Source organism: Colias croceus, chromosome 24 (assembly GCF_905220415.1).
Source record: "Colias croceus chromosome 24, ilColCroc2.1".
NCBI lineage: Eukaryota > Metazoa > Arthropoda > Insecta > Lepidoptera > Pieridae > Colias > Colias croceus.
Window position 1 is genome coordinate 7552302 of NC_059560.1, and position 57333 is coordinate 7609634.

Sequence of the window (57333 nt, forward strand, 5' to 3'; positions counted from 1 at the left end):
AAGCTATTGCATAGCATGCCTTCAAGCTACACCTCCGTGCCCGTCGGAATGGGGAGCGTGAGATTTTTTTTCGTTACGGAATTTCTCGATTCGGTCCCCGCGCTCAAGGCCCGTGATAGAAGCTATGCAATAGCTTAAAAAAATCCAGTAAAATTGATAATAACCAGCAGGGCTATTAACTTACATTATGTACCTAGGTCCGCTAGACGCTCTTACGATTAGATAAGGCTAAGTTTTTGTTACAAGATCTAAAACTTTAAACTGTCATCTGATATTTAACCTAAATTATCGAATTTCAATAACGTCTCAGCTTTAAGTGAATTTAGGATTTTTAAATTATACGATACAGGAGAGTACAAAAAAATGGCTCTGTGCTTTTACACAGGGTTTTATGAATATAAATATTACTGGATTATAATAATAATAATAATAAAGGGCGTAGGGATGTGACGACCCCATCGCCCACGGTTGGGATATCTATTGTCTACGTGATAATAGATATTCCACCCGTGCAATCAGTCAACCCGCAGGACACCTTGTGGCGGGGTGTCGGGGAGTAGCGACCCCGCGGGAACCGAGTGCTCCCGGGGGAGGCCCCTGTCTTCATCTCCGGCTTGCCTTCACCGGCCGGTCGGAGTGAAGCCTGACGAGGACAGGACCCCCACCTCTGGCTTGCCTTAACCGGCCGGCCAGAGTGGAGTCGCGAGAGCTTTTAGCTCGAAGGGTGGATGCGAATCGTAAGTGGCGAGTGGGCACGTGATGCTGGACCCTCAGGGAGCGCGTGATCGTCGTTTAAAGTCCAGGGACGCCTCTCCACCCTTAGCTGCTCACAATATGTTGCCCCCTTGTCGCACTATTGCAGCGACTTATTTCGGGGGCCCATACAGTGAGAGGGCGAGTCACCACCTGCCAACATATTTTTACTTTCTTTTAGTAGAAAGGCAGGTGCCATAGTTTCCAATAGTCCCCAAATACCGGCCCATTTAACATCCCACTCCATAGCCCAGTTTATTTTGTTTTTCCATATCTCGAAATAGTCCTACATCGGCCGCGGACTGCCTAGGACTGTATCTCTATAGTGCAGTCATGGGCAGGCTGCGGCTGGTGTCCCTCAACACAGTAAAGTTCTCTAAAGGGCCTCTGCGTGTTGGATCCGTGTCCCCACGTAAGCCTTCCAAAGGACCGGGTACCTTCCTTATGATGGTACCCGAGTATTATGGATTTGAGATACACATAATAATAATAATAATCATTTATTTCAGATTCATCCTAAGATTACATCCATATAGTGTTAGTACAATTGCGAGCTTACATACTAGTGTTAGTAATAAAGAATGTTTTTTTTTTTTAACCTAAAATAAACATAAAGTGGCAGGTCCGGGTGGGCTTCCCGATGATGGCGGCAAATCACTAAACGACTGCGTGCAGCCGTATCCAGCGCGCCAGCATCGGAGAGTCCCACCGGTCCGCCAGCGCGCGCAGGATGGTGTTGGGACTGTCGCGCGTGCGGCGCATGATAGATGCGCACCGTTTACGCATGATGGCCGCAAAGCCGTCTGTGTCAGCCGCCGCGAACATCGCGGAGGCGCTGCAGTGGCGCGGCAGCCCCATCAGCACCCGGAACGCGTTATTGTATTGAACGCGCAGATCGCTGTATGTCCGCTGTGTATAGTTAACCCACAGGCTGCAGGTGTAAAAGGACTGACAGTACGCTTTAAAAAGTGCAACTTTGACAGTCCCCGTGCACCGTGAAAACCTGCGGGCCAACATGTTGCATCGGACAGACAGCGCTCTGCGCTCCCTTTCAATGTCCACACTATCCTTAAGGTCTTCGGTGACCCAGTGGCCCAAATACTTAAATTGCTCGACTTTGTTTAGAGCTGTACCACTCAGAGTGAAATTCGGAACAAATGTGTATCGCTTGTTGTCCGGCCTGAAAATCATTATTTCACTCTTTTTCGCGTTGTATTTGAGCCCATGAGCCACTGCGTAGGATTCACAAATTTTTAAGAGCCTTCGTAAGGCACCAATCGACGGGCTCAGCAGCACCATATCGTCTGCGTAGCTGATGTTATTCATGCAGACTCCATCTATATGACACCCTATGCCGGTGCTGCTGAGCTCATCGATCAGTCGGTTGACGTACAGGCTGAAAAGCATGGGGGAGGTCAACCCCCCCTGCCTCACCCCGCATTCCAGCCCATACTCCCCCGAAAGAGAGCCTGCCCATCTTACAAAATTCTTTTGATTGTTATACCAATGCATAAACAATTTCACAATTTCCCTAGGTAGACAAGTTTCATTCCTTAATTTACCCCATAGAATATCGTACGATACAAGATCGAATGCTTTGGATAAATCGAGGTAACATGCATAGACTGGAGTCTTTCTACTCGTGTAATACTGTACAGTCTGCTTGAGACACAGGATAGCACTCTCGGTGGAAAGCCCGGGCCTGAAACCAAACTGAGCGTCGTTTAACGAGACGTGTTTATCCAGGTGCTGACCAAGCAGACTGTCCAGTACTTTGGCGACCACTGTAGCTAGTGAGATCGGTCTATAGTTGTTTACATCCGATGTATCACCAGTTTTATTTTTGATGATTGGTACAACTATAGTACGCATTAGATTATCGGGCAGATGGGAGTGGCCTAAACACATGGTAAAAAACATAGCAAGCACTCTGGGTAGGTGTACACCTGCGTGCTGCAGGTGCTCGATGCTAAGGCTGTCGTGACCCGGGGATTTACCCCTCACCATGCCTTTGATCACCGCACGCACTTCCTTCGTAGTAAAATAAACACTACGCTCACCACCTTCCTCAGCATCGGGCCCCTGCCGCGCTGGCCCCAGAGGCGAGTCCACCCTGAAATGGTGGGAGAACAAGGTGGCGATCTCACTTGGCTCGTGCACTCCCGCCACGCTGACGGGGAGGCCCGGCTTATGATTCATTTTATTGGTATTTTTCCAGAACTGACCAAATTTCTTGTTTGAGTGAAGTTCAGCAATAATATCCATTTTTATTTGTTGTTGGTTATTCTGACACCACTTTAATTTTGATTTAAAAGTGCGCCTTGTTTCACACATATCATCATAAAGACGGCCGGCCCCGGGCTTACCCCCATACAACCAAGCCTGAAAACATAGCCGAGCCTTCTCGTGAGCGCCGCGGACGTGCCTATTCCACCCGGTAATGTATTTACATCTACGCTTTTCGGTAACATTATAACTACTAATAGCGGCCTCCGACAGAATAGAAATAATCTCGTCATACATGTTATCTAATAGGATTTTATGATTTTGGTTACGACACATATCATCTGAGCAGCTTCTTAATTCTGAAGGAAAATTAATCTCACGAAGTCTAGAGTGACATACAGTTTTAAATTTCGTTATCTGAGTTGAGTCACGTTCGCCCCAGACTACCCTATTTATACAAGTAGTAGGTATAGAAATCTTAGGTTTAAGCAAATTAAAGTTACATCGTATAGATACAGGGTAATGATCAGACCAATAAGTATTATACAACACACAGGCCGCGGACACGGATTGCCGCGCGGCACTTGTCACAAGACAGTGGTCGAGCCAGCGCCGACAGCCGTGCGCATCACTTACAAATGTATGACTGTCCGCCGGCATAAGTTCCAGGTCTACACAGGACCACGATTGTTCCGCACAAAAAGTTAAAAGTTCGGTAGCAAAAGACTCACCGGGGTGCGCATTGTAGTCCCCTAACATAAACACTGACTGCACATTGTGACTGTCAATTATGGCTGTCATTTCACTGAGACACTCTGTGAATTCCACTAAGTTTTCATTGGATTCAGTAGGCATATACACAGAAAATATCAAGATGGAACGATCACTGAGCTCGATTTTTATCGCGGCGAGCCGCACACTATTGCACTTCACTACGGTCACCGTCGGAAACGCAACCTTTCTCCACAGTAGGGCAACTCCGCCGTAGGACCTACCGCGTAAGACCCCTGCCGAGGTATCCACTGCAGAGGTACCCGTGCAGGCGAAGTCGTCGTCAATCGCGGCCAGGAAACCGAGGTCGTGCGGCATTAGCCACGTCTCCTGCAGCGCCACAACATCCGCCGAGCGACAAAGCTGCCGCACACATTCCACTGATCTCGTCACGTTTTTGCAGTTAAAACTTATCAAGTTGATGTTATTCATAAATTAGACTTGTCAATATTCTCGCTCGTCACACGGACATTTCCCTTATCACGTCTGATAATGTTGATAAATCGACGATAGGCTACCCCCTTTGGCCAGAAGTCATCATTCAGGAAATTTATTAACGAATGTTTAGGTACGAATATTTTGTATGATTCGTAATCCTTCGCTAACTTCATGCCCATTTTTTCAATTGTAACATCAATGTTAGTCTTCTTCCTTATGTAGGTATGGATGTCACACACGGACACGCCCTTCGCCACATTATAAATGTACATGGGAACCTTAGTTTCCGCTGCCTTAAAATTACTTCCAGGCTCAGACTCCGCTTTTCCTCGCTTCCCAACGAAACGGTTTCGTGATCTTTTGTTTTGGACACGAACCCACTGGTCACTCGGGGCCTGTGTCTTCCATTGGCCTTCTCGAACAATCTCCGCCAGCGATTTAGGAGCGACAGGGCCGGATCCAATTTTTTCGACTGGTGGTGGTAGCGGCTCAGTACATGCGGCCGGACTAGGTAGCATCAGCAGCGGGGCGGGGGACAGGGGAACGCGGCCACCGGCCTGCGCGGGGGACAGCGGCGGCGGCGGCGGCGAAGCTCCGTCGGCCACACCGTGCACCGGCGGGGGAACGGGTGCGGACTGCGCGTGAGGAGTCGCAAGCGACTCGATCAGCTGACCCGCGATGTGCGTCATCGTAGCCGTTTCTCGAAGTTCGACGGTCGAATCGTATTGCATACCTTGCGGCAAAGCTTCACTGCTACCCTCCGCTATTTGATTATTAATAACGGATTTTAGAGGAGATTCTAACGCAGATTTTTGTTGAAAATATTCACTACTGCGTTCATTGCACTCTAACGGCAATCCCATGGGACCACTATCGCACTCATAACTTGTGAGTCTTGCGACATATGCACCTCTTTTGGTGTTTACATTGCGCCATCCTGATGAAAGATATTGCACCTCACTTCTCAACTGGTCCATCTGCTTAACTGTAGCATAGTCTTCTTTCATCATGTCGAGATCCTGCCGTAGCTTAACAATGTCTTTCAGTAGCCTCGTCACGTCGACATGATCGAACAGAACCGGGGGTAACTTCTCAAGATCGCGGGCCACGAAGACTGGGATATCCTCGGAGTCGGTATCGCGAATAAGACAGATGATGTCGTCTATATCACGAATATTTTTCCCCGCCTTCTTCCTCGTTATCTTACGTTTCGTTGTCGACAAGGATTCGAACAACAACTTCTTCGCCGCTACAATTTCACTTTCAGAGAAAGCGCTTGCACAGATTCTGCTAATACTTTCATCGTCCATTACAGATATTTTATTATGGACGAAGGCCAGCACTTCGTTGATCACTACATTGCAATTTGCACATTTTACCACGGAGGACATTTTCAAATCCCGAATACCACACCGTCACGCACAATAACCAACCGTTCGCATGCGCGCGCGCGGCGTGACTGGAAGGCTACGTTTTCTTTATTGGCAGTTAGTGGAAAGTAAAATAAAAAAAATGTGTGCGTGTACTAGAGTACACACGTAAGAAGTGAAACTTAGGGATAAGAAAAAGTTGGCGCGTAACGCAAAAATGTCACGCCTACAGCGTAACGCAAAAATGTTACACTAAATTTTTGTCCAACCCCGATAAAGAAGTTTCACTTCAATTAATTTCAAAAGCGTTACAAGTTTCACGCAAATCAGAAATGATACACGATGCCTTACAAAGCCCGCCTCTCAATATTCGATTCTTAAATTTTTTCAAATAAATATAAATTGCATACAACGTATTAAAACTAAAATTAGAACATAGTTAGTTACATGATACATTGTTTTTAAAATAAACACTATAATATTAATAAATTATCGTGTCGTATAGTTTAAAAGGCATCAATAACTTCGCTACAGTTATGTGAAAATTTACGAAGCGTGTAATATCAATCGTGAGGCTTACAAACAATTTCCACTCATATTTTTCTAGTGTCTTTTTAATAACGTAAAACTAATACTAAAGGATCCAGTATTTAATATCTTTTGTTTGATTTATGGTCGTGAAATGTTTATTAAACTATAATATTGTTTATAAATATAACCAAGTAACGTTATATACAAATTTTTTGCTACGGGTCAAACACCTAGCCTATAAGAAGATAAAAAAATACCTGCAATAACACAATAATCAAGAAAATATCGTTTCACGGATAATATGTATTACCCTTAATAAGTAAGTAGTCTATAAAAATCTATTCTTCTTTTAATATTCATCAAAAACTTACGAAATATGATGACGTAACGAAGAATATTCTGACAAAGGAAACATAAACAAAATGAAGAATCTCTCGTAAAGTAGGTCCGGTCATAAAGCCAAAATAACATTGAGTGGAGTTTGTCCGGTCCCTTCAGATGTCGTTTACTCCCTTCGAACCCTAAATCTTGACAGAATTTAAGAAATATAACAATTTTTGCACAAAAATATCATAAAAGATTTAAATCTCTTTATTAATTTGATTAATAACTCAGCCCCCGGAATCACAGACACAATAGAAAATCTATTGTGTCGTGGTCCGGTTCCAAATGCAAGCGAATATACTGAAATATCTTGACGGTCATTCAAAAATTATTGATTAAAACTACCTCCTCTTATTTTTCTGTTGATAACTATGATGATTATTTTTCTGGATATTAGCAAATAGCAATATGGACTACTTAGTCTTCTTTAACAAGCAAGGGCTTGTCAATTATAGTTTAATATAGCGTTTGATTTTACGCGAGTATTATACATTTAGAAATTAAAGATTTTAATCGCGTTTAAAATAAGTTAAAATCTTTAATTTCTAAATGTCAAATATAATTAAAATTGCTATTTATAGACCGGGAGATACTGACACAAAATTTCGAGTCATTTTTAACAGGATGGCGGTTCTACAGGGGTCTTAGTACGCAATGACAAAAAGAAAAACGATGGTGTGAACGCTGGTACCGGCGGCTTAGTCGCGTGGGCGTTAGTCGAACTCGTCGGAAAAATAGCGAAAGTCAAACGATTTGTAACACAAAAATTTTAGAATTTACCGATAGCCCATAAAAAAGAAGTAGGCGGTAGTGTCATGCCATACTTTTCCGGTGTGACTTACAGCCCGCCATACCGACGCGAATGTGTTGATTTAAATAAAACAATTATTCAACCATTTGTATCAGGCTAACTTTTGCACAGGTAACCATCGTCGTGCAGCCATTTACGAAAATCGCCATGCCATAGGTACTTTTCGGACGATTCCAAATGGTCGCCATACCGCCGAAAATCTGCAAAAATTTTTTATTTCGCCAAACTTTTTGTACCAGTATTGCATTTGGATTTTTGGAGAGTATTTGATAAAATGTGACCATTATTCTATTTGCCATACTTCTAGTAGGGGGAAAAAGTGCTGTCATACTTGAAAAATTAATTTAGTATTAATTTATATAAGTGAAGATTTCCAACACCTAGATCTTTGAAATTTTGTATTTATATTCGTTGATCCTCAAACTTACAGGAAAAATAAGTGCCATACTGTTACAAATCGTTTGACTTTCGCTATTTTCCGACGAGTTCGACTAACGCCCACGCGACTAACGGCCGTTTTCAATAACCTATCTATCCATAATTCTAGTTACTACAGTTAGGCAAAACTATCCTTTTACGCTTACTTATTTTTCAATAACCTACCGACAGATAGCATTTCCTACCGAAGTTATCTATCTATCGCTGGGAGGACGGATAGTCTACTAGAGATAGGAACTCCCATACTAATCGATCTTACTTAAGGCCGCTGCATACGTGACGGGATTTTACCCGGACGGGACGTGACGGGAAGTTTTGGAAACATCGTTGCATACAAAATGTATCCAAATACGCATATGTCACGGGAACATCGACGGGACGGGAACGTGGACGGGAAAAATATCGTCGCCGACGATGTTTAGCACGTCCCGTCCCGCACGTGCCCCGTCCCGTCCGTGATTTCGCTACGTATGCACAGTCGCTCCGTTCGTGCCGGAGAGATTAATAGTGACGCCTTCCAAGTATCGAAAATGGACGACGAAAAACTGATCGAATGTGTTCGCTCATATCCAGCGTTGTATAGTATAGCGAACCCACAATATTTAGACACAAAGTATAAAAATTATTTATGGCGTAAAATTGCTGTGAAATTGTCATACAGTGAAAACGGTTAGTGTTATTTAATGAATATATTGTGGTATTCCTAACTATACTTAGTCCTTTTCACCTATGATGATTCCTGTGACACTTCATCGTGTTCTGAATTACGTATTTTATGTTTAAAATGCCAAAATAATTTTAGTGCATAATATTTTTGTTTTATGGCGGCATTATTACCAAAAATATAAAAATGAAACATCTTAAGCTTATAAATAAAAAACAGTATTGTTTAGTTTAAATTAATAAATAAATAATTAATAAAAAAATAAATAATAATTAAAGCCAATTCTTGAATTGAAAAATCCATCTTTCGTTGTTCACAACACTAGCACGTTAGATCCGAATCAATGCCACGGTACGTATGCGTTAGCACCACGTTCCCGTTTTGAACGTGGCAATCACGTGCCCGTCCCGCTCACGTCCCGTCCGAGGTATTTTCCCGTCACGTATGCAGCGGCCTTTACATTTCATTAGAAGTTTTTTGTTACTCGCCGATAGGCGTAGCTAACTCTGGTAACGTCATTTGTTTATCTGTCAACATCGGCCGGTTACGCGGACAGATAGCCTTTTAAAAATAAGTAAATAAATAACTAGCTCTAAAATAATGGAATATTTTAGCAGTGATGATAGCGATACGGAATTATTTCAAATTATAATAGATTGTGATGAAAGCAGTGACAGTGATACCGAGGACATACCGTTACCGAAGGAATATAAACCACGTGTGAATTATATGACAAAATTAAATGATTACGAATTTGCTTATAGATTTAGACTGAGTAAAAGTGCTGTGAATCAGTTAATTGATTTGATACAACCATATTTAAGTGTCACATCCAAAAGGTAGGGTTATTTTTATCTATAAGCACTAATAAAGGGCTTGTATTGCTATAGTATCAGCATTATATAAAGTTCTTATTTTTCCAGAAATCATGGCATATCTGCCCTTCATCAGATACTTTTGGCTCTACGATTCTATGCATTGGGTACCATGCTGGTGTCCGTTGCAGATTTTATTGGAGTATCTATAGCATCTGCTAGTCGTATTGTCTCTGATGTGTCTAGAGCCATAGCAAGATTGTACTCAAACTTTATTGTGCTACAAAATCACACTCAACAAGAGTTTTATAACATTGCTGGATTTCCTAGAGTACATGGAGCCATAGATGGCACCCATATATTAATACAATCACCAAGTAAGTAACTAATTCATCCATACTCTTCATCTAGATCTCTGCTACGTATTCATACTTGATAACTATTTAGATTGGGACACTTAATAATTGTTTTTTGTGGTATATATCTTCATATAAGTATTTCTTTTACAGATTCAAATATAGGCGAAGAGTTCAGAAACAGAAAAGGAACATTCTCTATCAATGTGCAAGTTGTGTGTAATAACTCTCTAGAGTTTCTAAATGTTGTTGCCCGATGGCCAGGATCCACTCATGATGCAACTATATTTAACCACTCTAATTTAAAAGGTTACTTATTTTGTTGTTTATTATGTGAATTACACTGTTCCTAATGCAAGGTCTTACATTATTATAAAACTTGCAGATTCGTGTGAACAAGGTTTACTTGGAAATCGTTGGCTGCTTGGTGACAGTGGCCCAAATACTCCATCAGAGCAACGATATAATGAAGCGCATATTAAAACAAGAAATACTATAGAAAGGTTTGTTTTTGTAAATTGGATGCAGTGACTAAAAAAAAAATTACTTAATACCTACTTTAATTTTAGATGCATTGGAGTTTGGAAAAGAAGATTCCCCATACTGTCCTTAAAAATGAGGCTTAAATTGGAAAATATTCAAGCAGTTATTATAGCCACTGCCGTTTTACACAACATTGCCAGAAATTTGAATTTGGAAGAAATAGAGCCAGAAATATCAATTCCGGATACCATACAGGAAGAAAATGTAATTGTTAATGACAATTCTCCTTCTTTAAATATATCAGAACGGCAATTGCTAATAAATAATTACTTTCATGTGTAAAATAAATAAGATAAATACATATTTTGTGTACATTTTTATTTTCTATCACAAATTTCACATCACAATATCACACACTTAACAAACTAGGTAATAACTCAATTAAAATATAATTACAAAATTAATTAACTAACCAATTAATTAATTTAAATCTTTTCTTAATCTAGCATTTTCTAATCTAGCATTTTCTAATTCTATCTTAAGTTTATCTATATTAATCTCCTTTTCCTCATTTTCTAATTCTATTTTTCTTTTTTTAACTATTAGGTACTCTGCTAATGCATTTTCCCTATATATGCGGGCCTTATATTTTTCCTCTTCCATCTTCTGTTTCCGCTTGGCTGTAACAATGATCAAAAGTTATTAAAAATGCCATATATATGATCCCCTTTTCACTCTGCAGATAAGCCCATTAATGAATTGGATTTTTTCCCTACTTTTGCATTGAAGGTTTGCAAGAAACCAAAATAAAACTTGTCTGTTAATAACTAAAACTCATTACTGATTCCTTTGGTAGTCTTAAATGAAGTGTTATTTTCTACTTAGCATGTCTCAAACAGGGAACAAATAATACTTATGATTCCAATACTTAATGGAAAATTACCACCAAATTGCAAAAAAAAAACAATAAATAACCTTCACCCACCTAGTGTGCCGCTGCCGCTAGCTCTATTATAGAAAAAGTTTTTCTGTTTAAGGGGAGGAGGAGGTGTCTCAAGAATTTGTGTTTCTTTCAACACCTCCCTCTCATCAAGACCTCCAACACAAATACCATCACCACCGGCACCTTGTCCATCACTGTTAACAATAAGGTTGATAACCTCCACATTCTCAACTTCACCCATCACCAAGTTAGAGTCTGTTTGAATGGTAGCATCTCCACCAAACTCCACAGAAAAACCTTGGCATGTACTACCTAACAGTGAAGCTACTTTGTCCAGAACTTCATCAGGTGGAAAGTAGTCCTTGCCTCCTCCAGTCTGAAAAAAAAAGTACTTACAAATACAAATTTTAACTTTAACTTATCATTGTGAATAATTGCCCAAAAACAATCAATAACTAACCGCCGCTAAGCCGCCGGTACCAGCGTTCACACCTATGATATATAAAAGAGCTAGATACGTTACCCGCTCTCTATTTTGGCAAGAAAAAACTCAGGTAAGTGCCCGAGTTTCACTTAGTCACGCACCATTCAGCGTCGTGGCTGGACGTTCTTTTTGTATTTTAATCGGCAGTTGTTATTACGAAGTACATGAGTGAGACATGTATTATGTCTAGTGCGTGAGAGTGAAAGAGAGAACAACTGTATTGGTGATAATGCGTTAGTAAGTAGGTATGTATTAATTACGCTGTTTTTTAGTGCAATGATGTTGGCGTATGCCGCGTCTACTAGTATAATAGGTCATTGGTTCACACCATCGTTTTTCTTTTTGTCATTGCGTACTAAGACCCCTGTAGAACCGCCATCCTGTTACAAATGACTCGAAATTTTGTGTCAGTATCTCCCGGTCTATTAACATATTTTACGTATTAAATTATCGTACGTGATAAAACGTCATATCTCCCGTGCCTAACCCTTCGTTATATTTTAAATTTAGCAAAGGATGTCAACACAAAAGCACAGCTCAGTTATTTGCGTGTGCTGTCACTTTGACAAGTATAACACATTAGGGCTCCTGCATAATTCATGAGCCATTTGTACCGTGATCAAATAAATATAGATGTTTACCGAAAAAAATTTCATTTCGTAGTTAGTTGAAGTACCTATGCCTTTGTGCATTTTTTTATTAATGCATTTCCTTTGCATTTTTCCACTCAAAATTCATAGTTTAAGATTCAGAAAAAATAATTAATTTCATACAGCTATCATGGACGAATATAATATTGGGTCCATGCAGCTATTAAATACCATACGTAGGTACATAATTAGTAAACACATAATTTATTAACTAGTTATGTAAAAAGCTTACTTCTTTGTCTATAATAACTGTTGTTTAATTATGTAATAGTATTAAAAAAAATATATCGAAGAAGTCTGATTGATACGAAATGCAGTACAATTTCCTTACATTACAGTAGCCTCCATGTATTTCACATTCTGCCGGTTTATTTCAATACCCATCTCAACGTATTGGAACGGATGGTGATATTATTCGACAAGTTGAACCGATTTCGATTTATCGTGTCGCTGTATTGCGAACCGATGTTTATTAAATCTAACTTACGTTTATCGTATTGTAGTGATGTTAACTTTGAGATATTGCATTTGCACTTAAGTTCTTTAGAAATACAGCGACTTTTTACAGTCGTGTTATTACGAAATTTTTAGTTTGTAATGTTCTTTAGTTATTGTAATAAATTATAAGTAACTAAGAGACTGAGAGTTACATTTTCAAGAACTATGTAAATTGGACAAAATATACTTGGTTAATTATATATTATGTAAAGGTAATAAAATAATATTATGAAATTAAACTCCTTCCTTATCGATTAAACTGATTAAAACTACAACGTTACAAGACTTACAAGCATAAAATATCTCAACTATAAGCCAAGATATTGGCTCTAATAACTAATTTTCACTACAAAGCACCATCGAGGAAACCTTACTAAAGTGTTCGACTAAAACTAACTTACAAATACTTCTTACTTCACATACTTGCTGGATATTGAGTATAAGTTTGTACACCATGCGATGCGACATAATTAAGTTACATTGTTTTCTATTTACACTGTACGATAAAATATCGTATAGCCGATTTAGGGCATACACTGATATTAGGGTCACGAGGATTTGATTAACAAATGTTTGCGTTGAATGAAATAGAATACAAAGGGAGTAATTTCGATGTATTTGACTGTATATTTCGACTTAACCAACTGTGTATTTTGGTAAATATAATACTGACATAAATTCCATCCTTTTAAATATTAGATACAATAAAGCTAATTACTAAATCTCTCTATAATTTATATCAGATATTTTCTTAATAAAATTGCCTTGAAAAAGAAAAATAAATAACTCCGATCTATAATATCAACACATTGAATGGTAAATCGTACTCTTGGTAACAAAACAAAGTCCATTTGCTGTTCTCACAGTGCACTCACGATATTTTATCGTGTCGTGTAAATGATATACCCTGAATACTGTACAGTAATAACATTAGCTAAACTAGTTACAGCCCGTGGCTATTAGTCTCCATCTCCGAGGTTCCGGTAACGCTGACGATATTATCTTACGATATCGCGTCCGATAATTCAGTTATGTAGCGATAAGACCTTATTTCATAGTTTTCGGATCGCTATTAATACCTATTTACTGGGGCAGTAATTACATTGTGTAATAGAATGACATTCTGTAAAGGTGGTAAAAATATGTAGGTATTCATAAATTCTTCTAAAATATATTTTCATGAATAAATGAATGTTGAATTTGTTGAATTAACTAAATGTACTTAGAGTTAGTTTTATATACATTTCATTACATTATGTACAGGAAAGTAAAAACAGATAAAGCCTATCACGAATTACTGTTTATCTATCGAACAAAATATATGAAAAGAAAAAATCAAAACCTAGGTAAGTATATTTATTCGAATGAAAAGCTTTCAAAATCTTCGTAAAGCTCATTCATATTGAAAAAAAACCACCGACTCGCATGAAATGAAAAGAAAAATCCGCTACAAAAGAATCAATTACCTATTTCGCCGTGTTTATACAGCGGCACAGGCACTCAACAAACAGCCGAGTTTAAAAGAAACTAATTGTCTCTGGTCATGAAATTCCATTGAATTCACTGACATTTTTATGCTGACATTGACAACCGTTCTAGCCCTGAGCCAAATTTCCCGCCTTTTTAGAAACGTTATGCCGTCAAAAAGCGCTTTGAACCTTAGCTTTGAACGGTGCGAGACGCGAGTCAGGTTATAAGGCGATTTCATTGCATTGTGGTTTAAAATAGTCGGAAGATACAGTTTTAAATTTTATTTCAGTGACACGAATAATATATACGTTTATTGTATTGCACGCCTCATAAGCGAAGCGTTGAGGTGGGTACTACTGTCACTTCGCGCAAAACATCTGATTTTTCAAACTTAAAATGTCTTTATGTATCATACATTGCACTTGTAAGATAATACATACACACACATATTAAGAAAAAACACTATTTTTAACATTCATGATATTTTTGATGTCATTTTTGTTATTTAAACTATTTAAAAAACAGTTTAAAAAAGTTCTGTCTTGGACGTCCGTGTGTCTGTATGTGCGGAGGATTTTCTTGTTAACACGATAGCGACCGAAATACTTTACTAATTGAGTCTTTTTTTTTTCTCTTATGCTTGAGTCTGCTCAGGAATAGAACCCTTTAATTTTTCAGGGTCTGATTCGATGTGGTTTAATTGTTATTAAATAAACAAAAAAAAAATATCGACTGTTCTCCATAATTTTAGTATATCTATATATTATATTCTTTATTTTATTTTGTTTTTTTTTAAAAATAGCTCAATTATTACGGTACCGCTTTCTTTACTTTTCCAACCGTTTTATTTTATTTCTTTTTTATATTTATAGTGTACTCTTTATAAATAATCAATTTTATTGTAAAGGATGAGATTATGAGGCGTGCACTTTTGGATTTTCCAAACTATTTCTGTAAGATGTTTATAAAAGTACGACGCGGGGTTTACACGTAAAGAATAGACTGTTATTAAACCGATTATAATGTGTACCTATTAAAAAACAAATTCACTTCCGCCTCTGTCTATAGTATGTTTCTATGTTTACATCTTTTAGTTCACACTTGGTACAGAATACAGATTTTTATGCAGTACAGAGCATATACTATATATACTTATTACGGTACAGAGTACGCGAGCTCTACAGTATAACGTGCGCCATGCCCACAGGCATGAATAACACAATTTATTTGAAAAGTACCCCCCTAAAAAAATAGATAATGAATAGTACTTAACATTTTTAGCTACCTACATTTTATAAAAGCTGGCGTTAAGCTGGCTATACATGTTCTAAATCGAGAAACAGAATCCTATAATTCATTGTACATATTTATCTATACGCCTATAGCGGATTAATCCGCGCTTTGGCACAGAAATTTGACGTGTCAGGCAGGAAGTTTAGCTGACAAATTTTTCGATGTAACATTTTTTCCCTGGTTTTTAAAGGTCAGTAATACAATAAAAATATTTACGCGGGAACCATTCTAGTGTCAATAATATACACACCTAGTAACTAACAATAGCGTAACTAAGTATAAAGAAGGTAATCTGGCTAATATTATCAACGGGAAAATATGCTCGTAGGTAACTATGTTGGTTCGTCTTTCTTTCACGTCGCAACAGAGCTATTATGTGGTAGGATTCTTATGTCTGGATAGTAAGGAAGCTGTAGAGTGAAATCGGCTATTTCTTTAGGGCGCGTTCCCACTCTGTCGTAGAGATTAATTTATCGTTGACGACTCTTTTCTCTAGCTATAGCGATCATATTATATAGGTGATCACATTGGATCGCGACATTTTATTATTTCACGGCCAGTCGCTTTGTCGCTTGGGAAAACACGTGATAACGACGAGACGATTTTTTACATTGAGTTAACAATATGTACTACGTGTTAAGGATTGCGGGGATGATTAAAGATACAAACTTTGATCATTGAAGCGTGCCTTTATTAATCACACAACAACATGGGGAACCTCTACATCTTGCAGATTACAGACTATATAAAAACTTCCTTCATAACTGACAGTTGACACAGTGTCACAACCAACGCAGTGTTGCTACATACAATATTATATAAATCATTGTTAATCAACACCTCCCCCCAATGATTTATATCAACATAACTAACAATACCTACAATGAATAAGTAAGAACTAACAATAATATAATTTGTATTAACCAAAACTAACAAACTAAAAGATACACAATGCGAACTGAACTTTATTCCAATCCTAATTTAGGTACAAAATAATTATGGGAGATTTTATTTAATGGTTTCGTAAAAATACCAGCTATTTGTTGCTTTGTAGGTATATACATAACACAAATTTCCTTACATTCTATTTTATGTTTAACAAAGTTGTATTTTACATCCACATGTTTCATTCTTTTTTGATCAGGATTACATACAGAAAATATTGTACTTTTATTGTCTTCATATATGGTAGTGGTATTACAATTAACATCTAACTCATTTAATAATTTCCTAATCCAACAAGCCTCTAGAGTTGCTTCATTGAGAGAGTATAACTCTGCCTCAGTAGTGCTTAAAGCTACAGTGCTTTGCTTTTTGCAACGCCAAATAACACTGTTATCAAATACTTTAAATATATAACCAGTTACAGATTTCCTATCTTTATCTACAGCAAAACTTGCATCAGCATATCCAACTAGTGGTTCGGAATTACAATTCTTAGTATATTTTAAATTATAATTAATGGTACCTTTAACATATCTTAAAATCCTTTTCAAGCATTGCCATAACCTTTCTGATGGTCTAGATTGATATCTTGCTAAATATGAAACAGAAGCACACAAATCAGGTCTTGAACCTACTACAGCATACATTAAAGAACTTATACAAGCTCTGCATTTATGCTCTAAAGAGTAATCAATTGTACAATCATCAAGATTAACATTAACTTCCATGGGTGATTCACTAGTATTTGCTTCAGACATACCAAATTTTGTTAATATAGACTCTAAATACTCTTTCTGGTTAATATACAAACAATCACTATCTTGAATAATATTAATACCCAGATATTTTAATTTTTTAGATCCTAGATCTTTCATTTTAAATTCTGTATATAACATTTCTTTAACATTATTTATCCTTAAATTGTCCTCACCCAAAATTAGTAAATCATCCACATACAACAAAATGTAAATACCATCCTTAAAATATAAACAATAATCACTTTCTGCTCTTTGAAATCCTTTACTCTTCATAAAACTATAAAATTTATTATACCAATTTTTTGAAGATTTTTTAAGACCATACAGTGATTTATTCAATTTCAAAACATAATTTTTTTCTATATTTATACCAGGTGGGGGCTTTAAGTATACAACATCATCAATTTCACCATGAAGGAAAGCACCTTTAACATCCATTTGATGAATTAAATAGTTCCTTTGAACAGCTAATGATAAAAGAACTCTGAGAGTTTGTAATTTCAAAACAGGAGAATAAATTTCATTAAAGCTACCTTCCTGTTGAAATCCCCTTGCAACTAATCTAGCTTTATATACATCACCCGCCTTTTTTGTAAAAATCCATCTACAATCAATTAACTTAACATCGTTTGGTTTTTCTACAACTTCCCAAGTTTTGTTATCCTCTAAAGATTTAATTTCCTCATTTACCGCTTCATACCACCTATCCTTATCGTCATAAGAATCTATATCATTATACTTTTCTGGAACATTACCATTAGAACAAGACAAAAATGATGCCATTAATATATCACCTAAATCTGAATCATCAGTAACAAAATCTTGTAAATATTTTGGTTTAGTTTTCTTTCTATTTTCCCTATAATTAACATTATCTATATTCCTTTCTTCAAATTGTAATGATTCTAAATTATTATCAGAAATTAAAATTTTCTCAGTACTATTGGTTTGGGTTTTATCAGGACTACTACTACCAACCTTCTCCTTCCTATCCGAGATAGACTCCGCATCAATACTAACCGTTTCAGGTGACTCTGAACATGTTTCTTCCCTAAACAATACGTTTCGTTCTATGCATATTCTCCTTTTATTATCATCCCATAATCTATATCCCCCTGGAGCATAACCAACCATTTTCAATTTAATACCACGAGGGTCTAACTTCATTCGGAGTTTTTGAGGAATATGGGCATATGCAGATGACCCAAACATTCTGAAATTAGATACATTAGGACGTCTTCCTTCCCACATTTCAAATGGTGTAACATTAAGAGAAGCAGTGGGACTACGATTAGTGACATATACCGCATATCTCAGGGCCTCGCCCCAAAGCTCTTTAGAAAGTTGTGAATCTAACAATAATGCACGCGCCTTTTCAGTCAGAGTACGATTCATTCTCTCAGCTACTCCGTTCATTTCAGGATTATATGCAGCAGTATACTGCAATACTATGCCCTTTTCATCACAAAAAGATGTAAAATTTCTAGAAATATACTCACCACCATTATCTGACTTTAACTTCAATATACCATGACCAAAATGATTACTAGCATAATTATAATACGTCTTGAAATATTCAAAAACTTCAGACTTGTCTCTTAATAAGTAAACTGCAGTGAAATGGGTAAAATCATCTATGAAAGTAACAAAATATTTATATCCGTCCCACGTAGACGGGCTAACAGAACAAACATCGGTATGTACTAGTTCTAAGGGTTTCCTAGCCTTATACATTCTCCCATTAAAAGGAAGGCGTGTAATATTAGCAAGTATGCATGATTCACAATGTTTATTTTCTAAATTTTTTTCTTTCAAATCAGTTAAACCATCAACCATATTTTTATTTACTAAAGTTTTCAAACTACTATAGCTTAAGTGAGAAAATCTTTTATGCCAAATTTCTACTAAATTATCTTTTGTGTCTGATTTTTCACCATAATAACAATCATTAAATATTACTTCAAATTCTACAAAATAAAGGGATCCTAGTCTATGCCCAACCATAAACAATTCATTGGTTTGTGAGAAAACTTTAACTTCCCCTTCATTGAAGATGATCTTTAAACCATGTTTTTCCATTTTGGAAACAGATATTAAATTTTTCCTTAATTGTGGTACATAATACACATCATTTAATATAATATTAACCTTAAAATCACTTAAATAACATTTTATTTTTCCTATACCAACAGCTTCTAAATCAACATCATTTTTGGCAGCTGAAATTTTAATTGGCTTATCCAGTTTACAATAATTAGAGAATAAATTAATGTCATTTACAAGATGAAATGAACTACCTGAGTCTATAACACATTTAAAACTATTCTTATTCTGCTGTTCAGTGTCAGCGCTAAAGGACATAAAACTTACAAATTTGTTACCTTCAGTATTTTCAGTGCCGGTAAGAAATGACTTTCCTCTACCTCTTCCCTGGGTCTGATGACGAGTAGCCTTACTGTCGTCTCGGCCTCCGTTGTACTTCCAGTCGCCACGTCCACGGCTGTGAAGTCTCCAGTCACCAGTCCTGTGTCGTGCCTGCTGAGTGCTCCTACACTGAAATTTTTTGTGTCCGGGGCGTCCACATCCATAACACAAAAAGATTGAAGAATCAAGGGATTTGATCGCTCCTCTGTTTCGTTTTTCCTCTTCTCCAAGCAGTCTGTTTTTCACAAAGTCCACTTTCAATTCCTCCATAGTTTCCAACGCCGTGATAATGCCTTCATAAGATTTCGGCATGGATAGTAGTAAATAGTTAACCTTTTCTTCTTCCGAGAGCTCACTGCCAGCATCTCCGAGTTGTGCAAATAGCTTTTCCATGTCAATAAAATGTTCCATTAAAGGTTTCCGTTCATCGAATTTCATATCGGATAATTCTCTTCTTATAAATAATTTAGATCTTGTACCTTTCTTCTTAAAGCTGTCTTCCATGCTTTTAATCATTTGATATGCAGATCTGTCCTTCAAGTATTCGAGATGACTGTCGGCGGTTGCCGCTATTATAATAGCCTGGGCTTTAGCTTCCAATTGCTTGTTATTTGTAGATTTACTGAAATCCTCCTTTTCGATCGCCTCTATTGCTCCATTATCCCGCAGGATACTTTTCAATCTAAACTCCCATGCGTTGTAATTGTCCCCCGCGAAAGGGACAATTTGATATTTTTCTTTTGACATTTTGTCCTTTAATATTTATAAATTTACTTTAAAACCGATGGCTTTACTTGGCTGTGTTACTGGGCCCATAACCCTGTTAAGGATTGCGGGGATGATTAAAGATACAAACTTTGATCATTGAAGCGTGCCTTTATTAATCACACAACAACATGGGGAACCTCTACATCTTGCAGATTACAGACTATATAAAAACTTCCTTCATAACTGACAGTTGACACAGTGTCACAACCAACGCAGTGTTGCTACATACAATATTATATAAATCATTGTTAATCAACACTACGTAGTACATAATAATATTAACTCAATGTTTTTTTAATCGTGGCTACAATATTGTTGTCGTCACAGTCGTTAATAACGTTTTACGACTATCGTGCTAGCCGTTCCCAATGTCATGACAATCTGTCGTCACTGCAAACAATGTCGTTCTTTAGAAGATAATAATATAGGTATACAAACAAACACAAACAATATGCACACCACAGATGCACACAATATAACACATTTAATATGTGGACACCTCGATTTAAATAATATAAGCATCGACCAAGATCGACACTTAAAACTGCACGATTATCTGTCGTCACGACAAAGTGGGAACGCGCTCTTACTGCATGGAAACGTGAAAAATGAGAAACCTTTATGGTCTAAGATCCGAATATAAGTCGAAATGCAACGGTGTGATAATAGAATGAGACCAATTTTATAATAAATTTAGTGTATTAAAAATGTATTTAAAATGGGTTGACTGGGAAAATCCTGGACAGGATATTTTTTATTAATTATTAAAAAATATATGCGCGATCATGATTATGTCGCGCATTAAATGCGCGAATTGAATTGATGAATTGCACATTTTCATTCAAATTTTGAATCATCATGAAATTTCTAAATTCTGATAGATGGCGCTATATTAAATCTTTACTATAAAATATTATAAAGCTGAAGAGTTTGTTTGTTTGAATGCGCTAATCTCGGGAACTATTGGTCCGATTTGAAAAATTCTTTCGGTGTTCGATAGCCCATTTATCGAGGAAGGCTATAGGCTATAATATATCATCACGCAAGACCGACAGGAGCGGAGCAATGCGGGTGAACCTGCGGGGAACAGCTATTGTTTGATATGTATGTTAATCACTCAAGCGACAGCCCAAGCCGAGGTTCGAGATCCCCGTCAAGGGGGGACGCCCTTGTGCATGTCGCTACCAAGGTGAACCTTCAGTTCACCCCCGCGTCCGCGTTAAAATGTAGAAGCCCTTCTGGCTAACATTGAGAAACACCTTACAAAAAAAAAAAATGTATGTTAACAACTTCGTCTTTGACCACGCATAAACATATTTTAATATCTTCCTAGGTGTATGAAAGATTTAAGAAGTAAAGTTAACTACGACTACTTGATGTTTAAACAAATTTGGATGTTCTAGTATTTTCTGTATTTCTTATTTATAAACTCTATATTTGTAAAAATATTATGAAGTACAGTACTTAGATAAAAATGAAAGAAGGTATATATTTAGGTATATTTATTCCAATACAAACAATAATATAATAAATTAATAAACATTTGTATATTTCAGTTTAAATGGCCCATTTTTATAATATGAATGGGAAAAGATTGGTTATTTGTTTACTATTTAAATAAAGAAGTATATTTATTAGTCCCCACACTACCAAACCAAAATTTAGTGTTATATTTTTGAAGTGAAACTTCTTTAGGCCCATTGAGAATAAAATGTCTAGGTCGCGTTATGACAATACCGTCACAACATGGAATAATAGTACGGGAGCTAGCAACGTTTAAAAAAAAGTCATTTTAGTATAGTTGGGTTTTTGATATGGGCATTTTCGCCAAAATGTCTACAATCCAATTCACGGGATGTCCCACACATAAAAATTGCAAAAAAACTCAGGATTTTTAATTTAGAAGTGTTGAATTAATTTTAAATAGTTAAGGATGACTTAAGATTTCTTGTTTTTTATTTTACTTATGAGAAAATTAACCCAAAGTTCCAAAATTTAATCCTGAAAACTGACATCTTACGGATTGCAGTACTGTCCCCTTTTCGAAATGTGATCTTTATTTAACAATTTCTCAGCAATTTCGCTATTTATTACTTACTGCAAACGTTTAAATTATTGTAATTTCGTTGTAGTTTTCAAGTGTAATAAACTCATAATACATTTTAATACAATTATATTATTTAAAATTAGTTTTAATCGTGTCCCCTTGGTATCTGTTAACTGGACATGTCCTGCACCGTTACCGTAAATGCTCAATAATTTCGTTCGGTTTTTTTTCTACCTTCCACAATTTTTTTATACAAATAGCAACACCAAATCGAACACGAGCTATGTCAGCAACCATTTGAAGTGTCAGCCGTTTTAGCGTTCATTTTTGACAGTGTTGTGAGCGGTAACGGTCATTTTGCAAAGTTTTCACCTCATACTGAGCGGTAAGTGTTTCACGATTTTAGAACGATTTTGTAATGTTAATGTTAAAACAAAGGTAGTTTCACATGGTGACATTATTTGTGGCTTTATATAGAATAAAGATATTCAATTATCTTAACATATATTCAGTTTATGATTAAAAATCTAAGAGAAGATGTGCGACCGTTACGTCCTTTTCGTTACCAAATGGCTGGTAACGTATTAGCTGGACAAAAAAAGTAACGAACAGGACAGCGTAAATATGTGGATACACTGAGAGAATTTTTAGTACTATTTAATTTTTAATTGCTCTGCTTATTAGCCACCTGCCAAATGTAACTTGAGGTTTATAAATTTGCTTTTGCTCTGAATTTAAATTTATAACAAAATGCATGTCAACTATGAGAAAAATATGCTAGCTACAAAACTACATTAAGTAAAAGCTTTATATTTTTTAAATTACGGCCATGGTCGAATTTTGCTAGGTGGCTCGATTTAAGTCTCTAAGTGTATTTTTAGAAGATGTTGTTTCGACTTTTTTTTAAATTACGTATGTTAATTTAAATAAGATAATTAATTATTAAAAAAAAAAGATTTTTGATTTTAACTAATAGTATGAACACAAACCGTTTTGAACTTTCGTTATTTTTATATAAGTCGATTCTTGTCCGTCTGTTTGTTTGTAATTTTATGTTTTAGGTACTTATAAAAATGGCACATACCGCTGCCGAAAAAATTAAGCGGTATAGGGAACAAATAAAAAGTGATCCCCAAAAATATGAAGAGTATCGTAAGAAAAATATAGACCGACTTAAACAAAAGCGCAAGAGGATTTTGATTTTTTTTGAAGTTAAATGAAACAGCATTTTTGGTGCTATAATTGTGATTTTAGACGCCTAGACACAATAGATTTTCTATTGTGTCTGTGATTCCGGGGGCTGAGGGATTAAGAACAACTTTTTATACTAAGTGAAAATTTTAAAACCTAAGCTCGTTTTAAAAACAATTATAGACTGAATTGTTGATTTTTGATCTCATGTAAACATGTGCCTTAAATAATACCTAATGTAATGAAAGTCAAATAAAAATGATGAAAAGTAAGGTAAGCGGGTGTATTTAATTAGTCCCAGTATGTCCTCAACTTTACTATGTCAGGACCGTTACTGATTGGTCAGATATACGTGACTGTCCCCTGAAATATTGAAGAGTTTTGATAGTTTTTCTTTATTTTGTGAAAAAAATTTAATACTTTTTTATATAATTTCGAAACAAAAGCATTCTCAAGTACTGATTGGTATTGAAATTCAAGATTTGCCCCTAGTTATTTCATTAATAAAATAAAAGTTAAGTATTGCATTTTCGTAAAAGTAACGGTCATGACAATTTGTAACAAGTTACAATAAGTAATTATTTCGTTTTTAACTAGAGTTTATGATCATTTGCTAGACAGGACAATTATTAAGCTACTACATGCCAAAAAAACCCAATTCTAACTTTAGTTTTATTTCAAAAGCAAAATATTCTTAGGTAACGTTCTGGACCAAAAAACGTGCCTAAGTTACTATTTTTCACTATTTCATATAAAATCGGGGTTTAAAATTAAATTCAAAAGCGTTTTTAGTAAAATTTAATTAATCTATTAATCTAATAAACCAACAATTACCCAAAAAACTGAAAAAAATATTCAGTAGCATATTTTGAGAGGTGGTACCAATTGAAAAAAAAATGCCCATATAGTGTTTCTCTTGCTATTTCGGTTAGAGTCCGGGCTGTCTGGCTGGCCGCAGTGGTTGCGTTTATTAGTGCGCATCTTATCTGCACAGGAACATATCCTTAATTTAAAGTCATTTTTTAACGCGTAATTTTTAATCTTTTGCCTTTAGATAGATCCATCAGACATAATTTTTTTATTGCAAGACGTTTTTTTCGTTGTAAAATAGGTGCCATACGCAATTTTTATTTCAAAATAACTAAAATGTCATCGAAATAAGTGAAATTACATCAACATGAGTCCGCTTAAAAGGTAAGTAATTACTTTATTATTTATATTATATTATCCTTTTTTAATACTTATATTGAATAATTAGTTAACTAATATTTTTATAATAGATGGTTTCATATTTATTACACTTTTGGGTATAAATATGAATTTGATGATATTTGTATTTTCTAGTGTTTGATTTTACGCGATTATTATACATTTTGAAATTAAAGACTTGGGAAAATAATACAATGAATAAATCGCGTTTAAAATCCGTTAAAAAGTCTTTAATTTCTTGATGATATTTGGTTTTTATCAAGTTTACATTAACGTCCTATTTGAAGTTCGTTGGGAAAAAGGAGGCGACATGGTAGATTGTTGCAAAAAAACTGTAAATAGTAAAATGAATATTATATATAGTATAAGTAACACAGTGATTACTTATCCTTCACTGGGACTCATGTTGATGGAATTTCACTTATTTCAATGATATTTTAATTATTTTGAAATAAAAATTGCGTCTGGCACCTATTTAACAACGAAAAAAACGTCTTGCAATAAAAAATGTATGTCTAATGGATCTATCTAAAGGCAAAAGATTAAAAATTACGCGTTAAAAATGACTTTAAATTAAGGATATTTTCCTGTGCAGATAAGATGCGCACTATTAAACGCAACCACTGCGGCCAGCCAGACAGCCCGGACTGTAACCGAAATAGCAAGAGGATCAGCATATCAAAGAACCAACTATACTAAAATGCTCACTTGTCAACGTTGCTACCTCCTATACGATAAGGCAATTATTTTGTTATCTTTGAATCTTGCCAAAGAAGTTTCGCTTCTGACACGTGTGCTCGGCACACAGCCTTTTTTTCACCTGAATAAAATTAAATGCTTACAACATCATACAACGCTCACACCCATATTTTCAACCGAATATCCATATGAACAAATAATAAAATTAAAGTCTGTCTGTAATACATATGATGGAGTTTATAGGCCATCCACACGTCTGCCGAACAACGTGACAAACACAAAGGGACAGCACTATACGAAGAAAAGAGATGTACTTATTTCCTTCTCGCTTCTCTGTATAACGCCGTCCCCATGTGTTCGTTGTTTGTCACGTTATTCGGTAGATGTGTGGATGGCCTGTTATGTTTCTGTATTTGTTAATTTCATCTTATTTCCAAATGAATGAATGTGAATATTCACCGGCCCAAGTATTTCACAACAAATAATTCCTGTACACTATACTCGCCTTACTTGTAACTTAGCTAACTTATTATTAGAGATGCACCGAATATTCGGTTCCTATCCGGTATCCGGCCTATCCGGCCCTATTTTACTATCCGGCCGGATACCGGATAGTAATGTACTATCAGGCCGGATACCGGATAGTAAAATTGGTAGATTTTATAAATAGAATCGAAATAAAGACACAGTTGTAATTGAAGCTTTTTATTATTTTTAACGAAATTTTTTTTCACTGACACGATAAAAGTGTCTCTACCAAGAACTGTGACCGCGCGAACGTTCACTTCGAAACAAGTCAAAACCTGCACTGCACAGGCGGCGTGACGGTGCGCGACACGCACCTACGAAACTCAAAATGCCGTCGGCCGAATATTCGGCGGTCGGATACCGAACATTCGGCTGTTGGTCAGGCCGAACATCCGGTATCCGGTATCCGGCCAAACAACTATTCGTTGCATCTCTACTTATTATAACTTAATAAACATGAACCATCCCGTAGATGAATGTCCAAAACAGGACATACGTAAATAGACCTCCAAAGAAGCCATTTGTGAAGAGACTCTGCCGAGACACATAGTACTTTTGCCAGTGCGGACCTGCCTTTATCATGAACATTACCCATAGAACAATAACCGAGAACATGTAGAATGCAAATCCATTTAATCCAGTCAGGCCAAGCACACCTGAAATTGTTTAATAATTTGTTATAAATAAGATTGTTGCATGTTTTTTTGTTTATGTAGAATTAACTGATTGGTATGACTATTGAAATTTTAAGCATCTATTTCGAATAGGTAACTTTTGTAAGCTATTTCAAGGTATGTACTTACTACTGAGTATGTAAGTACATAGATACTTAAATATAATGGTTATTTACTGTTAAAATTTATATAAAATTCTGAATTATTCCCAAATAAGCAAAATGTACGAAAAAATCATAACAAAAAAATGTCTCAGTCTGGCAGGACACAGAAGGCTGATCACCTACTTGTCCCTATAGAAAATCGATCAGTGAAACAGATGTATCATCTGCCCCTTATTACCCCACTTGGGAACACGGGACTTCACTTTTTTTTCGAATAAAGTTGAACAATTTGAAAAAAGAACAAATTTTATATATTATGATAATACCTGCCGTGGATCCCGATAGTGCAGACATAGATGTCCGACAATATTCAACAACAATTGCATTATTTCTCAATGCTACTTCGCTGTACGCTATAGGCTCAGGTTTGTTATCCTTAGTTTTTAATGTTACCGACATTTTCACACGTCAATACAACAAATTCAATTAGTAAGGTTATCCGCCGTCACAGTCAGCCTAAAGTATTTGCTTTATTAGTAATTGATTAAATTTTAATGTGTATTCTATTTATGTTTATTCTTTGTTTATTGTGAACGTTGTGAACTTTTTACACTCGCAAAGGTGAAAGGTTAAAACCTTTAAAACCACTAAAACTTAAAAATTGAGGACACTTAGGTAAGTCATAATCTTTGACAGTTATTTGACATTCGTCGAAATTCGACAAGTAGGTAGGTACATCAACAGATCATATATTTTTTAGTCATGTTTTTTTAAATATAAAAATAAATATACCGGGATGATACTGGGTGTAATCCTTAAGTTATTATTGTAATTTTACTCATTAGGTAAAGGGCTTTCGATATTAGTTTTTTCAGATCTGCAATAGTTACGGAATAATCGCCTGTGCACACATAACGATGACACCCTGTATAATATCTTGGGCACTAAAACAAAATACTTTACGAACTTATATTATATTATAATATGTGCATGAATATAGTATATCATCAGTTGGATTGATACATAAATATTATGGCTTGGTATACCAAGCAGAGTGAAAATCTTATCTAGTTATATCTAGTGAAGTTTAGCTATTCGCTTTGATTCGCTTTTATAGTGGTAGGCTTAGATTACAAAATAAAGTATTTTGTAATCTAAGGTGGTAGGTATTTTGCATTACAGCTACAGAATTATGAATATATAATATTATCATTTGGATTGATATTTTATTAATAATAGGTATGTCAGTATTTGACATTGATCTCTAGAAAATATGTATTAAATAAAATATCTCCTTTTTTATGAAATTTATAAAAAGCGTTGATGCAAATCGGTGTAGATCTATAGGTTTTATCTATATCGACATTGACAGGCGACAGCCGACACCTACAACCACAAGTATTTTACACACACATTCAAACATTCAATCGAGTGATTTTCGCGGTACTGAATACTGAGCGTCGTGAATAGTGGAACTTAATTTCTTGAAAAATTAACATATTTAAGTTAATATTTTTATCAGATTATGTTTTAACTCGAATGTAATCAGTGAATAATAATTTTAAAACGGTCCTCAATAGTTTAATCTGTCTTGTTTGCATAAATCGAGCATAGTGAGATATAATGGCGCGTGGATGACGGCTACATAGGGTCCCATTTCGGAACAAAATAGGACTTTGGTCGAAGATTGCTCAGGCGTTGGGAATATTAAATAATGTATTTGCAACGGTTTATTGTGTAGTTCCTAAAAAAGTGATTTTTGCATTTTTAGAGCAAGACAGTGACAAGTAAAAAAGAAAATTAAGTTTTCGATCCTGTGACTGAGGAAGTAACTATGGCCTATTTTTTCTTAACTTACAATTGAGTAAAATACATGGCGATTGTTGTTCAATTTACTGTTAACGTCTTATCTTGATGTTTATATAAGTTTTTAGAATCATTATGTAAATATTTGATGCAATATTAAGCGTATTTTGTGCGAATTGCTTGTGTTATACAATTGATTGTCTAAAATAACTTCGTTTCGTTTCTTTTGTTGCAGAACATGCATATCTATACATATGAACGAGCGATACTCGGTTGTTGAGTGCTCTATTCGCATTTACCATTTTATTTATTGATAAATATGCGATATTTCATATTTTCGATATAAATATTATAACCGACATTTTCGGCTCGACATCATTGCGTCAAACTGGCGTATGGCGGTTTGATTGCTTGTTATTAAAATGGAGGAATGCGAAGATGTAAGTTCTGAGGATTTGAGCTATTCTAATAGTTTCTCACTTGTAAAAATGAAACCAAAGAAGCGATCATTAGTTGAAAGAGAATTGGAGACAAATCTAACAACGAGAATCACTTCTCCAGTCACTAACAGTGAAGCTACAAGTACTAGCCGATATGGCCGAGCTAGGAAATTAAAATCGGAGTCTGAAGTAAGCGATACCGAAAAAATAAATCCCAAATTAATTTCTCCCAAGTTCGACAAATCTCCAAGTAGACAAGTAGCAGCATATAAAATGCATGCATCAAATTCACCAGTGAAAACGGAGAAGTTGGATGCGCTTGACAATCAAATTGAAAATATTTACAATGAAAACATACTGCTTAGCCGTTTTGGTTCTACTGAGAAGAAGCATCCATCCTCTGCCAAAAAGCAGCCTAAAATCTACATACGAAAAGACTTGATACAAACAAAAGAGAAGGAGGAAACGGTTATGCTAATAAAGAACATGTTTTCACCGTCAAAGGAAACTCTTAAAGCAGAATCAAATGAAAAATCAGCTCCAAAGAAAGGACGTAGTAGTGCTGATTTGTCATCTGTTGTTAAGACCTTAGATTTCGATAGCAATAAAAAGAAAAAGAAGGATGTACAAGAGAAAAGAATGTCGCAGAGTGATCTCTTTGAGTTGGAGGCACAATGCGAATATCAAGTTGGTGATTTGGCATGGGCCAGAATGGGTACATATCCGTTTTGGCCATGTATGGTTACTAGAGAACCCATAAGCTTGATGTTTATCAAAAAGAAGTGTAAGTATCCATACAAAACTGAAAATATTATTAATTTTCTATTAATAATACTTAAATATCTATATTTACTTAGAACTCTCGTCAAAAGGAGGTAAATCATTATAAGACTGATATGAAAATATGGCATTTGCTTATCACTTTAAAACAAGTTAATTAACGCTTTCATAGATTATTCATACATATTGATCAACTTCTATGCATAATAAATCAAGTATTTCATAGTTATATTATTGGAAACATTTACCTCATAATTTTAATAAATTATTAACTGTAAGTTATAACACAGTTATATTAATAGAGCTTTTGAAATATGAACAATGTCATCTGGTATAAAATTAAAAATGTTTTTAAACATAACTCATTCATTATGTTCTTCTCTATAATTTAAAATAGCTTGATAAGCATACAGATTATTGGATAGTTGGATACATCAAATAGAACATTTTACAAAAAATAAATAAATCATTAAAACACCAAGATATTAAACTTAAAAAAAGTTTAACATTGTTTCACAATTTTAAAGTAATTTTTATAAATCTATAAATAATATTATCACAGAATACAATTATTTTTTTAATAATTAAAACATAAGTGATAAAAAACAATGCACACCATTAATTTGTAATCTGTATGTTACAATTAAAATTAATTTATCATATAATTAAAATTTTCAATTTTTAGTATATGGAAGACTGGAAAAAGATATAATACATGTGACGTTCCTTGGAGATAACGGAAGACGAGGTTGGATATTGGAGACCATGCTGAGGAAGTATCAGGGACTACAGGAGTTTGAGGCCACGAGAGATCAGTTCACATCTGAGGTATGACATATTTGTAATTTTCATTTCTTGATGTTAGTGGAGTTATTTGATAATAAAAAAAAAATTTGGTCATAATATAAAGTAGTCTATTATGTATTTTTAACATAGTGTAAAATTTAATTAAAAATGTCAGGGGACATTTATTTATTTTTCTAGCAGGAATACTTAGTTACCTACTTCTTTTAATATACATAACTTAAAAAGTTATGTGTTCAGTTTTCTGCCTATTAAGTATTAACTAATAAAGTCAGTAAATATTTATTTAATATTACATATTATCTCATTAAAATAAATTTTAACAGAATAAAATATAACAGTTTCATTTCTCATTTACAGGCAAAAAGAAAAGATCCAAGACTGTTTGCAGCATTTTTCATCACAGAGAAGCGGCTTCCATATTGGTATACATCTGTAGAAGAAGCAGACATTCTCTTTAAAGAACCTAAAAGACTTAGAATAGATGCTCTAAATGCTATGATTGATAAGTCCAAGAGTAAAGTAACTCCAGCCAAAAGTAAAAAGATAACTAGAACAAACAGTGATGTCTCTCTCAGTGAAAGTTTATACGACAGCTTATTTTCAGAAGACGATTGTAAGAATTCCGATTCTGAATCCACCAGGAGTAAGAGCAGGAATAAATCTTTCGATGTTTCCGACGTTGTAACTGCGTGTCTCGACAATATGGCCGCCAAAACAGGAATTACGAAAATACAAAAACAATCGCACATGGATAGGTGGTTGCAAAAGGCGAAATCGAATACGCCAGAGAAACCCCAGATCAAACCTCAAATCAAGTCTGAGAGGAAATCAAAGTTTACTAAATCAAAAATTGTGACGCCTAATGAACAAAAGAGATATAGCTTACGTCTTTCTAATCAGGATTCTGATAATGAAGTTAAATTATTAGCACATCACACTGAACATGATTATACCCAGTCTACTCTAACAAATGGTCATATCATAATTGATGAAATTGATCTCATTGATAGTGGCAGTAATTTGAGCCATGAATCTTTTGAGCCCGGTAGTGGTATTGGAGTTATTTCTAAAGTTGAAACTCTTGCTGGTCAAGAAACTAAAAATAATGAGTGTGATAGCATAGCTTTAGGACTAGATCAATGTGATGAGGAAAATGCTGTAATCGAAGTTATAACAAATGAAGACACTAATGTAGAATCATATGACATTAATGAATATACAAAATTAGATCAAGACAAAATAACTGTTGAATCAAATAGTTTAGAAGACAATAATCATGAAGAAAACTGTGATAATTTAAAAGCAGAGGTAAATCAAGATGCAAGTGATAAAATTATTGTTAAGAATTCTTCCAACACAGAAAATGACAAAGACATATCAGAAAGTAAATCAAATGAAGAAAATCATACGGAAAATGTAAATGAAAATATTATGTGTAATGCATCTACATCAGTTATTATTAATGATGATGAAGATGATGTTTCTATGCAGGATATTTCTACCCAGGAACAAGAATCTACAGTAACACTAAGAGATCACAATAACATAGGAGATGATAAAATTGTAAATAGAAAAGATAGTGTTGAACCTGAATCAGAGGGCAATAATGATCTTGTTATCAATGCTTCAAAAATAATAAATAATGACATAATATTACCTCTAGAAAATGACGAAATGAATGCTACATTATGTGCAAAAGATACAATTACTGATAATATAACATTAAATCATGAAGAAAGTGTTATTGAAAGCATGGACGTAGACGAAAAAGATATAGAAAATGTACCTACTAGTAATGATTTAAATAATGGTGTTACTCAGGAAGAAAGAGAAATTAATAATCATGGACAAAATGAAGTTGGAGTTATAAGTAATGGTGAAGATATAGAGCCTGAGATGCTTTCAGAGAATGAAAGTGGTTGTGAGCTTAATAAGGAAAGTCTGAAAGAAAAATCAGAAATTGAGCAAGCTAATGCTAATGAAACTACAAATGGGGCACCATTAGAAGATACTAACAATCACGATATTGTACAAAATGAACATCTTGATCAAGGAAACGAGTCCGAAAACACTGAAGAAGATGAACCTATAATAAAATATACAAAAACAAGTTCATTAGTCGAAGTAAATGGTCTCAATTGTTCAGAATTTTTGAAATATGTAGAACAAAAACAAGATTCCGTGATTGACGAACATCCTGAACTATCGCCTGAGGAAATTACTACGTATTTATATAAAACATGGCAATACGAAGAAAGTTTAAAAACAGACAGAAAGAAATTGGACGATATTGAACAATCTAACTTGGTGAAAGGCCTAAAAAGTTCGCCGTCTGTGAAAAAAAGACGTAAAAGAGTATTAAATTTAAAATCACATAAGAGTAAGCAAACTTTGATTAATTTTCAAACTGTACCAAAAAGCAATAATAGTGTAATAGAAAAGGATGACAAACTTATCAAAGAAAACTATACAGTTTCTAATGAGAAAGCAATTCAAAATGTAGATACAGTTTTAAACAATGGTATTGAATTTGAATGCAATATGGATACTTCATTAGATACTGAAGAAATAATCCACGAAAAAACAAATAAAAATATTTCGCCAGATGCCATAAATAATGATACTTTGAGTGTTGGGAATGAGGGGACTTCAAAAGGTTATAATGTGAATATAGCTTCAGATATTGAAGATTCAAATAGTGAATTCTCTGAGGTAGAAATATCTAAAAAAGAATTGGACGAAAAAATAAAAGAAAATAATCAACTAAGTGTCAAAATAAATGGTAATGACATAAATGGCTCTGAATCAGATAGTGATTGCGAAACTATGGAAGCTGCGTGTAGTATTGTTTCTGTATTATCCAATGAGAAAGTTCAAAAGAAAACTTTTAAAGATGATTTGGATGACGCAGAATCTGCAAGTGATTGCGAAATGAGCGAAGCTGCAGGCAGCACTATTACTGCCATTTCAAGTGAAGAAATTCAAAACGAAGATGTAATCAAAATAGATCCTGATACTTTATCACTTAAATCGGAAAGCAGCGAAGTTTCAGTCTCTAAAAGAAAATTACGCACCAAAGAAAAAACATTAGATCCTAAGGCATTAATGGAAAATCCAGAATTTTTAAAGTACTTGGAATTACGACAGGATGCACTTATGGAGGAAAACCCTGAGCTAACACAAGAAGAAATAACCAATTATCTTTATAACACTTGGTTATATGAAGAAAGTTTGAAAACAGACATAAAGAAAACGGATGATATTGACCAAGCTAATTTAGTGAAAGGTCTGAATCAAGAACCCGCGCCTGTGAAAAGAGTTCGAAAGAAGAAAGAAAAAGATTATACTACCTTCAGTTCTAGTACATCGACGACAACAACTGAAGAAATTATCCCAAAAGAAAAATCTAAGAGAAGGACAGAGAGGCAGTTTTACAAAGAGGACTTTTCAGATTACGAAGATGAAATTGAATTGTTTGAAATTTTTAAGACAAAACCTATAACAAACATAAAATCAGAAGAAATTAATGCACCTTCTAGTTCAATGGAAGTAAATGGAGATGTACACAAAAAGACTGAAGACAATTTCGTTACTGAAGATATCTTATATGAAGAAGTAGACCAATTTGACGAAGTCGAAGAATATTTTAGACAGTTGACTGAGCCCAAGCCAAATATATTCAAAGGTTTAATCAGGGAAAAAGTGTGTGAAGTATGTGAAAGAACTGGAAATTTAGTTAAGTGCAAAGGTTGTTGTGGCATGTTCCACGTGGATTGTGTCAAGAAAGTTGTCGAAATAATTGAATCGCCCCAACCTATTAGAGGAAGAAAGAAAAAACGGAAGAATCGAGGCAGAAAACCCAAAGGAATAGACGATTCTAACGACGACCACAGTGACGATAAATCGCAAGATCACAATAATTCTGAAGAAATGCTAGATTACGAGCTGGATTCGCATACAATACCGAACGCGGATGAATTCGAAGCGAAATTATCAGCTAAATTGAAAGAAATGATCGAAAACCCAGAAACAAAATACGACTCTAACTCAAGCGATGAAGAACTAAATTGGAGCGACACAGACGTCGGTAAATGTAAAGTTGTAGACATCATACCTCGTAAGAAGAAAACCGAAGTGTCGAATTACGACGATTTCAAGTGTAAAAACTGCGAACAGCACACCACACCTGTTTGTTTTGTATGTAAGAGTGACATATCTCCGAAACAGAAGATCGAAAAGAGACAAAAATGCCAAGTAGCGCATTGCAATCAATACTACCACTTAGAATGTTTGGAACATTGGCCGCAGACCCAATTTAATTCTGGAGAACCTTCTAGAAACAGCAAAAAACAAAATGATTATTCGGAAGCCCTATCTTGTCCTCGTCATGTGTGCCACACGTGTGTGTGTGATGACCCCCGAGGGTGTAAGACGAGATTCTGTGGGGATAAATTAGCTAAGTGTGTGCGGTGTCCAGCTACATACCATACATTTACGAAATGCCTGCCAGCTGGTACACAGATTTTGACCGGTTCACACATTATTTGTCCGAGGCATTATGAGCATAGGTAAGTTTTATTTACTGTTAATTAATTAAGTACAGTAGAACTCCAATTATCCGAATTAATGGGGACCAGGACCCATTCGGATAATCAAATATTCGGATAATCGGATTTAAAAAAAAAATTGCTATTGGAGAGAATAAAAGCTACGTTTTGATATTGCACTATTTTTTTATTGAATTAAATGAAAGAAACATGAAATTTTCACATGTTTTAAATATAAATAAAATGTACTTATGTACAAGTTTAGAAATAAAAATCATTGTTTTTTAAACATCTCCATCAATGTAAGCTGTTTTGCGGTCTTCAACCGTTTTCGACAACTTTTTTGTGATTCGGATAGTCGGAGTTCGGATAATTGGAGTTCTACTGTAGTTAGTTTTCACGTGTTAATAACGAAAGCAGGATTAAAATAGTATTTATGTATTATAGACCATTCTTTTTATGTTCAAAATTTCATCTAAATTTGGCGTTTTTTCATGAAAGTAATATGCATAACATACGCACCAATATAAGTAGTAAAAACTATTATATCTTGTTTAAAATTCATTTTTTAACATTTTCTTCAAAGTTAAATATATTGATATGAAAGTTTTTTTTGTGAAAACTTTTTTAATCCTCTGTCTGCCTTCCAGGCCTGGTAAAGTTCCCTGTCATGTAAATACAGGGTGGTGTTTTATATGTGCATTGGGAGGATCACTAATTTGCTGTGAATATTGCCCCACTTCATTCCATGCTGAGTGCCTTAATATTAAACCTCCTGAGGGTACGTATTTCATAGTTTATTTCTGAATTTGTTGTTCTTTGTTTGTGCAACAAATGCCTACTACAGTAAATTGTTTCTAAGGGCGAGAACCGGTAAGAAAATCGATAGTTATTTATTTAAAAGAGAACACACTAAAAGAAAATTTAATATTTTAATTAATTAATATTAAATATTAATAATATTTAATATATTTTAACTTCCAGGAGGCTATATGTGTGAAGATTGTGAGACTGGTTGCCTGCCGTTGTATGGAGAAATGGTGTGGGTCAAATTGGGTCATTATAGGTAAGTTAGTACAAAATATTATCATTTTGTTGTGTAACAAAGCAATATTTTCACTAAATATGTGGTATTTAAAGCAATTTATCGAGATTTAGATGGTTTTCAAATTTGTAGCTATATTTATCTTTATTTCCTTCCAGGTGGTGGCCGGGCCTCATCCTGCATCCATCAGAAATTCCAGAAAATATTATGGCCGTGAAACATTATCCTGGCGAATTTGTGGTTCGATTCTTTGGCCAGTATGATCACTACTGGGTGAATAGAGGCAGGGTGTTCCCGTTTCAAGAGGGTGAGTTTTTACGGTCTTTTTTAATGAAAATTAAAAAAAAAAAATTAAACACATACAAATTTAAATTTCGTAAAATTTTGTGTGTATATTATAATTATAATACTAAATAATAAAGATGAATTAAGTTTGTGATTAATAGATAATGTGAACAAGAAAAATGAGTATGATGAAAACATTATATTTATTATTTGTAAACAAAATTGGTCATGTAGTCATTGCTATTATTCTTCGATATATATAAAAAAAAAACAGCACACTACACATGAATATACGTCAAAGTGAAATGGCATGATTCAACTATCGTGAGTGAAAAAGAGACATCTAAAGTAGAATGCTGCTAATTAGCCACATTTTGACGTGCCACTTCTGGAGAGCTATAGATACGTTTTTACTTATAATATCATATAAATAAATAATTTTATTTACAGGTGACACGGGCAAAATATCTAGTAAGAACTCAAAGATAGACGCCGCGTTCGCGATGGCGGTCGAACACGCACAACGAGCGTATGAAATTATAAAGAGTAAGTGTTTTTTGTTTCATTGTTGCCTATTTTATCTGCTTTGGATTGGATTGTGGGAAAAATAACTTTTATATATACCAAAAATAACGTAGTCTTAGACGTAACTTTTGTTTTAATAATTTTGTGGATGAATAGTTGTCACTATTGCCTGTCAAGACATGCTTAGCTGTCTCGGGCTCGGACGTTGTTTATACGACGTTTAACAACTACCCTCACTTTATTAATAGTCGTTTACTTGCTGCGATTTGTTATCAACTACCTACATCAATTAGGTAGCTGTGTAGAATCGCAGTACATTCTTATTACATTCAAACTAATATTTAACCCGGCCTCGCGTGTAATTTCTAACAATATTGCTAATAAATTACTACTGTAATAGTAGATGATTATGCGGAGCTGTGAAATTATGTTTGCATGTCAGTATAACTGGCGAATGTGCTGTACTTTCCATAAAGTAATAACTTGTGAACCACATTTGAGCAAATAAAGATTTATTTATTTATTTAGATTTGAAAGGAGTAATCAATTTGGTAAAAAAAAAAATATTTTAACTGTTATTATAAAACTATTTAGATTTTAAACAGAATGAATCAAATAGTTATTTATTTTCCAGAAATATAAAAATTAACTTATCGTTATATCCACATCAAAATTGTTTTGTTCAAAATTCAATAATGCAATATTTTAGCAATTTATCTGTTTATAATTAATTTCTCCCATTTCCAGACTCACCCCCCTCCAACGAGGGTGACTCAGACATAGCATCATCCCTCCTCCCCCCACACTATATAAAGCTGAAAGTCAACAGGCCGTTAGGGTCCCTGGCCAATAGACGGAACGATGAAGAGGGCTCGCTGACGGCATGTGAATGTGACCCCAATCTGAGCCAGCCGTGTGGACCTTACTCGCATTGTCTCAATAGGTATGTTTTTGTTGTTTAAGTATAAAGTTAAGATAATTTTGGATATTAGATATTACTACATAGTATGAAACAAAATAGCTTTCTCTGTCCTTGTGTCCCTATGTATGTATGCTTAAATTTTTTAAACTATGCGACGGATTTTGATTTTGTTTTTTTATAGATAGAGTGATTCAAGAGGAAGGTTTTAGTATAATATAATTTATTAGGTTTATATTATGTAGGCGAAGACGCGGGTGGGTCGCTAGTGTAATATTAATGGTTATTTTGATGCAGGATCCTTCATATAATTGCTTATAAATTAAGTTATTTTCATTAGAAATGTGAATGATGATGAAATATGTAATTTACAATTATGAATATAATAAATAAATAATATAATGAATAGTTCCCCTTTAAACTGTGTTTAGAAGTGCCAAAGTTTTCTAAAATTTAAGTAGTTACATACATGATAGAGATATTCATGGATGTGCAAGCATCCAGACGTCACCATGCATATTCTTTTCCGTCATAAATGATATTTTTTTATTATTTATTCATGTAATTGCAGGATGCTGCTAACGGAATGTGGTCCAACATGTCGGGCGGGCGACCGCTGCAACAACAGGGCCTTCGAAAAGCGCGAGTACCCGCGCATGGAGCCCTACAGGACACACGCGAGGGGCTGGGGGCTTCGCACGCTCGAGGACATCAAGGCTGGTGAGCAAAGTGTGGTGTAAAGTGTAAAGTGAAAGTGTAAATGTAATTGTAATGCTGCAAAGTGTAAAGTGAAAGTGTAAAGTGTAATGTGTAAATGTAAAGTAAAGTGTTAAAGGGTGCGACATTTCATACAATTTTTTAGCACTGCATGTTAATAAACATATTTTAACGAAACTTCATGGTGCAAATAACATAATGGTTTGTTTAACTGAAATGTAAAAACAGATAAATCCAAAAAGATAATTGAATAATAGTCATACCGAAGTGTATAGCGTAGTGTATATAACGAACAAAGTCAGGACAAGCAGCTAATTACCAAAATTTCATATGTCCATCACCATGTCATATTATTTCTTTTATGTAAAAATTGTATTTTAAAATTATCCACTATTAATCTAACTTTTAAACTGTTACTTGTATTTATTATTATAACCGACTATTAAAATCATAACTCTCTCTCTTCCAGGTCAATTCGTGATAGAGTACGTAGGAGAATTGATCGATGAAGAAGAGTTTCAGCGCAGAATGAGAAGGAAGCACGAAGTTAGAGATGAGAATTACTACTTTCTCACTCTGGATAAAGAGAGAATGATTGACGCCGGGCCTAAGGGGAATTTGGCTAGGTAATTTTATATATTTTGATGATTTTTATGTACTATTATAATACATTGACAAGATATTGCAGCACCAGCAGTATTGTATAAAACATTCGTTGAAATTAACACCTTATTTCGTTGTAGTATTGTTCAAAGTCTATTGTATGTACATATATGTAATGAGCATTAGAAAACTCTGCATAATACACTCGTAGGCAGAGTTTTGCCTTGGACAATTTTTGATTTTAATTAATTGTACGATAATGCAGTATACTGATGGAAAATAATATGTTTATTAATAAATATTGTATTCAATATTTATTTTGTCTATAATTTCAGGTTCATGAACCACTCGTGCGATCCAAATTGTGAAACACAAAAGTGGACTGTACTCGGCGATGTTAGAGTTGGATTATTTGCTTTATATGATATACCTGCCGTGAGTGTTGTTTATTTATTACAAATAATTAATAAAAGAAGAATTAAAATGTGAAAAATGGAGTTTCTGTGTTCAATTTGGAAATAAGACCTTATTAGATGCATTCGTAATTTTTTAGTGTTTACATTCATTAGAAGTTATAAATATGTATTTAAAAAAAAACATAGAGTTACACAAATAACTTTTATATAAAGGAAAATTCGTAATTTATTAAGTTGCATTGTCACTTATAGTCGAGCCAATTTAATAGGCAACATTTGACGTCTATCAATTTTATCTTCGAAGAGAGGTAACCTGCTTAAAAACATCGATTAAAGTGTATTAATCGATACGGATTTGAAACATTTGTCAATCGAATTTATTAATTTATGATGATTTTTATTCACAAGTAATCAATGCATTCGATTGTAGATGTCAGATTTCGATTTTTAGAGTAACGTCTCTAGTATTTAAAAAGAAAAAAGGTTTATTGACACAAAATTGTAGCGACGTCAGTTCTTCAATTCAGAAATTGTTTATTATGTTTAGGATGGTTTATCAGTAAAATGAAATCTTAAAATTACTTGTATCGGTCATTATTATTATTAATATGTAATCATAATTGAAAAAAGTTAAGCAAATGTGCAGTTCTAACAAAACGAAATATCATGTTATTCTATGTCGTCGTTACGTTGTTGAATTTTGTTGAACTGTCAAATGTTGCCTATTAAAATGGCTCTACTATAGTGGATCTATCTAATCTGGTCTATCTAAGTAGAAGTACGATATCTGTTATAGAAAAGCTATGTAAGTTTGTTTATCCCGGCTAATTACGTAAATAATTTCAGTGACGATTTTATGGTATTTTTAAAAGAATTTTGGTGACATTGTTGTAACTAAAATAATTATCGTTTAATATAATATAAAAAATTTTCTCTTCTTTTATAGAATAGCGAATTAACGTTCAACTACAATCTAGAGAGTGCGGGCATTGAGAAGAAAAGATGTATGTGCGGAACCAAACGGTGTTCTGGCTTCATGGGGGCTAAGCCTAAACAGGTTCGTAAATTGATAGATTCATTTAAACAATAGTAATAAAATAATATTCCATAACCACAAAGAAAACTCAAAGTCAGATTGTAAGAATTTATTTTCGATTCAACAATGTATTCATAAAAAAGTAATAAGAAGATTTTGGCAAAAATATAGTTCAATCTTAATTCAAGTAGATTATCACTACATAGTATAAAACAAAGTCGCTTTCTCTGTCCCTATGTCCCTTTGTATGCTTAAATCTTTAAAACTACGCAACGGATTTTGATGCGGTTTTTTTAATAGATAGAATGATTCAAGAGGAAGGTTTTATTATATATTTTATTAGGTTTTAGACAAAGCGGGCGAAGCCGCGGGCGGTTAGCTAGTTATTTAATAAAGCATTTATTTACAACTGATGATAATTTTACAGGATGAATCTCAAGCAAAGAAGAAGGCGGCGAAACGTACGTACAAAAAGCGGAAACCAGAACCGCGGATAGAACTATCGCCCACGACAAGCCAAAATAAAACGAAACGGGGAAAACCGAAAAATAGAGAACTTACAGAAATAGAAAAAGATCTTTTAATAATAAAAAGTGCGACAAACGGTATCTCGAGTGACTCTGAGGGTAGTTGTAGATTAAATAGCATAGATAGTGTCAATTCGTTTAAAAGAAAAAGACTAAATGATGATATAAGTGATGTAACTTCACCGACAACGAAAAAAGCCAAACATGAACACAAGAATTATGACGTCGATTGAGAGAATTCAAATTTGGAATCTTCGAAATGCAAGGAAACAGTTGCGAGTTTAAATTTTGAATCGAATCGTTTAAAATTCGAATTAAAAATGGAACTGTTTTAGAATGTTCGTGTAAAAAGTGCCTGTGTTGTGCATTTGAATATCGGATGTGATGTGATTTAAATATAGAACTTGCGCGAACTTTTATAAATAGAACGGAAATTATTAAGTGCCTCTTTGTCTCGAGAATTGAATTTCGAATGTGATTTGAATTTGGAATAATCGAACTATCATGAATAGAAGAAGTTAAAGTGCCTCATTGTGTTCTTGAGATACTTTTGAATTTCGAATTAATGATTCGAAAATGAAACTTAGACGTTAAAAACTTTGAAAATAGAAGTTTTAATGCATGTTTGTGTTCTAAGCAGTGTTGAATGATTGTTTATGAATTGTGAATACTTCTGTTTATTAACCGACTTCCAAAAAAGGAGGTTATATTTTATTAAAGTGTTAATCAAATACCCAGTTGTGCAATTTATAGAAAAACTAAGGATTCGTAATATTTCTTTTCTTTCCTTTCTTGTCTTTGAAAAACTGGTTTAAATTTGTTTTTAAGCTGACCAATATATTTTAACATGGAGCTAAAAAAATGCCCACTAACTGACTAGCAGGATCAAAAACTATTTTAAATCTATGAAAAAATAATGTTAAATTGTGCCTAAAATTGACTAGTCATGAGAAAAACATAAGTGAAATAGAATTATTATGAGAAATAACAATTTTTTGAACATAACATAAAATTATAATATAGTAAAGAATATAATAGTTCTTGAAGTGAAACTTCTTTTGAGAGTAAAATTTCAAGTTGCGTCATGGCAATACCGTCACGTCATGGAGTAACGACGATTTTGGTTTTTTTGAATCCCGAAGAAGTTTCACTTCTGACACGTGTGCGCTGCTTTTTTTTATCATCACACAGATTGCATCTCAATCTCGCTTCCAATTAAATAATAAGTTTTGTTATTACAAATCTCTATATTGCCTTAAATCACAGATCACAGTAAACTAGATATACATTCAAAGTTGTTATAAAACTTAAGTAATTTTAACTAAATTTAATAATAGTAATAATTTTTTTGTGAAACTGACGTGCATTCGCGACAACGGTTAAGATCAGACTGAATCAAATTAAGAGCTTTGCACTTAATTGACACACATAAAAGTGACACGGTGGGTATATCTAGTTTATTTATTTAAATAAATAAAATAAATTTATTATAATATATAATATAATATAATAATAAATATTTAAATAAATAAACTAGATAGTTAAACATAAGCTTTGTGATTTAAAGCAACCCTATTGTATGCCAAAATATGATAATAATTCTAATATACTGCCATTTTAACTCGAATTTTGTTTTAAAAATAGTACTTTAATCATTTCTCCTGTATTTACCCCTTACTTAGTCTAATATTTAAGTACGTAAAATTGATTAAAAACATAAAGGAAATATAAATCTTAGTATTGTAGAAAATCGCCCAAAGTTGACGTATTTCGGGTCCATTAAAATGGAGAAATGTAAAAGTATCATGAATTATATTATAACATGTAAATATTTAGTTTTATAGCAGCTGGCTGGATGAATAAAACTTGTATATATTTTTGTGTTTTATTTCTTAAAAACAAGTTTTAAGATGCTTTTCCGAGGATATCATATTGTAGCGAGGGATGTGTTTGTGAAAACCAATCATATCGCTTCATTTAGTTTGAAGTTTAAACAATAAACCGTTTAGCGTTTGAAGCGACATTATTTGTGGAAAATCACCCTTATCTTTACTATAATAAAGATAACTTATAAACCATATACCTTCCTTTTTAACTCTGATATTATAGATACAAAGATAGGTTAATAATAAAATAACGCCGTTTAACTATTTGACTGAATATATCCAGCCATACGATTGAATATAAAAATGGCGTACATATAATTTAGAAAAAGTTAGTTAAACGGCGCGTTTTAATAAAGAGCCTAGGCTAATTATTATTGAAACCGCTAATATAACAAGGCGTGTGGGACAGTTAAATAAAAAAAATATGTAAGTACTTATCATAATTTTATTTCAAAATCTCAATACACAATATGAATAAACAAACAGAATACAGTACAAACACAACTTTATACATATATTGCAAGATGGGATACTTTAATATTATCGGAGTGCGATATCTTCTATCAAGATATCTATCTGCACACCACCATACCTGAAATTAAGTTTATAATTAATTAGCTGTGCCCCGCAGTTTTATTACCCCTTTTTTTATTAATGTTTAGTTCTATACCTATCTAGTTATCTACTCTTAAAATGATATATAAGTAACTAGCTTTCCGCCCGCGGCTTCGCCCGCGCATTCATTTCCGTGATAAAATCTATCCTATGTCCCGGGGTAAAAAGTAACCTATATCCTTTCTCGGGTATCAAAATATCTCTATACCAAATTTCGTGCAAATTGGTTCAGTAGTTAAGGCGTGATTGAGTAACAGACAGACAGACAGAGTTACTTTCGCATTCTTAACATTAGTAGGGATGATATATGATAATATATAAATAATATGATTTTAAAGTAGATAGCTTTATGAACTTCCCATACATGAACTATCTATCCTATAAAAATAGTTCTCCAATAAAAGTTGAAACAGTTATAATTCGTGAGATTAGCTCATTAAAAACTAAAACCATATTCAGCTATAAAATTAGGTAGGAACTTATTTTTCTTATGATAAGTAGTATAAAAACGTTTCATTTGTAGGTATGTAATAGGCTACTTTAGTATACTACGCAGTTACGCACTAACTACGTATATTAAACTAGCTGTGCTTCGCAGTTTCACCTGCGTGGCTCCGCTCATGTTGGTCTTAGCGTATATTTATAGCCTATTTTATACTCTATAGCCTTCCTTGATAAATGCGCTATCTAACAACGAAAGAATTTTTCAACTCGGTCCAGCAGTTCCTGAGATTAGCGCATTCAAACAAACAAACTCTTCAGCTTTATAATATAACTACTAATATTATACCTAAAGCTGGAAACGAATACAATAATACGTAGTAGAACCGCACAGTACCACATTATAAGTAGTAAGTACAGTGTAAAACTAGAGGGATAATACGTAGGTAGGTAAGTGCAAGGATCCTATGGAACAACCGCATTTTTATAAAAGAACGACATAAAATATTAAACAACTATTATTTTTGCCACTAACTTACGATTCCTAAACTTGCAAAAAGTAGGGAACCAGTTTTTAAATTAGATCGAATAAGAAATTGCACGTTTTCTTTATTTTGTAAATAATATTTCAACATTTATGTTTTGCTTTCAACTTTCTATCAAACATTGACATAGCCTAATAATAGACATAATATATTGACGTATCACGTAGGTACATAAATAATAATACCTACATCAAGAAGCTCTAATAGGTACCTACATACATTATCAACATGTTAACAAATAAAAAATACAGTACAATAATAAGGAGTTTTCGTTTTATTAAACGAAAAACTAGTACCTACCTATACAATACCCGTACCTAGTCTACCCTAACTATTAGGTACCTATCTAATCTGTGGCCAAACTCAAACTCCAATCTCAAATAGCTGTGTTTTCGATTGAAATAAGTTTATAAAGAGACCAGAAGGCATTAGCATCATAAAAAAATTCAAATCGGTTCACTAAGTCGAAAGTTCTGAGGTCACAAACCCACAAAATACAATCGAATGTAAAACCTCTCTTTTTTGTGGTTTAAAAAATATAAATAATCTTTTATACGTATATTCTTACGTATATTATAATTGGTTGACATTTTCTCATAAGATACGCGAAGGTGTATTCTTATATACACGTATAAAATATAAATAGGTCACACCGCTTGCTTCGTTATCATAGTTACCTAGACAAATAAAGACGACTGATGAATGACGTTCCTTATAATATTACAAGGTATAATAAGTATGAGGAACCGGTAACATCATCATTATCATATTTTTAGTATGAAGGTCTGAAAATAATTGCCTTTTAGTTAGGAACCGATGTCGGGTCGGGAGCTATTTTTTGTCATTTTGCTCGTAAATAATATCTATAAGTACTTACCTAATAATATTATGATAATTGATATTCATTGCAATCCATCTTAGTTCCAAAAGAAGTTATGCTTTGGTATAAAAAGAAACAGAAGAATAAATTACTTTACCTGCTCTAGCAAAGAAAAGTATGACGTAAACAAAAAATAATTGAAAAAAGGGGCAGTCGGTCTTTTCAGCGAACACGCCTTACCCGTTGAAAAAAATAATTTAAAAAATGTTTTTGCGTATCTATATCTAGAAGTGACTTAATTAACCTATTTATAATTTAAAGTTAAAAGTAAATCTACGTTAAAACATAAACTAATAATAATCTATACTATAAAGCTAACCCGTTTGTTTGTTTGAACGCGTTAATCTCAGGAACTCGGAGCAGTCCGATTTGAAAAATTATTTTGGTGTTAGATAGCCCATTTTATCGATGTAGTTATATAGATTATAGGCTATATAATTTCATCACGCTAATACCAACAGGAGCGGAGAAATGTGTGTAGGTAAGTTAACCCGCGGGGCACAGCAAGTTAATAATAAACACAGAAAATACTTACATTGAATTATTTTAAAATAATAAATCTCGTGACAGCTAAATCCAATTTTATTAAAACCACTGATTTTAACGAGTTTGTATAAACTCTGACGAATTTATTAAAAGCGTGCGCTATCGTTTGTTATTTTTTCATTTCCTTTGTAAATCAGATTACGCTTCCAATTTGTTATTTACTGTGTAATGAAAAATATTTATTCGGCCATTTTTCGCCAATATCGTAGAGCCTTTGCTACGCTCAATTAAATAGAGAGGCGGAATTTTGTTGATTTTAATGTCTATGAAAGCCTGGATATAAAAAAGCTTAAAAAAGCTTAAAACTCTACGTAATTTTTATATTATGTGAAATATTTCTGTATGTTACAACAAGGTTACAACAATGTGTTTAATATTGGATATATTATAAAAATGTACACACGTAAGAAGTGAGACTTCTTTATGACCTTATTTTTCAAAAAATAATTTACTATATGCAACTTTACAGAAATAGGTACCTACGTCGAATCACGCGTGGTAGGGATAAGAAAAAGATGGCGCGTAACGGAAAAATGTCAAGCGTAACGAAAAAATGTTACACTACATTTTTTTCCAACCCGGTAAAGAAGTTTCACTTCAATAAGAATTCGAAAAAAAAAATACAAAGTGTTATCAGGATTGTGATTGATCAAAAAGATCAGAAAGATAAATAAAAATTGACTGTGGTCATTGATTTGATTTACTTAACATACATCACATACATTACATCTTTGTTACATCCATTACTTTCTTTACATACATTTAATATAATAATCAGTAGGTATACAAAGAGAGGCTTTGTACAGAGATTTTCTTCAAAAAGCGAAGCATTAGAGAAAACGACTTCTCAAGTCGCGACTATTATATGAACAAAATCCGCCATTTTTTCTTCAAAGTGTCGCTTCGTAGCCACTTTCCTTATGATGTAAATTTTACAACAATCATTTGTTTCGAGCTAGGGTTGCTGTTGACAAAAAAGGTTTTACTTGTAAGAAATTTTCTTTAATTAAAAAAAAAGCTGTTCCGAGTTTCTAGCTTTGATCTGCTGTTTTGTTTAATTAAATGCATAATTAATCAAACAAAAGGCATTGACAGTCAACTTGTGTTATTGTTTTAGTTGTAAAATTCACAATTAGGTAGTAGAAATAGCATTCTTGCTATTCAGATGTGATACCTACATAAATTTCTACAAAACATGGGTGACTAGATTTTAGCCGCTTGCCTTGCTTTGTCTCTTATGAAGTAACTTTTAAAAGTTCCATCGATTGATAATAAAATTATAATAATAAATATCTGCCTAGAGTTAAAAAAAAGCAACTAAAATGACGCTTAAGCTCATAAAATTATTGCATTGTGGCCGATCATTGATACGTGTACAAAGTCTGAATTTAATCTGTCAGTTTAAAGTGGGTCAAAATCGAATCAAAAGAGTCGGTTACATATTATTAACTTCCATGTGAAGCTAATAAAAGCATTTTAGAAATATACCGAAAAATATACTTCAATTTAATAACACAATATATAGGTAAAAACGAAATTCTGGCCGAGTTATTTGCTTCTAAATAATCTTTCTCGCAAATAAATGTCCACATTGAGATTCCAAGTGTTTGTGCGTATCCCAAAGCGGGATGAGATATGGTATTATCACAGGTATTATGCCCACCTTCAACAGTGGAGTGGGATTTCTATGAGGGAAATGGCGAAATAAACTCGGAAGGTCGTTTTTCAATGGCTCTTGAAATATAAATAAAAAAAATTATACGTAATATTTAGCCATTTGCCCCGACTTCGCCCGGGTCGATTATAAAAATAGCATAACTTCGATAAAAAAGGTAGGTACTTTCGTGTACTGTAGAGCTGCGGAATCCTAGTTTTTTATTGTCTGAGTACATAAAAGTAGTAAATAAGTACCTAAACAAGTTTATTTACCATCTATATATTGCGCTAGCTCTTTTCCGAAATTTGTATGTAACAATTTGCCTAAATTACAATAAAAATACGAAGTTTTTTTTCATAATTTCACCCAAAAGTTTGCGACAAATCCGAACTCGCCCTAAGCCTTTATTGAATAATTCAAGTTATTATTGCATTTCGTTGTTACGAATTAGGATTTGTGTTTGGTTCGAAAAATGAGAGAAAAAAATACCGACACAAAAGTTTTTTTATAGATCTGTAGAATTTTTGAAGGAACTGCATTTTAGCCTATTAAATTATTAAAATACAATCACTTCAGTAGTTCCACTTGTTTTAAATGAATACTTCAATAAAAATATTAAAAAATAGTGAATCTCATAATAAGCTCTACTTTCGTTTTTTTCGACAAATATGTACAGCTTATAATTTTGTTCTTTTTCTGCTCAAGTCTAAGCATACACAGTATCGTGGAAATATTAATTTCCTCTTTATCATACGAACACAATATTCGTAATAAATAGGGTTCCTCGGTGTTACTAAATTTAGAATTAGCGGTAAAATTGTCAAGAATTCGGCGAGGTAGGGAGGTCGTATAATTAATTGCGTTAACTCTGCGAACATCTAATGTGATATATGCTTGCCGACGGGCGTTCCTCGTCTTTGTAAGTGGGAAATATGGATGCGGTAATTTATATTATTAAATAGGAAAAATAAGAATGTATGTGTGGTAGCCGCGGGCGGAAAGCTAGTCTGAGTATATTATACTTATATTCGTATTTTTATATAGTTTATGTTATTTTTAAGCATAAGAAAAGTATAGCAGGACTAAAAAAGGTAAAATAGAAACATCATTATCAAACACTAGCTGTGCCCCGCGGTTTTACCCGCAGTGTTATGCTCCTGTCTCAACTACTGGTCCGATTAGAAAAATTATTTTGGTGATAGATGATCTAAGGTTCATTTAATGATCTAAGGTGGTATTTGTTATTCAATCAAAAAAAAAAACAGACTATGAAATAATATATTATATTGGTGTATCAAATAAAAAAAAAAAAATATGGTTTAGCCTGCATAAGAATGAAATCGCGTGCGCTAGCAGCTAGTAGGTACATGGAAAAATATATAATATATTTTTAAAAACTTCAACATGTAGGTTACCAGCGGGCTCTATAATTTCATAGAATAAATTAAATATTGAATATTTATATTAAAATTATAAATATTAATAAAAACTTCAACATAATATGTACCAAATAGATGACGCTCATTTTGATAACCTTTAAAACTACTCGCAGACATGTTAATCTTATAATACTCGCCTACAATTTAAGCAAAGTGTTCCCACACTCATACATATTAACTATATTCATTCTATAACAAAACACAAATATCTGAACTACTAACTAAATAAAATAAACATTAATTACCACATCCACGCCCACACAATCTTTCTAGCTTCAAACGAAGTTTCCCCGTCAGTCCACCGATATACGGTGCTATAAACCTTGTAAACGAGGGACTGATCACATCCATCACTGTTGTCTATCCCCTGGCCCTTAACCGTTGACTCCGTTAATGGCCACTACTTGAGATATTAATTTGGGTTCGATGTCCAGCCTATCGATATCTATTCCAGTCCTTGTATTATATTATGCTGTCTATATTTATATTAATAATATGTGTAAAATTAATCATCGTTTTTGATTTTAGCGTGAGTTGGCACATAAGCTTTGTTCTAAACAACTAATTTGCGATAATACAGCGTCGAGTTAAAAAAATAATCGTCTCAAATAATTATCTCAATTGTCTTCCCGTACGTATTTTAATGTGTCGTTGGTGTTGTATTACAATGCATAATATTTTCATGATAAGTTTAATTTTAATTGAAATAGTCCTTTCGTGTACTGTATACAAATATTATGAATCTTATGTTAAGCAAAAATAATTACAATGTCTATCATAACGTGTGACAGTGAATTTACAAGATTAGATGCTCCTACTTGATCAATAAAAGAGTCGATTACTGAATTACCTACTTGCCATAAATTATTATAGTATATTTGAATTCGCATAACTCTGTATAGCTTTATAATATTAGTACCTATAGACGAAAACTTCATTGATCACTAAAGTGAATCATCATTTAAAAGTGTTTTATTTCGGAGTTAAAAAATAAAAATATTCCCGACTAGATGTGTGTTAGTCCCCAAACTACTTTAAAATGTAAAGACAAACTTCGGATGTATTTATTTCTGTATATTTACGCATTTAAATACGTTTAAAGCGGCCATATTAGCATCTTGTAGCTGTTCACTATCATTAGGAAGTAGAACACCACTGCAAAAGGAAAACTGGTTATTAAATGAATTTATTTTAAACTCTGACATAAAACTAAAATATAAGTAGAGAGATGTACTTGTTTATTATCTAGGCATACTAAAGTTAAATTAGGAGGTTCGTCTATTCCTAATCTCACTCTACTTTTTATTAAGTAGATACGAATAGTGTTTGGGAATAAGATTAGGAGTAGGAAGCTGAAGCTAGTAATTTGCGATAGATGATAATTATTATCAATAGGAATAGGACTACAAGGGAACATAGTCACTTCATAGTAGGTACCTATAAAACAAAGTCGCTTTCTCTGTCCCTATGTCCCTTTGTACGCTTAAATCTTTAAAACTACGCAACGGATTCTGATGCGGTTTTTTTTAAATAGATAGAGTGATTCAAGAGGAAGGTTTTAGTATATAATTTATTAGGTTTTAGACAAAGCGGGCGAAGCCGCGGGCGGTAAGATAGTAAGTGAAAAATCATACCTTGAAGTAGATATGAATACAATTAAAAGTTATAAAATAACAGGAAATAAGAAGAGGATTCTTCCATATTAATGTTTATAAAAAATCATGTATTTAGTATTTAAACATCAATACCTTAGTTAAATGCCGTTTAGTTTAACTGATTTTTATGTATACTTACAGCAATTCCAAGCCATACCCATCGCAAATCTTAACACATGCTTGCCCGTGGCGTTGCCCGCCCGCATCGTGTGCATCGCAAATGCAGTAGCGGTCAACACCGCGTGAATAATGTTGTATAGGAACGCGTACCATATGAATATATGTACTAGCTTGTAGTTTGACTGGAAAAAAATACAAAAAATACTAAACTAGGTATTTACTCGCCTTGTCTTCTAGCATAAAATTAACTTCGAATGGCTAAATTATCTGATAAAGTATTTTTTTATGGAATCGAGTAAAAATGGCGTTGCAAACACGATAATTGCTTGATGCGTGAAAGGTATATTCGAGAAAGGTATATTCTGTGCCTAAAATATTAGTATGTTATTAAAATTATCTTATCGCCTTCCTTTTGCGCAATCAACTAAAAAGCTTTCATTATATTTTGTAGGTTAATAGAAAATGAAGCCTTCTGAAATATGTGTAACTAGCGGTCCGCCCCGGCTTCGCCCGTGGTACATATTAACGTTTTCTCTACATAAGAACCATCCTCGTACTTCAAGGAATATAATAAAAAAAGAATTATCGAAATCGGTTCAGCCGTTCTCGAGTTATGGAATTACAACGAAAAGTGGCATTGATTTTTATATATTAGAAGATTAATTCAAATTAATAGTTGAATTACCTACGAGCACCATACACGTCGAGCGATAGGCTATATAAATTGGATATTTGCTCTCAATGAGTATCAATTAATGTTTTAATGATTCTCTTCAAAACTGACACTAATTGGTATACTTCAGTATCTCTTGACCTTTCTGCGGTTGAATATTCTTTGGAAGTTCGATAAATTTCACCCGCGTGTTCGGGTTTCGTTCGTGTGGTATATGTTAATTAAATTGTATTGTTTTGGTATAATATCATCTATTATAATATAAATTATTCGTTAGATTGTATAAGTGCATAGATTATTGAAGATTTAAGGAATGGAGATATTTTATGTAAATTTAATTTGTAAGATTTAAATCTATAACATAGATGATAGAACTTACCAGACTTACACCTAAAAGCAACATTCCACACGCAAACAAGAATCCAGTGGCAAAGCATAGATATACTAATTTGCTATAGTAAAATATATCACCATCTCTCTTTGGAAATATATTTGCTATTGTTTTGTCTACAGTTAATAATTGTAAGAATGCAAACATCTGAAACAAAAAGGTATATTTATAGTCATCAACATAAGTATTTTTTTAAACTAACCTTACTTTATAATTTTGTGGAGACTAATAAAATATGTTTCTTTCTTTTTTTATTAAATTGCAAAACTGTGGTAATCAAATTAGGTTGTAATAAAAATGCGAAATGCGTTTTCATATTTCGCGTCTCTCTTTATTTTAAGGAGACATGAATTATGAAGGAGCACAGATTTTCCGCTCCTGAATTTTCTTAACGACTATGACATGGTTACGGATGTTAATAGTATACAAATTCACAAAATATTAAAGTGTGAAAATATTATTTTTCATGCTAACATATTGTTATCTTAACACAGTTTTTTTTAAAGTTACTAACGTGGGCTACTTACTAATTTATGTTTAGATACTCTATCTAGTACTTACTTAAGCTGTATCTACATTAATATTATAAAGAGGAATTTAATCAAAAACTACTCCATCGATTTCAAAAACGGGTTCACCATTAGTTAGAGAGCAAGCAAACTACACCGGGTGTAGGATCATAAAAAAAATTTAACTGTCGGTTAAAAGTGGGCCAAAATCGAGTCTAAACTAGTCGGTTACAAAGAAACATACATGTGAAACTACATATTTACAGACAACACGCCTGTTTTAATAAGCTTTTATTTACCAGTAAAATTACACCAATTATAATAGTAGCTGGTTTTAATGGTATACACCAGCAGCATTTAAACTTGAAGCCGAGCTGATCGACAGGAGACCGGCAGGTGGTCTGTGGCAACTCCACGGGATATTCTGGGGTAGGGCATTTACAGAATTTTAGCCTGAAAAGTGTATAGATGTATTCAAGGTTATTTGTTTAACAAAAGTAAATATTTCGGGATAATTTTCACACACGGCGCGATCTGATCCCATACTAAGCTGTCGCTTGTGTTATGGAAACCAGATGGCTGATAAACATACATATTTAATTTTAAATAAATACTTACATAGATAATAATTAACAGCTAGACACAGAGCAAACATACAAATATTTGGCCCGGGTGGTAATCGAACCCACGACCAGTCGTTTGAAAGGCAGGGTCACAGCTACCAACCAAACCATTCTACTACTAGAGAAACATCTGCATAATTTATATTTAAATATGCACTTCAATTTATCGTAGGATTTAAATTGCAAAATTATTAAGTCAATTTATGATAATGGATCTTCAAGTTAGGAGACCATACAGTTTTTGCCTAGTGTCATCGACTCCCAGACCATTGGTACGAACTGTGAAATATTACTTACGATTTAAGCGTCTGACAAAAAGTGAGCATTTAGAAAAACTTGGACATTTTTCAACTTATTTACGATCCAACTTCGAGCTATATTTAAAACAACAAATGGAGTTCCGTATTCATCATTGTCAATAATCATTTGACGGAACGGGGTTGCAAGATGGATCTTTTCATTTGAAATAGTTTCTATTCATATTTATATGAATTAAATACGCTTTTTATAAAATTTTAACCTGTGATTTTAACTAACTAGCTTTTCTGCTGGCTGCTGCCGAGTTGTCTAAACCTTTACAAATTGTATACCCAAGCATACATCATGAACTAATCTACATATTTATTACTAGCGGTCCACCCCGGCTTCGCCCGTGGTACCTACATGTTTACGTTTTTTTTCATAAGAACCATCCTCGTACTTCAAGGAATAGATTCCGCAGCGCACGCGAAGACAGAATTTTTATTAAGGAATTTTTTACACCTTGGGTTACATTAAATGCATTTTTGGTAAGGATCTCTAATTTTTTTTTAAATGCAATATAGCCTATGTTGCTCAGTGAAGATGCAGCTTTCTAATGGTGAAAGAATTTTTGAAATCGGTCCATTAGTTTATGCGTGAAAATCATACATACATACAAACATACATAATTACAAACCTTTCCACTTAATAATGTTAGTCTAGAAAAGAAACCGCATCAAAATTCGTTGCGTAGTTTGAAAGATCTCAGAATACAATATAGAGACAGGCAGACGGCGAGAAGCGACTTTGGTTTATAGATATTAGTTATGTAGTGATAGTGATTATGAGTACTGTTTTAATTACAATTTATTTAGTTATTTATAATCATTTAGTATCCTTTGTCATTTCGTCTTCACTGTATAATTATATAAGATACCTTATAACGTTAGGAATGTGCCATGAAATATTAAAGGAATTTCGGATCTAAATTCGACGGATATTTTCCAAGTATGAATCTCATATATTTGCCATTTAATTATGCAAAATATTATCCTAACAATTAATAGACACCTTCCATCGTCTGCTCTCAAAGATTTCATTTCCATTTAAGTCGTTGCGTAATACCTATAATTATAATTTTTATAGTCTGTCTATAACTACTCTAAATTTAACAGAAAATATATTTTTTATAAGGTAGGTACCTAATTACTTACAGATAGTTCTTTAAAACGCTCGTATCTACTCTACGATTTATAATATGAATTTGTATAGATCTTGTATATAGATTTCATTGAATCGATTAACATTTGACGAACTCTTTTGATTCCTTGTACATAGTTACAAGTTCTGGTAAAAAAATTGTTATGTATATTGTGTGTATAATATAACAAACATATAAATAATTAATTTGGACAAATTATACCTATATGTGTTAGATATATTCATGTAATTAATATACCTAGCATTTATAATTAGCCAATACTTATTTCGCAGTAAGTTTTTAAAAATAGCGTAACAAGATGCAAAATAAAGAATAACTAGGTCATGGAATATTGTATATAATCCGCTCTATCTATACATATAATAAATCTGTAGAAGGGTCAATTCTGTACATTGAAAATATTTAAAAAATAACTAGCAGGGGGTGTTACTGGATCGATACCAAACCCAAATATGTGATTAAAAAAATTTTTGTCTGTCTGTCTGTATGTTCAGGTATCACGTGAAAACTAACGGTTCGATTTCGATGAAACTTGGTATAATTATACTTTATTATCCTGGGCACAAAATAGGATACTTTTTATCCCGGAAAAATACATAGAAAAAAAAAATCTTAACTTTTCTTAATTTTTCCGCGCGGACGGAGTCGCGGGCGGAAGCTAGTATCCGCTCTATACATAACTTTATAAAAGGTAAATATAACCTAACGATGCTTTGAGTATAATATTTTGTAATGAGTAGGTATATTTTCCTCGCGTGTAATTTATTTTTATTACTCGCCGTACTACGTAGTTTGTATTTATGCACTACTAGCTGCTCCGCGCGGTTTCACCCCCGTGGCTCCACTCCTGGTGGTCGTAGCGTGATGATATAATTATAGCCTATAACCTTCCTCGATAAATGGGCTATCTAACACCGAAAGAATTTTTCAAATCAGACCAGTCTGTAGTTCCCGAGATTAGCGCGTTCAAACAAACAAACAAACAAACTCTTCAGCTTTATAATATTAGTATAGATTTATATTTATCTATACTATAATATTATAAAGAGGAAAGGTTTGTATGTATGTATGTATGGTTTTCACGCATAAACTACTGAACCGATTACAATGAAATTTAGCACACATATAGAGGGTAACTTGGATTAACACATAGGATAGGTTATATCCCGGAAATCAAACGGAAACGGGAACTATGCGGGTTTTCCTTTGAAATCGGGGCGAAGCCACAGGCGGAAATCTAGTATATTATTATTTTATTAACTCAAAGTGGCTCCGCTTCTGTTTGTCTTAGTGCAATGATAATAGCCTTCCTCGATAAATGGGTTATCTAACACCGAAAGAATTTTTCAAATCAGACCAGTAGTTCCTGAGATTACCGCGTTCAAACAAACAAAGTCTTCAGCTTTATAATGTAGATTAGATTAAGTTAAAATTTCTAGTACATATTTTCAAAATGAAAAATTGTATTTTATCGTTAAATCGCGCAAAGAGAGATGAATTTCAGACAATCAGCATATTTCTTTGAAAAGGGTGAACGGCTTTGGATGAAAATTTTGCAGACAGGCAGTTTATAATGCGGATCAATAGACATAGGTCATTGAACCCAGAGCAATGGCGAAAAGTCTATTTAATAGGAATCACATAAATTAAAAATCCGGATCGTAGTATTGAGTTTAGAATATGGACATATTCTTCAGTAAAATATTATTATCATAGCAAATAGCAATTCATAAACTTTATGATTAAGTAACTTGAATTTTCATACTGTGCAATTTTTTAGATAAAAATAATATAGGTATTGTTTGTCAAAAATTAATTCCATTTCACAGCAAACTCACGGTGACAGAAAAAAATTAATGTTACAACAAAACACAATTGTTTATTTAATTCACAACATTAGCATAGAAACCAAATAACTTCCAAAAGTGTAATTTTCTCAAACAACAGGAAACTTGACGGTTTTATTTCCGTTATTTAACCGTCTGACGTCTGGCAGAATTAATACTTCGTCTTACAATGCCTTGTGAATACAATAGTAGCCAGACGAAGCTTGTTTGAAGCTTTTTATTATTTTTAACAGTTTATTTGTTAGAAATATAATAGACTAGTGGTCCGCCCCGGCTTCGCCCGTGCTACATATTTCGCAATAAAAGGTAGCCTATGTCCTTTCTCGGGTATCAAAATATCTCCATACCAAATTTCATTCAAATTGGTTCAGTAGTTTAGGCGCGATTGAATAACAGACAGACAGACAGAGTTACTTTCGCATTTATAATATTAGTATGGATTATTCTTATAATAGAGTGTAAGGAATAAGGATTTGTTTTATTTGAGTGACGTGTGTAATTGATATGGAAAGCTTAGTAAAAAAAAGAGCGTGTGTGCTGAGAACACGTGTCATAAGTGCAGCTTTTTCGGCAAGATTTAAATATACCAAAATCGTCACATTACTTCATGACGTGACGGTATTGCTGTGACGCGACCTTGAAATTTTACTCTCAACGCGCTCAAAGTAAAAAAAAAGACATGTGGCACTCGGGGACTGCTGCGGTAAAGCTATTGGCATAGCATGCCTTCAAGCCACACCTCCATGCCCGTCGGAGTGGGGAGCGTGAGGTTTTTCGTTACGGAATTTCTGGATTCGGTCCCCGCGCTCAAGGCCCGCGATAGAAGCTATGCAATAGCTTAAAAATAGTTTTAAAACCTACCTACT

The 57333-nt window shown here is 33.8% G+C and overlaps 6 protein-coding genes and 1 long non-coding RNA gene across 8 annotated transcripts; 2 read left to right on the forward strand and 5 right to left on the reverse strand.

Annotated features, from left to right (window-relative positions):
- Nucleotides 1-1233: 1233 nt before the first annotated feature.
- LOC123702662 lies at nt 1234-4182 on the reverse strand. Its single transcript, XM_045650425.1, has 2 exons — nt 3534-4182; nt 1234-3281 (listed from the first exon to the last, which is right to left on the reverse strand). Exons 1-2 carry the CDS (start codon nt 4180-4182, stop codon nt 1411-1413), a joined length of 2520 nt encoding a protein of 839 aa, XP_045506381.1. The 3' UTR covers nt 1234-1410.
- On the reverse strand, nt 4179-5579 carry LOC123702663. The gene has a single exon (XM_045650426.1). The coding sequence runs from the start codon at nt 5577-5579 to the stop codon at nt 4179-4181; it is 1401 nt and encodes a 466-aa protein (XP_045506382.1).
- Nucleotides 5580-8869: 3290 nt separating this feature from the next.
- Nucleotides 8870-10403, forward strand: LOC123702959 (putative nuclease HARBI1). Its single transcript, XM_045650823.1, has 5 exons — nt 8870-9225; nt 9310-9578; nt 9711-9866; nt 9943-10060; nt 10127-10403. Exons 1-5 carry the CDS (start codon nt 8987-8989, stop codon nt 10380-10382), a joined length of 1038 nt encoding a protein of 345 aa, XP_045506779.1. The 5' UTR covers nt 8870-8986; the 3' UTR covers nt 10383-10403.
- Nucleotides 10404-11416, reverse strand: LOC123702968. The gene is made up of 2 exons (XM_045650836.1): nt 11026-11416; nt 10404-10720 (listed from the first exon to the last, which is right to left on the reverse strand). Exons 1-2 carry the CDS (start codon nt 11222-11224, stop codon nt 10521-10523), a joined length of 399 nt encoding a protein of 132 aa, XP_045506792.1. The 5' UTR covers nt 11225-11416; the 3' UTR covers nt 10404-10520.
- A 14044-nt stretch (nt 11417-25460) lies between these two features.
- LOC123702969 (ER membrane protein complex subunit 6) lies at nt 25461-27366 on the reverse strand. The gene is made up of 3 exons (XM_045650837.1): nt 27052-27366; nt 26385-26603; nt 25461-25945 (listed from the first exon to the last, which is right to left on the reverse strand). Exons 1-2 carry the CDS (start codon nt 27182-27184, stop codon nt 26395-26397), a joined length of 342 nt encoding a protein of 113 aa, XP_045506793.1. The 5' UTR covers nt 27185-27366; the 3' UTR covers nt 25461-25945; nt 26385-26394.
- An 801-nt stretch (nt 27367-28167) lies between these two features.
- LOC123702950 lies at nt 28168-43053 on the forward strand. 2 transcript variants are annotated; one of them, XM_045650812.1, is made up of 14 exons: nt 28168-28553; nt 28767-29755; nt 30437-30579; nt 30916-35126; nt 35756-35886; nt 36090-36171; nt 36309-36457; nt 36886-36981; nt 37708-37903; nt 38451-38599; nt 39066-39222; nt 39535-39634; nt 40562-40672; nt 41079-43053. In XM_045650812.1, exons 2-14 carry the CDS (start codon nt 28954-28956, stop codon nt 41409-41411), a joined length of 6660 nt encoding a protein of 2219 aa, XP_045506768.1. In that variant the 5' UTR covers nt 28168-28553; nt 28767-28953; the 3' UTR covers nt 41412-43053. The 2 variants fall into 2 exon arrangements, with proteins under 2 accessions (XP_045506768.1, XP_045506767.1); XM_045650811.1 differs by having other exon boundaries at nt 28168-28266.
- A 444-nt stretch (nt 43054-43497) lies between these two features.
- On the reverse strand, nt 43498-44729 carry LOC123702972. Its single transcript, XR_006752944.1, has 2 exons — nt 44660-44729; nt 43498-43656 (listed from the first exon to the last, which is right to left on the reverse strand). It is a non-coding gene; the product is annotated as an uncharacterized LOC123702972 (long non-coding RNA).
- Nucleotides 44730-57333: the final 12604 nt, after the last annotated feature.

Excerpts from the sequence above, each read along its gene's own strand:
- LOC123702662 (XM_045650425.1), bottom strand. The coding sequence starts at position 4,182 with ATGAATAACATCAACTTGATAAGTTTTAACTGCAAAAACGTGACGAGA. Across the intron at positions 3,282-3,533 it reads GCAATCCGTGTCCGCGGCCT|ATAACATGTATGACGAGATT; the intron begins GTGTGTTGTATA and ends AAATCCTATTAG.
- LOC123702663 (XM_045650426.1), bottom strand. The coding sequence starts at position 5,579 with ATGTCCTCCGTGGTAAAATGTGCAAATTGCAATGTAGTGATCAACGAA.
- LOC123702959 (XM_045650823.1), top strand. The coding sequence starts at position 8,987 with ATGGAATATTTTAGCAGTGATGATAGCGATACGGAATTATTTCAAATT. Across the intron at positions 9,226-9,309 it reads TTAAGTGTCACATCCAAAAG|AAATCATGGCATATCTGCCC; the intron begins GTAGGGTTATTT and ends TTATTTTTCCAG. Across the intron at positions 10,061-10,126 it reads ACAAGAAATACTATAGAAAG|ATGCATTGGAGTTTGGAAAA; the intron begins GTTTGTTTTTGT and ends CTTTAATTTTAG.
- LOC123702968 (XM_045650836.1), bottom strand. The coding sequence starts at position 11,224 with ATGGGTGAAGTTGAGAATGTGGAGGTTATCAACCTTATTGTTAACAGT. Across the intron at positions 10,721-11,025 it reads TAGCGGCAGCGGCACACTAG|CCAAGCGGAAACAGAAGATG; the intron begins GTGGGTGAAGGT and ends TCATTGTTACAG.
- LOC123702969 (XM_045650837.1), bottom strand. The coding sequence starts at position 27,184 with ATGTCGGTAACATTAAAAACTAAGGATAACAAACCTGAGCCTATAGCG. Across the intron at positions 26,604-27,051 it reads ACTATCGGGATCCACGGCAG|GTGTGCTTGGCCTGACTGGA; the intron begins GTATTATCATAA and ends AAACAATTTCAG.
- LOC123702950 (XM_045650812.1), top strand. The coding sequence starts at position 28,954 with ATGGAGGAATGCGAAGATGTAAGTTCTGAGGATTTGAGCTATTCTAAT. Across the intron at positions 36,172-36,308 it reads GTCAAATTGGGTCATTATAG|GTGGTGGCCGGGCCTCATCC; the intron begins GTAAGTTAGTAC and ends ATTTCCTTCCAG. Across the intron at positions 36,458-36,885 it reads GGTGTTCCCGTTTCAAGAGG|GTGACACGGGCAAAATATCT; the intron begins GTGAGTTTTTAC and ends TTTTATTTACAG.